Here is a 72089-nt window from a genome sequence, read left to right as displayed (position 1 = left end):
TACTGGGGGGGAAGAGAACGAATCCCATTAACCCCTGACTATACCGGGGATACGCTTATCACAATGCCTTTCTGGTCTGTGCTGAAGCAGGGCATTCTGGCAGCCAAGTGGCTTGACCTTTATTAGTGAGCCTGGTTACCCCCTCTCGGAACCACAGACTTAGAAATCGCCAGCTCATATACAGTGCATAAAATATATTTATATATATACCCTTATACACCATTTTAATAAAAAATATCACAAAATTCTTCTAAGTCCCTCGGGAAGAGTGAAAGATGCGCACGTTCGTTTTCAGAGCTTCTAGACCTTCCTATAAGAAGTTAGCCAAAAAGTAGCTTCGAAAAACGCTTAGGTTAAGTTTGAGAGTTTCTTCTAATGTACCAAAGCTGGACTTAGACATGATTTCACTCTCACAACATTATGGCTGGTTGGAGACAGTCCGAACCACAAGTACTGGGTCCATGGTTCTGGGCGTATACTGGGGGGGCGGGAACGACTCCCATTAACCCCTGACTATACCGGGGATACGCTTATCACAATGCCTTTCTGGTCTGTGCTGAAGCAGGGCATTCGGGCAGCCAAGTGGCTTGACCTTTATTAGTGAGCCTGGTTACCCCCTCTCGGAACCACAGACTTAGAAATCGCCAGCTCATATACAGTGCATAAAATATATTTATATATATACCCTTATACACCATTTTAATAAAAAATATCACAAAATTCTTCTAAGTCCCTCGGGAAGAGTGAAAGATGCGCACGTTCATTTTCAGAGCTCCTAGACCTTCCTATAAGAAGTTAGCCAAAAAGTAGCTTCGAAAAACGCTTAGGTTAAGTTTGAGAGTTGCTTCTAATGTACTGTACCAAAGCTGTACTTAGACATGATTTCACTCTCACAACATTATGGCTGGTTGGAGACAGTCCGAACCACAAGTACCGGGTCCATGGTTCTGGGCGTATACTGGGGGGGACGGGAACGACTCCCATTAACCCCTGACTATACCGGGGATACGCTTATCACAATGCCTTTCTGGTCTGTGCTGAAGCAGGGCATTCTGGCAGCCAAGTGGCTTGACCTTTATTAGTGAGCCTGGTTACCCCCTCTCGGAACCACAGACTTAGAAATCGCCAGCTCATATACAGTGCATAAAATATATTTATATATATACCCTTATACACCATTTTAATAAAAAATATCACAAAATTCTTCTAAGTCCCTCGGGAAGAGTGAAAGATGCGCACGTTCATTTTCAGAGCTCCTAGACCTTCCTATAAGAAGTTAGCCAAAAAGTAGCTTCGAAAAACGCGTAGGTTAAGTTTGAGAGTTGCTTCTAATGTACCAAAGCTGGACTTAGACATGATTTCACTCTCACAACATTATGGCTGGTTGGAGACAGTCCGAACCGCAAGTACCGGGTCCATGGTTCTGGGCGTATACTGGGGGGGACGGGAACGACTCCCATTAACCCATGACTATACCGGGGATAGGCTTATCACAATGCCTTTCTGGTCTGTGCTGAAGCAGGGCATTCTGGCAGCCAAGTGGCTTGACCTTTATTAGTGAGCCTGGTTACCCCCTCTCGGAACCACAGACTTAGAAATCGCCAGCTCATATACAGTGCATAAAATATATTTATATATATACCCTTATACACCATTTTAATAAAAAATATCACAAAATTCTTCTAAGTCCCTCGGGAAGAGTGAAAGATGCGCACGTTCATTTTCAGAGCTCCTAGACCTTCCTATAAGAAGTTAGCCAAAAAGTAGCTTCGAAAAACGCTTAGGTTAAGTTTGAGAGTTGCTTCTAATGTACTGTACCAAAGCTGTACTTAGACATGATTTCACTCTCACAACATTATGGCTGGTTGGAGACAGTCCGAACCACAAGTACCGGGTCCATGGTTCTGGGCGTATACTGGGGGGGACGGGAACGACTCCCATTAACCCCTGACTATACCGGGGATACGCTTATCACAATGCCTTTCTGGTCTGTGCTGAAGCAGGGCATTCTGGCAGCCAAGTGGCTTGACCTTTATTAGTGAGCCTGGTTACCCCCTCTCGGAACCACAGACTTAGAAATCGCCAGCTCATATACAGTGCATAAAATATATTTATATATATACCCTTATACACCATTTTAATAAAAAATATCACAAAATTCTTCTAAGTCCCTCGGGAAGAGTGAAAGATGCGCACGTTCATTTTCAGAGCTCCTAGACCTTCCTATAAGAAGTTAGCCAAAAAGTAGCTTCGAAAAACGCGTAGGTTAAGTTTGAGAGTTGCTTCTAATGTACCAAAGCTGGACTTAGACATGATTTCACTCTCACAACATTATGGCTGGTTGGAGACAGTCCGAACCGCAAGTACCGGGTCCATGGTTCTGGGCGTATACTGGGGGGGACGGGAACGACTCCCATTAACCCATGACTATACCGGGGATAGGCTTATCACAATGCCTTTCTGGTCTGTGCTGAAGCAGGGCATTCTGGCAGCCAAGTGGCTTGACCTTTATTAGTGAGCCTGGTTACCCCCTCTCGGAACCACAGACTTAGAAATCGCCAGCTCATATACAGTGCATAAAATATATTTATATATATACCCTTATACACCATTTTAATAAAAAATATCACAAAATTCTTCTAAGTCCCTCGGGAAGAGTGAAAGATGCGCACGTTCATTTTCAGAGCTCCTAGACCTTCCTATAAGAAGTTAGCCAAAAAGTAGCTTCGAAAAACGTGTAGGTTAAGTTTGAGAGTTGCTTCTAATGTACCAAAGCTGGACTTAGACATGATTTCACTCTCACAACATTATGGCTGGTTGGAGACAGTCCGAACCACAAGTACCGGGTCCATGGTTCTGGGCGTATACTGGGGGGGACGGGAACGACTCCCATTAACCCCTGACTATACCGGGGATACGCTTATCACAATGCCTTTCTGGTCTGTGCTGAAGCAGGGCATTCTGGCAGCCAAGTGGCTTGACCTTTATTAGTGAGCCTGGTTACCCCCTCTCGGAACCACAGACTTAGAAATCGCCAGCTCATATACAGTGCATAAAATATATTTATATATATACCCTTATACACCATTTTAATAAAAAATATCACAAAATTCTTCTAAGTCCCTCGGGAAGAGTGAAAGATGCGCACGTTCATTTTCGTAGCTCCTAGACCTTCCTATAAGAAGTTAGCCAAAAAGTAGCTTCGAAAAACGCTTAGGTTAAGTTTGAGAGTTGCTTCTAATGTACCAAAGCTGGACTTAGACATAATTTCACTCTCACAACATTATGGCTGGTTGGAGACAGTCCGAACCACAAGTACCGGGTCCATGGTTCTGGGCGTATACTGGGGGGGAAGAGAACGAATCCCATTAACCCCTGACTATACCGGGGATACGCTTATCACAATGCCTTTCTGGTCTGTGCTGAAGCAGGGCATTCTGGCAGCCAAGTGGCTTGACCTTTATTAGTGAGCCTGGTTACCCCCTCTCGGAACCACAGACTTAGAAATCGCCAGCTCATATACAGTGCATAAAATATATTTATATATATACCCTTATACACCATTTTAATAAAAAATATCACAAAATTCTTCTAAGTCCCTCGGGAAGAGTGAAAGATGCGCACGTTCGTTTTCAGAGCTTCTAGACCTTCCTATAAGAAGTTAGCCAAAAAGTAGCTTCGAAAAACGCTTAGGTTAAGTTTGAGAGTTGCTTCTAATGTACTGTACCAAAGCTGGACTTAGACATGATTTCACTCTCACAACATTATGGCTGGTTGGAGACAGTCCGAACCACAAGTACCGGGTCCATGGTTCTGGGCGTATACTGGGGGGGACGGGAACGACTCCCATTAACCCCTGACTATACCGGGGATACGCTTATCACAATGCCTTTCTGGTCTGTGCTGAAGCAGGGCATTCTGGCAGCCAAGTGGCTTGACCTTTATTAGTGAGCCTGGTTACCCCCTCTCGGAACCACAGACTTAGAAATCGCCAGCTCATATACAGTGCATAAAATATATTTATATATATACCCTTATACACCATTTTAATAAAAAATATCACAAAATTCTTCTAAGTCCCTCGGGAAGAGTGAAAGATGCGCACGTTCATTTTCAGAGCTCCTAGACCTTCCTATAAGAAGTTAGCCAAAAAGTAGCTTCGAAAAACGCGTAGGTTAAGTTTGAGAGTTGCTTCTAATGTACCAAAGCTGGACTTAGACATGATTTCACTCTCACAACATTATGGCTGGTTGGAGACAGTCCGAACCACAAGTACCGGGTCCATGGTTCTGGGCGTATACTGGGGGGGACGGGAACGACTCCCATTAACCCCTGACTATACCGGGGATACACTTATCACAATGCCTTTCTGGTCTGTGCTGAAGCAGGGCATTCTGGCAGCCAAGTGGCTTGACCTTTATTAGTGAGCCTGGTTACCCCCTCTCGGAACCACAGACTTAGAAATCGCCAGCTCATATGCAGTGCATAAAATATATTTATATATATACCCTTATACACCATTTTAATAAAAAATATCACAAAATTCTTCTAAGTCCCTCGGGAAGAGTGAAAGATGCGCACGTTCATTTTCAGAGCTCCTAGACCTTCCTATAAGAAGTTAGCCAAAAAGTAGCTTCGAAAAACGCTTAGGTTAAGTTTGAGAGTTGCTTCTAATGTACCAAAGCTGGACTTAGACATGATTTCACTCTCACAACATTATGGCTGGTTGGAGACAGTCCGAACCACAAGTACCGGGTCCATGGTTCTGGGCGTATACTGGGGGGGACGGGAACGACTCCCATTAACCCCTGACTATACCGGGGATACGCTTATCACAATGCCTTTCTGGTCTGTGCTGAAGCAGGGCATTCTGGCAGCCAAGTGGCTTGACCTTTATTAGTGAGCCTGGTTACCCCCTCTCGGAACCACAGACTTAGAAATCGCCAGCTCATATACAGTGCATAAAATATATTTATATATATACCCTTATACACCATTTTAATAAAAAATATCACAAAATTCTTCTAAGTCCCTCGGGAAGAGTGAAAGATGCGCACGTTCATTTTCAGAGCTCCTAGACCTTCCTATAAGAAGTTAGCCAAAAAGTAGCTTCGAAAAACGCGTAGGTTAAGTTTGAGAGTTGCTTCTAATGTACCAAAGCTGGACTTAGACATGATTTCACTCTCACAACATTATGGCTGGTTGGAGACAGTCCGAACCACAAGTACCGGGTCCATGGTTCTGGGCGTATACTGGGGGGGACGGGAACGACTCCCATTAACCCCTGACTATACCGGGGATACGCTTATCACAATGCCTTTCTGGTCTGTGCTGAAGCAGGGCATTCTGGCAGCCAAGTGGCTTGACCTTTATTAGTGAGCCTGGTTACCCCCTCTCGGAACCACAGACTTAGAAATCGCCAGCTCATATACAGTGCATAAAATATATTTATATATATACCCTTATACACCATTTTAATAAAAAATATCACAAAATTCTTCTAAGTCCCTCGGGAAGAGTGAAAGATGCGCACGTTCATTTTCGTAGCTCCTAGACCTTCCTATAAGAAGTTAGCCAAAAAGTAGCTTCGAAAAACGCTTAGGTTAAGTTTGAGAGTTGCTTCTAATGTACCAAAGCTGGACTTAGACATAATTTCACTCTCACAACATTATGGCTGGTTGGAGACAGTCCGAACCACAAGTACCGGGTCCATGGTTCTGGGCGTATACTGGGGGGGAAGAGAACGAATCCCATTAACCCCTGACTATACCGGGGATACGCTTATCACAATGCCTTTCTGGTCTGTGCTGAAGCAGGGCATTCTGGCAGCCAAGTGGCTTGACCTTTATTAGTGAGCCTGGTTACCCCCTCTCGGAACCACAGACTTAGAAATCGCCAGCTCATATACAGTGCATAAAATATATTTATATATATACCCTTATACACCATTTTAATAAAAAATATCACAAAATTCTTCTAAGTCCCTCGGGAAGAGTGAAAGATGCGCACGTTCGTTTTCAGAGCTTCTAGACCTTCCTATAAGAAGTTAGCCAAAAAGTAGCTTCGAAAAACGCTTAGGTTAAGTTTGAGAGTTTCTTCTAATGTACCAAAGCTGGACTTAGACATGATTTCACTCTCACAACATTATGGCTGGTTGGAGACAGTCCGAACCACAAGTACTGGGTCCATGGTTCTGGGCGTATACTGGGGGGGCGGGAACGACTCCCATTAACCCCTGACTATACCGGGGATACGCTTATCACAATGCCTTTCTGGTCTGTGCTGAAGCAGGGCATTCTGGCAGCCAAGTGGCTTGACCTTTATTAGTGAGCCTGGTTACACCCTCTCGGAACCACAGACTTAGAAATCGCCAGCTCATATACAGTGCATAAAATATATTTATATATATACCCTTATACACCATTTTAATAAAAAATATCACAAAATTCTTCTAAGTCCCTCGGGAAGAGTGAAAGATGCGCACGTTCATTTTCAGAGCTCCTAGACCTTCCTATAAGAAGTTAGACAAAAAGTAGCTTCGAAAAACGCGTAGGTTAAGTTTGAGAGTTGCTTCTAATGTACCAAAGCTGGACTTAGACATGATTTCACTCTCACAACATTATGGCTGGTTGGAGACAGTCCGAACCACAAGTACCGGGTCCATGGTTCTGGGCGTATACTGGGGGGGACGGGAACGACTCCCATTAACCCCTGACTATACCGGGGATACGCTTATCACAATGCCTTTCTGGTCTGTGCTGAAGCAGGGCATTCTGGCAGCCAAGTGGCTTGACCTTTATTAGTGAGCCTGGTTACCCCCTCTCGGAACCACAGACTTAGAAATCGCCAGCTCATATACAGTGCATAAAATATATTTATATATATACCCTTATACACCATTTTAATAAAAAATATCACAAAATTCTTCTAAGTCCCTCGGGAAGAGTGAAAGATGCGCACGTTCATTTTCAGAGCTCCTAGACCTTCCTATAAGAAGTTAGCCAAAAAGTAGCTTCGAAAAACGCTTAGGTTAAGTTTGAGAGTTGCTTCTAATGTACCAAAGCTGGACTTAGACATGATTTCACTCTCACAACATTATGGCTGGTTGGAGACAGTCCGAACCACAAGTACCGGGTCCATGGTTCTGGGCGTATACTGGGGGGGACGGGAACGACTCCCATTAACCCCTGACTATACCGGGGATACGCTTATCACAATGCCTTTCTGGTCTGTGCTGAAGCAGGGCATTCTGGCAGCCAAGTGGCTTGACCTTTATTAGTGAGCCTGGTTACCCCCTCTCGGAACCACAGACTTAGAAATCGCCAGCTCATATACAGTGCATAAAATATATTTATATATATACCCTTATACACCATTTTAATAAAAAATATCACAAAATTCTTCTAAGTCCCTTGGGAAGAGTGAAAGACGCGCACGTTCATTTTCAGAGCTCCTAGACCTTCCTATAAGAAGTTAGCCAAAAAGTAGCTTCGAAAAACGCGTAGGTTAAGTTTGAGAGTTGCTTCTAATGTACCAAAGCTGGACTTAGACATGATTTCACTCTCACAACATTATGGCTGGTTGGAGACAGTCCGAACCACAAGTACCGGGTCCATGGTTCTGGGCGTATACTGGGGGGGACGGGAACGACTCCCATTAACCCCTGACTATACCGGGGATACGCTAATCACAATGCCTTTCTGGTCTGTGCTGAAGCAGGGCATTCTGGCAGCCAAGTGGCTTGACCTTTATTAGTGAGCCTGGTTACCCCCTCTCGGAACCACAGACTTAGAAATCGCCAGCTCATATACAGTGCATAAAATATATTTATATATATACCCTTATACACCATTTTAATAAAAAATATCACAAAATTCTTCTAAGTCCCTCGGGAAGAGTGAAAGATGCGCACGTTCATTTTCAGAGCTCCTAGACCTTCCTATAAGAAGTTAGCCAAAAAGTAGCTTCGAAAAACGCGTAGGTTAAGTTTGAGAGTTGCTTCTAATGTACCAAAGCTGGACTTAGACATGATTTCACTCTCACAACATTATGGCTGGTTGGAGACAGTCCGAACCACAAGTACCGGGTCCATGGTTCTGGGCGTATACTGGGGGGGACGGGAACGACTCCCATTAACCCCTGACTATACCGGGGATACGCTTATCACAATGCCTTTCTGGTCTGTGCTGAAGCAGGGCATTCTGGCAGCCAAGTGGCTTGACCTTTATTAGTGAGCCTGGTTACCCCCTCTCGGAACCACAGACTTAGAAATCGCCAGCTCATATACAGTGCATAAAATATATTTATATATATACCCTTATACACCATTTTAATAAAAAATATCACAAAATTCTTCTAAGTCCCTCGGGAAGAGTGAAAGATGCGCACGTTCATTTTCGTAGCTCCTAGACCTTCCTATAAGAAGTTAGCCAAAAAGTAGCTTCGAAAAACGCTTAGGTTAAGTTTGAGAGTTGCTTCTAATGTACCAAAGCTGGACTTAGACATAATTTCACTCTCACAACATTATGGCTGGTTGGAGACAGTCCGAACCACAAGTACCGGGTCCATGGTTCTGGGCGTATACTGGGGGGGAAGAGAACGAATCCCATTAACCCCTGACTATACCGGGGATACGCTTATCACAATGCCTTTCTGGTCTGTGCTGAAGCAGGGCATTCTGGCAGCCAAGTGGCTTGACCTTTATTAGTGAGCCTGGTTACCCCCTCTCGGAACCACAGACTTAGAAATCGCCAGCTCATATACAGTGCATAAAATATATTTATATATATACCCTTATACACCATTTTAATAAAAAATATCACAAAATTCTTCTAAGTCCCTCGGGAAGAGTGAAAGATGCGCACGTTCGTTTTCAGAGCTTCTAGACCTTCCTATAAGAAGTTAGCCAAAAAGTAGCTTCGAAAAACGCTTAGGTTAAGTTTGAGAGTTTCTTCTAATGTACCAAAGCTGGACTTAGACATGATTTCACTCTCACAACATTATGGCTGGTTGGAGACAGTCCGAACCACAAGTACTGGGTCCATGGTTCTGGGCGTATACTGGGGGGGCGGGAACGACTCCCATTAACCCCTGACTATACCGGGGATACGCTTATCACAATGCCTTTCTGGTCTGTGCTGAAGCAGGGCATTCGGGCAGCCAAGTGGCTTGACCTTTATTAGTGAGCCTGGTTACCCCCTCTCGGAACCACAGACTTAGAAATCGCCAGCTCATATACAGTGCATAAAATATATTTATATATATACCCTTATACACCATTTTAATAAAAAATATCACAAAATTCTTCTAAGTCCCTCGGGAAGAGTGAAAGATGCGCACGTTCATTTTCAGAGCTCCTAGACCTTCCTATAAGAAGTTAGCCAAAAAGTAGCTTCGAAAAACGCTTAGGTTAAGTTTGAGAGTTGCTTCTAATGTACCAAAGCTGGACTTAGACATGATTTCACTCTCACAACATTATGGCTGGTTGGAGACAGTCCGAACCACAAGTACCGGGTCCATGGTTCTGGGCGTATACTGGGGGGGACGGGAACGACTCCCATTAACCCCTGACTATACCGGGGATACGCTTATCACAATGCCTTTCTGGTCTGTGCTGAAGCAGGGCATTCTGGCAGCCAAGTGGCTTGACCTTTATTAGTGAGCCTGGTTACCCCCTCTCGGAACCACAGACTTAGAAATCGCCAGCTCATATACAGTGCATAAAATATATTTATATATATACCCTTATACACCATTTTAATAAAAAATATCACAAAATTCTTCTAAGTCCCTCGGGAAGAGTGAAAGATGCGCACGTTCATTTTCAGAGCTCCTAGACCTTCCTATAAGAAGTTAGCCAAAAAGTAGCTTCGAAAAACGCGTAGGTTAAGTTTGAGAGTTGCTTCTAATGTACCAAAGCTGGACTTAGACATGATTTCACTCTCACAACATTATGGCTGGTTGGAGACAGTCCGAACCACAAGTACCGGGTCCATGGTTCTGGGCGTATACTGGGGGGGACGGGAACGACTCCCATTAACCCCTGACTATACCGGGGATACGCTTATCACAATGCCTTTCTGGTCTGTGCTGAAGCAGGGCATTCTGGCAGCCAAGTGGCTTGACCTTTATTAGTGAGCCTGGTTACCCCCTCTCGGAACCACAGACTTAGAAATCGCCAGCTCATATACAGTGCATAAAATATATTTATATATATACCCTTATACACCATTTTAATAAAAAATATCACAAAATTCTTCTAAGTCCCTCGGGAAGAGTGAAAGATGCGCACGTTCATTTTCAGAGCTCCTAGACCTTCCTATAAGAAGTTAGCCAAAAAGTAGCTTCGAAAAACGCTTAGGTTAAGTTTGAGAGTTGCTTCTAATGTACCAAAGCTGGACTTAGACATGATTTCACTCTCACAACATTATGGCTGGTTGGAGACAGTCCGAACCACAAGTACCGGGTCCATAGTTCTGGGCGTATACTGGGGGGGACGGGAACGACTCCCATTAACCCCTGACTATACCGGGGATACGCTTATCACAATGCCTTTCTGGTCTGTGCTGAAGCAGGGCATTCTGGCAGCCAAGTGGCTTGACCTTTATTAGTGAGCCTGGTTACCCCCTCTCGGAACCACAGACTTAGAAATCGCCAGCTCATATACAGTGCATAAAATATATTTATATATATACCCTTATACACCATTTTAATAAAAAATATCACAAAATTCTTCTAAGTCCCTCGGGAAGAGTGAAAGATGCGCACGTTCATTTTCAGAGCTCCTAGACCTTCCTATAAGAAGTTAGCCAAAAAGTAGCTTCGAAAAACGCGTAGGTTAAGTTTGAGAGTTGCTTCTAATGTACCAAAGCTGGACTTAGACATGATTTCACTCTCACAACATTATGGCTGGTTGGAGACAGTCCGAACCACAAGTACCGGGTCCATGGTTCTGGGCGTATACTGGGGGGGACGGGAACGACTCCCATTAACCCCTGACTATACCGGGGATACGCTTATCACAATGCCTTTCTGGTCTGTGCTGAAGCAGGGCATTCTGGCAGCCAAGTGGCTTGACCTTTATTAGTGAGCCTGGTTACCCCCTCTCGGAACCACAGACTTAGAAATCGCCAGCTCATATACAGTGCATAAAATATATTTATATATATACCCTTATACACCATTTTAATAAAAAATATCACAAAATTCTTCTAAGTCCCTCGGGAAGAGTGAAAGATGCGCACGTTCATTTTCAGAGCTCCTAGACCTTCCTATAAGAAGTTAGCCAAAAAGTAGCTTCGAAAAACGCTTAGGTTAAGTTTGAGAGTTGCTTCTAATGTACCAAAGCTGGACTTAGACATGATTTCACTCTCACAACATTATGGCTGGTTGGAGACAGTCCGAACCACAAGTACCGGGTCCATGGTTCTGGGCGTATACTGGGGGGGACGGGAACGACTCCCATTAACCCCTGACTATACCGGGGATACGCTTATCACAATGCCTTTCTGGTCTGTGCTGAAGCAGGGCATTCTGGCAGCCAAGTGGCTTGACCTTTATTAGTGAGCCTGGTTACCCCCTCTCGGAACCACAGACTTAGAAATCGCCAGCTCATATACAGTGCATAAAATATATTTATATATATACCATTATACACCATTTTAATAAAAAATATCACAAAATTCTTCTAAGTCCCTCGGGAAGAGTGAAAGATGCGCACGTTCATTTTCAGAGCTCCTAGACCTTCCTATAAGAAGTTAGCCAAAAAGTAGCTTCGAAAAACGCGTAGGTTAAGTTTGAGAGTTGCTTCTAATGTACCAAAGCTGGACTTAGACATGATTTCACTCTCACAACATTATGGCTGGTTGGAGACAGTCCGAACCACAAGTACCGGGTCCATGGTTCTGGGCGTATACTGGGGGGGACGGGAACGACTCCCATTAACCCCTGACTATACCGGGGATACGCTTATCACAATGCCTTTCTGGTCTGTGCTGAAGCAGGGCATTCTGGCAGCCAAGTGGCTTGACCTTTATTAGTGAGCCTGGTTACCCCCTCTCGGAACCACAGACTTAGAAATCGCCAGCTCATATACAGTGCATAAAATATATTTATATATATACCCTTATACACCATTTTAATAAAAAATATCACAAAATTCTTCTAAGTCCCTCGGGAAGAGTGAAAGATGCGCACGTTCATTTTCAGAGCTCCTAGACCTTCCTATAAGAAGTTAGCCAAAAAGTAGCTTCGAAAAACGCTTAGGTTAAGTTTGAGAGTTGCTTCTAATGTACCAAAGCTGGACTTAGACATGATTTCACTCTCACAACATTATGGCTGGTTGGAGACAGTCCGAACCACAAGTACCGGGTCCATGGTTCTGGGCGTATACTGGGGGGGACGGGAACGACTCCCATTAACCCCTGACTATACCGGGGATACGCTTATCACAATGCCTTTCTGGTCTGTGCTGAAGCAGGGCATTCTGGCAGCCAAGTGGCTTGACCTTTATTAGTGAGCCTGGTTACCCCCTCTCGGAACCACAGACTTAGAAATCGCCAGCTCATATACAGTGCATAAAATATATTTATATATATACCCTTATACACCATTTTAATAAAAAATATCACAAAATTCTTCTAAGTCCCTCGGGAAGAGTGAAAGATGCGCACGTTCATTTTCAGAGCTCCTAGACCTTCCTATAAGAAGTTAGCCAAAAAGTAGCTTCGAAAAACGCGTAGGTTAAGTTTGAGAGTTGCTTCTAATGTACCAAAGCTGGACTTAGACATGATTTCACTCTCACAACATTATGGCTGGTTGGAGACAGTCCGAACCACAAGTACCGGGTCCATGGTTCTGGGCGTATACTGGGGGGGACGGGAACGACTCCCATTAACCCCTGACTATACCGGGGATACGCTTATCACAATGCCTTTCTGGTCTGTGCTGAAGCAGGGCATTCTGGCAGCCAAGTGGCTTGACCTTTATTAGTGAGCCTGGTTACCCCCTCTCGGAACCACAGACTTAGAAATCGCCAGCTCATATACAGTGCATAAAATATATTTATATATATACCCTTATACACCATTTTAATAAAAAATATCACAAAATTCTTCTAAGTCCCTCGGGAAGAGTGAAAGATGCGCACGTTCATTTTCAGAGCTCCTAGACCTTCCTATAAGAAGTTAGCCAAAAAGTAGCTTCGAAAAACGCTTAGGTTAAGTTTGAGAGTTGCTTCTAATGTACCAAAGCTGGACTTAGACATGATTTCACTCTCACAACATTATGGCTGGTTGGAGACAGTCCGAACCACAAGTACCGGGTCCATGGTTCTGGGCGTATACTGGGGGGGACGGGAACGACTCCCATTAACCCCTGACTATACCGGGGATACGCTTATCACAATGCCTTTCTGGTCTGTGCTGAAGCAGGGCATTCTGGCAGCCAAGTGGCTTGACCTTTATTAGTGAGCCTGGTTACCCCCTCTCGGAACCACAGACTTAGAAATCGCCAGCTCATATACAGTGCATAAAATATATTTATATATATACCCTTATACACCATTTTAATAAAAAATATCACAAAATTCTTCTAAGTCCCTCGGGAAGAGTGAAAGATGCGCACGTTCATTTTCAGAGCTCCTAGACCTTCCTATAAGAAGTTAGCCAAAAAGTAGCTTCGAAAAACGCTTAGGTTAAGTTTGAGAGTTGCTTCTAATGTACCAAAGCTGGACTTAGACATGATTTCACTCTCACAACATTATGGCTGGTTGGAGACAGTCCGAACCACAAGTACCGGGTCCATGGTTCTGGGCGTATACTGGGGGGGACGGGAACGACTCCCATTAACCCCTGACTATACCGGGGATACGCTTATCACAATGCCTTTCTGGTCTGTGCTGAAGCAGGGCATTCTGGCAGCCAAGTGGCTTGACCTTTATTAGTGAGCCTGGTTACCCCCTCTCGGAACCACAGACTTAGAAATCGCCAGCTCATATACAGTGCATAAAATATATTTATATATATACCCTTATACACCATTTTAATAAAAAATATCACAAAATTCTTCTAAGTCCCTCGGGAAGAGTGAAAGATGCGCACGTTCATTTTCAGAGCTCCTAGACCTTCCTATAAGAAGTTAGCCAAAAAGTAGCTTCGAAAAACGCGTAGGTTAAGTTTGAGAGTTGCTTCTAATGTACCAAAGCTGGACTTAGACATGATTTCACTCTCACAACATTATGGCTGGTTGGAGACAGTCCGAACCACAAGTACCGGGTCCATGGTTCTGGGCGTATACTGGGGGGGACGGGAACGACTCCCATTAACCCCTGACTATACCGGGGATACGCTTATCACAATGCCTTTCTGGTCTGTGCTGAAGCAGGGCATTCTGGCAGCCAAGTGGCTTGACCTTTATTAGTGAGCCTGGTTACCCCCTCTCGGAACCACAGACTTAGAAATCGCCAGCTCATATACAGTGCATAAAATATATTTATATATATACCCTTATACACCATTTTAATAAAAAATATCACAAAATTCTTCTAAGTCCCTCGGGAAGAGTGAAAGATGCGCACGTTCATTTTCAGAGCTCCTAGACCTTCCTATAAGAAGTTAGCCAAAAAGTAGCTTCGAAAAACGCTTAGGTTAAGTTTGAGAGTTGCTTCTAATGTACCAAAGCTGGACTTAGACATGATTTCACTCTCACAACATTATGGCTGGTTGGAGACAGTCCGAACCACAAGTACCGGGTCCATGGTTCTGGGCGTATACTGGGGGGGACGGGAACGACTCCCATTAACCCCTGACTATACCGGGGATACGCTTATCACAATGCCTTTCTGGTCTGTGCTGAAGCAGGGCATTCTGGCAGCCAAGTGGCTTGACCTTTATTAGTGAGCCTGGTTACCCCCTCTCGGAACCACAGACTTAGAAATCGCCAGCTCATATACAGTGCATAAAATATATTTATATATATACCCTTATACACCATTTTAATAAAAAATATCACAAAATTCTTCTAAGTCCCTCGGGAAGAGTGAAAGATGCGCACGTTCATTTTCAGAGCTCCTAGACCTTCCTATAAGAAGTTAGCCAAAAAGTAGCTTCGAAAAACGCTTAGGTTAAGTTTGAGAGTTGCTTCTAATGTACCAAAGCTGGACTTAGACATGATTTCACTCTCACAACATTATGGCTGGTTGGAGACAGTCCGAACCACAAGTACCGGGTCCATGGTTCTGGGCGTATACTGGGGGGGACGGGAACGACTCCCATTAACCCCTGACTATACCGGGGATACGCTTATCACAATGCCTTTCTGGTCTGTGCTGAAGCAGGGCATTCTGGCAGCCAAGTGGCTTGACCTTTATTAGTGAGCCTGGTTACCCCCTCTCGGAACCACAGACTTAGAAATCGCCAGCTCATATACAGTGCATAAAATATATTTATATATACACCCTTATACACCATTTTAATAAAAAATATCACAAAATTCTTCTAAGTCCCTCGGGAAGAGTGAAAGATGCGCACGTTCATTTTCAGAGCTCCTAGACCTTCCTATAAGAAGTTAGCCAAAAAGTAGCTTCGAAAAACGCGTAGGTTAAGTTTGAGAGTTGCTTCTAATGTACCAAAGCTGGACTTAGACATGATTTCACTCTCACAACATTATGGCTGGTTGGAGACAGTCCGAACCACAAGTACCGGGTCCATGGTTCTGGGCGTATACTGGGGGGGACGGGAACGACTCCCATTAACCCCTGACTATACCGGGGATACGCTTATCACAATGCCTTTCTGGTCTGTGCTGAAGCAGGGCATTCTGGCAGCCAAGTGGCTTGACCTTTATTAGTGAGCCTGGTTACCCCCTCTCGGAACCACAGACTTAGAAATCGCCAGCTCATATACAGTGCATAAAATATATTTATATATATACCCTTATACACCATTTTAATAAAAAATATCACAAAATTCTTCTAAGTCCCTCGGGAAGAGTGAAAGATGCGCACGTTCATTTTCAGAGCTCCTAGACCTTCCTATAAGAAGTTAGCCAAAAAGTAGCTTCGAAAAACGCTTAGGTTAAGTTTGAGAGTTGCTTCTAATGTACCAAAGCTGGACTTAGACATGATTTCACTCTCACAACATTATGGCTGGTTGGAGACAGTCCGAACCACAAGTACCGGGTCCATGGTTCTGGGCGTATACTGGGGGGGACGGGAACGACTCCCATTAACCCCTGACTATACCGGGGATACGCTTATCACAATGCCTTTCTGGTCTGTGCTGAAGCAGGGCATTCTGGCAGCCAAGTGGCTTGACCTTTATTAGTGAGCCTGGTTACCCCCTCTCGGAACCACAGACTTAGAAATCGCCAGCTCATATACAGTGCATAAAATATATTTATATATATACCCTTATACACCATTTTAATAAAAAATATCACAAAATTCTTCTAAGTCCCTCGGGAAGAGTGAAAGATGCGCACGTTCATTTTCAGAGCTCCTAGACCTTCCTATAAGAAGTTAGCCAAAAAGTAGCTTCGAAAAACGCGTAGGTTAAGTTTGAGAGTTGCTTCTAATGTACCAAAGCTGGACTTAGACATGATTTCACTCTCACAACATTATGGCTGGTTGGAGACAGTCCGAACCACAAGTACCGGGTCCATGGTTCTGGGCGTATACTGGGGGGGACGGGAACGACTCCCATTAACCCCTGACTATACCGGGGATACGCTTATCACAATGCCTTTCTGGTCTGTGCTGAAGCAGGGCATTCTGGCAGCCAAGTGGCTTGACCTTTATTAGTGAGCCTGGTTACCCCCTCTCGGAACCACAGACTTAGAAATCGCCAGCTCATATACAGTGCATAAAATATATTTATATATATACCCTTATACACCATTTTAATAAAAAATATCACAAAATTCTTCTAAGTCCCTCGGGAAGAGTGAAAGATGCGCACGTTCATTTTCGTAGCTCCTAGACCTTCCTATAAGAAGTTAGCCAAAAAGTAGCTTCGAAAAACGCTTAGGTTAAGTTTGAGAGTTGCTTCTAATGTACCAAAGCTGGACTTAGACATAATTTCACTCTCAGAACATTATGGCTGGTTGGAGACAGTCCGAACCACAAGTACCGGGTCCATGGTTCTGGGCGTATACTGGGGGGGAAGGGAACGAATCCCATTAACCCCTGACTATACCGGGGATACGCTTATCACAATGCCTTTCTGGTCTGTGCTGAAGCAGGGCATTCTGGCAGCCAAGTGGCTTGACCTTTATTAGTGAGCCTGGTTACCCCCTCTCGGAACCACAGACTTAGAAATCGCCAGCTCATATACAGTGCATAAAATATATTTATATATATACCCTTATACACCATTTTAATAAAAAATATCACAAAATTCTTCTAAGTCCCTCGGGAAGAGTGAAAGATGCGCACGTTCATTTTCGTAGCTCCTAGACCTTCCTATAAGAAGTTAGCCAAAAAGTAGCTTCGAAAAACGCTTAGGTTAAGTTTGAGAGTTGCTTCTAATGTACCAAAGCTGGACTTAGACATAATTTCACTCTCACAACATTATGGCTGGTTGGAGACAGTCCGAACCACAAGTACCGGGTCCATGGTTCTGGGCGTATACTGGGGGGGAAGGGAACGAATCCCATTAACCCCTGACTATACCGGGGATACGCTTATCACAATGCCTTTCTGGTCTGTGCTGAAGCAGGGCATTCTGGCAGCCAAGTGGCTTGACCTTTATTAGTGAGCCTGGTTACCCCCTCTCGGAACCACAGACTTAGAAATCGCCAGCTCATATACAGTGCATAAAATATATTTATATATATACCCTTATACACCATTTTAATAAAAAATATCACAAAATTCTTCTAAGTCCCTCGGGAAGAGTGAAAGATGCGCACGTTCGTTTTCAGAGCTTCTAGACCTTCCTATAAGAAGTTAGCCAAAAAGTAGCTTCGAAAAACGCTTAGGTTAAGTTTGAGAGTTTCTTCTAATGTACCAAAGCTGGACTTAGACATGATTTCACTCTCACAACATTATGGCTGGTTGGAGACAGTCCGAACCACAAGTACTGGGTCCATGGTTCTGGGCGTATACTGGGGGGGCGGGGACGACTCCCATTAACCCCTGACTATACCGGGGATACGCATATCAGAATGCCTTTCTGGTCTGTGCTGGAGCAGGGCATTCTGGCAGCCAAGTGGCTTGACCTTTATTAGTGAGCCTGGTTACCCCCTCTCGGAACCACAGACTTAGAAATCGCCAGCTCATATACAGTGAATGAAATATATTAATATATATACCCTATTACACCATTTTAATAAAAAATATCACAAAATTCTTCTAAGTCCCTCGGGAAAAGTGAAAGACGCGCACGTTCATTTTCAGAGCTCCTAGACCTTCCTATAAGAAGTTAGCCAAAAAGTAGCTTCGAAAAACGCTTAGGTTAAATTTGAGAGTTGCTTCTAATGTACCAAAGCTGGACTTAGACATAATTTCACTCTCACAACATTATGGCTGGTTGGAGACAGTCCGAACCACAAGTACCGGGTCCATGGTTCTGGGCGTATACTGGGGGGACGGGAACGACTCCCATTAACCCCTGACTATACCGGGGATACGCTTATCACAATGCCTTTCTGGTCTGTGCTGAAGCAGGGCATTCGGGCAGCCAAGTGGCTTGACCTTTATTAGTGAGCCTGGTTACCCCCTCTCGGAACCACAGACTTAGAAATCGCCAGCTCATATACAGTGCATAAAATATATTTATATATATACCCTTATACACCATTTTAATAAAAAATATCACAAAATTCTTCTAAGTCCCTCGGGAAGAGTGAAAGATGCGCACGTTCATTTTCAGAGCTCCTAGACCTTCCTATAAGAAGTTAGCCAAAAAGTAGCTTCGAAAAACGCTTAGGTTAAGTTTGAGAGTTGCTTCTAATGTACCAAAGCTGGACTTAGACATGATTTCACTCTCACAACATTATGGCTGGTTGGAGACAGTCCGAACCACAAGTACCGGGTCCATGGTTCTGGGTGTATACTGGGGGGGACGGGAACGACTCCCATTAACCCCTGACTATACCGGGGATACGCTTATCACAATGCCTTTCTGGTCTGTGCTGAAGCAGGGCATTCTGGCAGCCAAGTGGCTTGACCTTTATTAGTGAGCCTGGTTACCCCCTCTCGGAACCACAGACTTAGAAATCGCCAGCTCATATACAGTGCATAAAATATATTTATATATACACCCTTATACACCATTTTAATAAAAAATATCACAAAATTCTTCTAAGTCCCTCGGGAAGAGTGAAAGATGCGCACGTTCATTTTCAGAGCTCCTAGACCTTCCTATAAGAAGTTAGCCAAAAAGTAGCTTCGAAAAACGCGTAGGTTAAGTTTGAGAGTTGCTTCTAATGTACCAAAGCTGGACTTAGACATGATTTCACTCTCACAACATTATGGCTGGTTGGAGACAGTCCGAACCACAAGTACCGGGTCCATGGTTCTGGGCGTATACTGGGGGGGACGGGAACGACTCCCATTAACCCCTGACTATACCGGGGATACGCTTATCACAATGCCTTTCTGGTCTGTGCTGAAGCAGGGCATTCTGGCAGCCAAGTGGCTTGACCTTTATTAGTGAGCCTGGTTACCCCCTCTCGGAACCACAGACTTAGAAATCGCCAGCTCATATACAGTGCATAAAATATATTTATATATATACCCTTATACACCATTTTAATAAAAAATATCACAAAATTCTTCTAAGTCCCTCGGGAAGAGTGAAAGATGCGCACGTTCATTTTCAGAGCTCCTAGACCTTCCTATAAGAAGTTAGCCAAAAAGTAGCTTCGAAAAACGCTTAGGTTAAGTTTGAGAGTTGCTTCTAATGTACCAAAGCTGGACTTAGACATGATTTCACTCTCACAACATTATGGCTGGTTGGAGACAGTCCGAACCACAAGTACCGGGTCCATGGTTCTGGGCGTATACTGGGGGGGACGGGAACGACTCCCATTAACCCCTGACTATACCGGGGATACGCTTATCACAATGCCTTTCTGGTCTGTGCTGAAGCAGGGCATTCTGGCAGCCAAGTGGCTTGACCTTTATTAGTGAGCCTGGTTACCCCCTCTCGGAACCACAGACTTAGAAATCGCCAGCTCATATACAGTGCATAAAATATATTTATATATATACCCTTATACACCATTTTAATAAAAAATATCACAAAATTCTTCTAAGTCCCTCGGGAAGAGTGAAAGATGCGCACGTTCATTTTCAGAGCTCCTAGACCTTCCTATAAGAAGTTAGCCAAAAAGTAGCTTCGAAAAACGCGTAGGTTAAGTTTGAGAGTTGCTTCTAATGTACCAAAGCTGGACTTAGACATGATTTCACTCTCACAACATTATGGCTGGTTGGAGACAGTCCGAACCACAAGTACCGGGTCCATGGTTCTGGGCGTATACTGGGGGGGACGGGAACGACTCCCATTAACCCCTGACTATACCGGGGATACGCTTATCACAATGCCTTTCTGGTCTGTGCTGAAGCAGGGCATTCTGGCAGCCAAGTGGCTTGACCTTTATTAGTGAGCCTGGTTACCCCCTCTCGGAACCACAGACTTAGAAATCGCCAGCTCATATACAGTGCATAAAATATATTTATATATATACCCTTATACACCATTTTAATAAAAAATATCACAAAATTCTTCTAAGTCCCTCGGGAAGAGTGAAAGATGCGCACGTTCATTTTCGTAGCTCCTAGACCTTCCTATAAGAAGTTAGCCAAAAAGTAGCTTCGAAAAACGCTTAGGTTAAGTTTGAGAGTTGCTTCTAATGTACCAAAGCTGGACTTAGACATAATTTCACTCTCAGAACATTATGGCTGGTTGGAGACAGTCCGAACCACAAGTACCGGGTCCATGGTTCTGGGCGTATACTGGGGGGGAAGGGAACGAATCCCATTAACCCCTGACTATACCGGGGATACGCTTATCACAATGCCTTTCTGGTCTGTGCTGAAGCAGGGCATTCTGGCAGCCAAGTGGCTTGACCTTTATTAGTGAGCCTGGTTACCCCCTCTCGGAACCACAGACTTAGAAATCGCCAGCTCATATACAGTGCATAAAATATATTTATATATATACCCTTATACACCATTTTAATAAAAAATATCACAAAATTCTTCTAAGTCCCTCGGGAAGAGTGAAAGATGCGCACGTTCATTTTCGTAGCTCCTAGACCTTCCTATAAGAAGTTAGCCAAAAAGTAGCTTCGAAAAACGCTTAGGTTAAGTTTGAGAGTTGCTTCTAATGTACCAAAGCTGGACTTAGACATAATTTCACTCTCACAACATTATGGCTGGTTGGAGACAGTCCGAACCACAAGTACCGGGTCCATGGTTCTGGGCGTATACTGGGGGGGAAGGGAACGAATCCCATTAACCCCTGACTATACCGGGGATACGCTTATCACAATGCCTTTCTGGTCTGTGCTGAAGCAGGGCATTCTGGCAGCCAAGTGGCTTGACCTTTATTAGTGAGCCTGGTTACCCCCTCTCGGAACCACAGACTTAGAAATCGCCAGCTCATATACAGTGCATAAAATATATTTATATATATACCCTTATACACCATTTTAATAAAAAATATCACAAAATTCTTCTAAGTCCCTCGGGAAGAGTGAAAGATGCGCACGTTCGTTTTCAGAGCTTCTAGACCTTCCTATAAGAAGTTAGCCAAAAAGTAGCTTCGAAAAACGCTTAGGTTAAGTTTGAGAGTTTCTTCTAATGTACCAAAGCTGGACTTAGACATGATTTCACTCTCACAACATTATGGCTGGTTGGAGACAGTCCGAACCACAAGTACTGGGTCCATGGTTCTGGGCGTATACTGGGGGGGCGGGGACGACTCCCATTAACCCCTGACTATACCGGGGATACGCATATCAGAATGCCTTTCTGGTCTGTGCTGGAGCAGGGCATTCTGGCAGCCAAGTGGCTTGACCTTTATTAGTGAGCCTGGTTACCCCCTCTCGGAACCACAGACTTAGAAATCGCCAGCTCATATACAGTGAATGAAATATATTAATATATATACCCTATTACACCATTTTAATAAAAAATATCACAAAATTCTTCTAAGTCCCTCGGGAAAAGTGAAAGACGCGCACGTTCATTTTCAGAGCTCCTAGACCTTCCTATAAGAAGTTAGCCAAAAAGTAGCTTCGAAAAACGCTTAGGTTAAGTTTGAGAGTTGCTTCTAATGTACCAAAGCTGGACTTAGACATAATTTCACTCTCACAACATTATGGCTGGTTGGAGACAGTCCGAACCACAAGTACCGGGTCCATGGTTCTGGGCGTATACTGGGGGGACGGGAACGACTCCCATTAACCCCTGACTATACCGGGGATACGCTTATCACAATGCCTTTCTGGTCTGTGCTGAAGCAGGGCATTCGGGCAGCCAAGTGGCTTGACCTTTATTAGTGAGCCTGGTTACCCCCTCTCGGAACCACAGACTTAGAAATCGCCAGCTCATATACAGTGCATAAAATATATTTATATATATACCCTTATACACCATTTTAATAAAAAATATCACAAAATTCTTCTAAGTCCCTCGGGAAGAGTGAAAGATGCGCACGTTCATTTTCAGAGCTCCTAGACCTTCCTATAAGAAGTTAGCCAAAAAGTAGCTTCGAAAAACGCTTAGGTTAAGTTTGAGAGTTGCTTCTAATGTACCAAAGCTGGACTTAGACATGATTTCACTCTCACAACATTATGGCTGGTTGGAGACAGTCCGAACCACAAGTACCGGGTCCATGGTTCTGGGTGTATACTGGGGGGGACGGGAACGACTCCCATTAACCCCTGACTATACCGGGGATACGCTTATCACAATGCCTTTCTGGTCTGTGCTGAAGCAGGGCATTCTGGCAGCCAAGTGGCTTGACCTTTATTAGTGAGCCTGGTTACCCCCTCTCGGAACCACAGACTTAGAAATCGCCAGCTCATATACAGTGCATAAAATATATTTATATATATACCCTTATACACCATTTTAATAAAAAATATCACAAAATTCTTCTAAGTCCCTCGGGAAGAGTGAAAGATGCGCACGTTCATTTTCAGAGCTCCTAGACCTTCCTATAAGAAGTTAGCCAAAAAGTAGCTTCGAAAAACGCGTAGGTTAAGTTTGAGAGTTGCTTCTAATGTACCAAAGCTGGACTTAGACATGATTTCACTCTCACAACATTATGGCTGGTTGGAGACAGTCCGAACCACAAGTACCGGGTCCATGGTTCTGGGCGTATACTGGGGGGGACGGGAACGACTCCCATTAACCCCTGACTATACCGGGGATACGCTTATCACAATGCCTTTCTGGTCTGTGCTGAAGCAGGGCATTCTGGCAGCCAAGTGGCTTGACCTTTATTAGTGAGCCTGGTTACCCCCTCTCGGAACCACAGACTTAGAAATCGCCAGCTCATATACAGTGCATAAAATATATTTATATATATACCCTTATACACCATTTTAATAAAAAATATCACAAAATTCTTCTAAGTCCCCCGGGAAGAGTGAAAGATGCGCACGTTCATTTTCAGAGCTCCTAGACCTTCCTATAAGAAGTTAGCCAAAAAGTAGCTTCGAAAAACGCTTAGGTTAAGTTTGAGAGTTGCTTCTAATGTACCAAAGCTGGACTTAGACATGATTTCACTCTCACAACATTATGGCTGGTTGGAGACAGTCCGAACCACAAGTACCGGGTCCATGGTTCTGGGCGTATACTGGGGGGGACGGGAACGACTCCCATTATCCCCTGACCATACCGGGGATACGCTTATCACAATGCCTTTCTGGTCTGTGCTGAAGCAGGGCATTCTGGCAGCCAAGTGGCTTGACCTTTATTAGTGAGCCTGGTTACCCCCTCTCGGAACCACAGACTTAGAAATCGCCAGCTCATATACAGTGCATAAAATATATTTATATATATACCCTTATACACCATTTTAATAAAAAATATCACAAAATTCTTCTAAGTCCCTCGGGAAGAGTGAAAGATGCGCACGTTCATTTTCAGAGCTCCTAGACCTTCCTATAAGAAGTTAGCCAAAAAGTAGCTTCGAAAAACGCGTAGGTTAAGTTTGAGAGTTGCTTCTAATGTACCAAAGCTGGACTTAGACATGATTTCACTCTCACAACATTATGGCTGGTTGGAGACAGTCCGAACCACAAGTACCGGGTCCATGGTTCTGGGCGTATACTGGGGGGGACGGGAACGACTCCCATTAACCCCTGACTATACCGGGGATACGCTTATCACAATGCCTTTCTGGTCTGTGCTGAAGCAGGGCATTCTGGCAGCCAAGTGGCTTGACCTTTATTAGTGAGCCTGGTTACCCCCTCTCGGAACCACAGACTTAGAAATCGCCAGCTCATATACAGTGCATAAAATATATTTATATATATACCCTTATACACCATTTTAATAAAAAATATCACAAAATTCTTCTAAGTCCCTCGGGAAGAGTGAAAGATGCGCACGTTCATTTTCAGAGCTTCTAGACCTTCCTATAAGAAGTTAGCCAAAAAGTAGCTTCGAAAAACGCTTAGGTTAAGTTTGAGAGTTGCTTCTAATGTACCAAAGCTGGACTTAGACATAATTTCACTCTCACAACATTATGGCTGGTTGGAGACAGTCCGAACCACAAGTACCGGGTCCATGGTTCTGGGCGTATACTGGGGGGGACGGGAACGACTCCCATTAACCCCTGACTATACCGGGGATACGCTTATCACAATGCCTTTCTGGTCTGTGCTGAAGCAGGGCATTCGGGCAGCCAAGTGGCTTGACCTTTATTAGTGAGCCTGGTTACCCCCTCTCGGAACCACAGACTTAGAAATCGCCAGCTCATATACAGTGAATAAAATATATTAATATATATACCCTATTACACCATTTTAATAAAAAATATCACAAAATTCTTCTAAGTCCCTCGGGAAGAGTGAAAGACGCGCACGTTCATTTTCAGAGCTCCTAGACCTTCCTACTGTATAAGAAGTTAGCCAAAAAGTAGCTTCGAAAAACGCTTAGGTTAAGTTTGAGAGTTGCTTCTAATGTACCAAAGCTGGACTTAGACATGATTTCACTCTCACAACATTATGGCTGGTTGGAGACAGTCCGAACCACAAGTACCGGGTCCATGTTTCTGGGCGTATACTGGGGGGGCGGGGACGAATCCCATTATCCCCTGACTATACCGGGGATACGCTTATCACAATGCCTTTCTGGTCTGTGCTGAAGCAGGGCATTCTGGCAGCCAAGTGGCTTGACCTTTATTAGTGAGCCTGGTTACCCCCTCTCGGAACCACAGACTTAGAAATCGCCAGCTCATATACAGTGCATAAAATATATTTATATATATATACCCTTATACACCATTTTAATAAAAAATATCACAAAATTCTTCTAAGTCCCTCGGGAAGAGTGAAAGATGCGCACGTTCATTTTCGTAGCTCCTAGACCTTCCTATAAGAAGTTAGCCAAAAAGTAGCTTCGAAAAACGCTTAGGTTAAGTTTGAGAGTTGCTTCTAATGTACCAAAGCTGGACTTAGACATGATTTCACTCTCTTACACTGCGCATCTCATTACAGGGGCATTTACACTGCCCATCTCATTACAGGGGCATTTACACTGCGCATCTCATTACAGGGGCATTTACACTGCTCATCTCATTACAGGGGCATTTACACGGCGCATCTCATTACAGGGCATTTACACTGCGCATCTCATTACGGGGCATTTACACTGCGCTACTCATTACAGGGGCATTTACACTGCGCATCCCATTACAGGGGCATTTACACTGCACATCTCATTACAGGGGCATTTACACTGTGCATCTCATTACGGGGCATTTACACTGCGCATCTCATTATAGGGGCATTTACACTGCGCATCTCATTAAGGGGCATTTACACTGCGCATCTCATTACAGGGGTATTTACACTGCGCATTTCATTACAGGGGCATTTACACTGCGCATCTCATTACAGGGGCATTTACACTGCGCATCTCATTACAGGGGCCTTTACACTGCGCATCTCATTACGGGGCTTTTACACTGCGCATCTCATTACAGGGTCCTTTACACTGCGCATCTCATTACGGGGCATTTACACTGCGCATCTCATTACAGGGGCATTTACACTGGGCTTCTCATTACAGGGGCATTTACACTGTGCATCTCATTACAGGGGCATTTACACTGCGCATCTCATTACAGGGGCCTTTACACTGCGCATCTCATTACAGGGGCATTTACACTGCGCATCTCATTACAGGGGCCTTTACACTGCGCAACTCATTACAGGGGCCTTTACACTGCGCAACTCATTACAGGGGCCTTTACACTGCGCAACTCATTACAGGGGCATTTACACTGCGCATCTCATTACAGGGGCATTTACACTGCGCATCTCATTACAGGGGCATTTACACTGCGCATCTCATTACAGGGGCATTTACGCTGCGCATCTCATTACAGGGGCCTTTACACTGCGCATCTCATTACGGGGCTTTTACACTGCGCATCTCATTACAGGGTCCTTTACACTGCGCATCTCATTACGGGGCATTTACACTGCGCAACTCATTACAGGGGCCTTTACACTGCGCATCTCATTACAGGGGCCTTTACACTGCGCATCTCATTACAGGGGCATTTACACTGCGCATCTCATTACAGGGGCATTTACACTGCGCATCTCATTACAGGGGCATTTACACTGCGCATCTCATTACAGGGGCATTTACACTGCGCATCTCATTACAGGGGCATTTACACTGCGCATCTCATTACAGGGGCATTTACACTGCGCATCTCATTACAGGGGCATTTACACTGCGCATCTCATTACAGGGGCATTACACTGCGCATCTCATTACAGGGGCATTTACACTGCGCATCTCATTACAGGGGCATTTACACTGCGCATCTCATTACAGGGGCATTTACACTGCGCATCTCATTACAGGGGCATTTACACTGCGCATCTCATTACAGGGGCATTTACACTGCGCATCTCATTACAGGGGCATTTACACTGCGCATCTCATTACAGGGGCATTTACACTGCGCATCTCTTTACAGGGGCATTTACACTGCGCATCTCATTACAGGAGCATTTACACTGCGCATCTCATTACAGGGGCATTTACACTGCGCATCTCATTACAGGGGCATTTACACTGCGCATCTCATTACAGGGGCATTTACGCTGCGCATCTCATTACAGGGGCCTTTACACTGCGCATCTCATTACAGGGCTTTTACACTGCGCATCTCATTACAGGGTCCTTTACACTGCGCATCTCATTACGGGGCATTTACACTGCGCAACTCATTACAGGGGCCTTTACACTGCGCAACTCATTACAGGGGCCTTTACACTGCGCATCTCATTACAGGGGCATTTACACTGCGCATCTCATTACAGGGGCATTTACACTGCGCATCTCATTACAGGGGCATTTATACTGAGCATCTCATTACAGGGGCATTTACACTGCGCATCTCATTACAGGGGTATTTACACTGCGCATCTCATTACAGGGGCATTTACACTGCGCATCTCATTACAGGGGCATTTACACTGCGCATCTCATTACAGGGGCATTTATACTGAGCATCTCATTACAGGGGCATTTACACTGCGCATCTCATTACAGGGGCATTTACACTGCGCATCTCATTACAGGGGCATTTACACTGCGCATCTCATTACAGGGGCATTTACACTGCGCATCTCATTACAGGGGCCTTTACACTGCGCATCTCATTACGGGGCTTTTACACTGCGCATCTCATTACAGGGTCCTTTACACTGCGCATCTCATTACGGGGCATTTACACTGCGCATCTCATTACAGGGGCATTTACACTGGGCATCTCATTACAGGGGCATTTACACTGCGCATCTCATTACAGGGGCATTTACATGGCGCATTTCATTACAGGGGCATTTACACGGCGCATCTCATTACAGGGGCATTTACACTGCGCATCTCATTACAGGGGCATTTACACAGCGCATTTCATAACAGGGGCATTTACACTGCGCATGTCATTACAGGGGCATTTACACTGCACATCTCATTACGGGGCATTTACACTGCGCATCTCATTACAGGGGCATTTACACTGCGCATCTCATTACAGGGGCATTTACACTGCGCATCTCATTACAGGGGCATTTACACTGCGCATCTCATTACAGGGGCATTTACACTGCGCATCTCATTACAGGGGCATTTACACTGCGCATCTCATTACAGGGGCATTTACACTGCGCATCTCATTACAGGGGCATTTACACTGCGCATCTCATTACAGGGGCCTTTACACTGCGCATCTCATTACGGGGCTTTTACACTGCGCATCTCATTACAGGGTCCTTTACACTGCGCATCTCATTATGGGGCATTTACACTGCGCATCTCATTACAGGGGCATTTACACTGGGCATCTAATTACAGGGGCATTTACACTGCGCATCTCATTACAGGGGCATTTACACTGCGCATCTCATTACAGGGGCATTTACACGGCGCATCTCATTACAGGGGCATTTACACTGCGCATCTCATTACAGGGGCATTTACACAGCGCATTTCATTACAGGGGCATTTACACTGCGCATGTCATTACAGGGGCATTTACACTGCGCATCTCATTACGGGGCATTTACACTGCGCATCTCATTACGGGGCATTTACACTGCGCATCTCATTACGGGGCATTTACACTGCGCATCTCATTACGGGTCATTTACACTGCGCATCTCATTACGGGGGCATTTACACTGCGCATCTCATTACAGGGGCATTTACACTGCGCATCTCATTGCAGGGGCATTTACACTGCGCAACTCATTACAGGGGACTTTACACTGCGCATCTCATTACAGGGGCCTTTACACTGCGCATCTCATTACAGGGGCCTTTACACTGCGCATCTCATTACAGAGACCTTTACACTGCGCATCTCATTACAGGGGCATTTACACTGCGCATCTCATTACAGGGGCCTTTACACTGCGCAACTCATTACAGGGGCCTTTACACTGCGCAACTCATTACAGGGGCCTTTACACTGCGCATCTCATTACAGGGGCATTTACACTGCGCATCTCATTACAGGGGCATTTACACTGCGCATCTCATTACAGGGGCATTTATACTGAGCATCTCATTACAGGGGCATTTACACTGCGCATCTCATTACAGGGGCATTTACACTGCGCATCTCATTACAGGGGCATTTACACTGCGCATCTCATTACAGGGGCATTTACACTGCGCATCTCATTACAGGGGCATTTATACTGAGCATCTCATTACAGGGGCATTTACACTGCGCATCTCATTACAGGGGCATTTACACTGCGCATCTCATTACAGGGGCATTTACACTGCGCATCTCATTACAGGGGCATTTACACTGCGCATCTCATTACAGGGGCCTTTACACTGCGCATCTCATTACGGGGCTTTTACACTGCGCATCTCATTACAGGGTCCTTTACACTGCGCATCTCATTACGGGGCATTTACACTGCGCATCTCATTACAGGGGCATTTACACTGGGCATCTCATTACAGGGGCATTTACACTGCGCATCTCATTACAGGGGCATTTACACGGCGCATTTCATTACAGGGGCATTTACACGGCGCATCTCATTACAGGGGCATTTACACTGCGCATCTCATTACAGGGGCATTTACACAGCGCATTTCATAACAGGGGCATTTACACTGCGCATGTCATTACAGGGGCATTTACACTGCACATCTCATTACGGGGCATTTACACTGCGCATCTCATTACAGGGGCATTTACACTGCGCATCTCATTACAGGGGCATTTACACTGCGCATCTCATTACAGGGGCATTTACACTGCGCATCTCATTACAGGGGCATTTACACTGCGCATCTCATTACAGGGGCATTTACACTGCGCATCTCATTACAGGGGCATTTACACTGCGCATCTCATTACAGGGGCATTTACACTGCGCATCTCATTACAGGGGCCTTTACACTGCGCATTTCATTACGGGGCTTTTACACTGCGCATCTCATTACAGGGTCCTTTACACTGCGCATCTCATTATGGGGCATTTACACTGCGCATCTCATTACAGGGGCATTTACACTGGGCATCTAATTACAGGGGCATTTACACTGCGCATCTCATTACAGGGGCATTTACACTGCGCATCTCATTACAGGGGCATTTACACGGCGCATCTCATTACAGGGGCATTTACACTGCGCATCTCATTACAGGGGCATTTACACAGCGCATTTCATTACAGGGGCATTTACACTGCGCATGTCATTACAGGGGCATTTACACTGCGCATCTCATTACGGGGCATTTACACTGCGCATCTCATTACGGGGCATTTACACTGCGCATCTCATTACGGGGCATTTACACTGCGCATCTCATTACGGGTCATTTACACTGCGCATCTCATTACGGGGGCATTTACACTGCGCATCTCATTACAGGGGCATTTACACTGCGCATCTCATTGCAGGGGCATTTACACTGCGCAACTCATTACAGGGGACTTTACACTGCGCATCTCATTACAGGGGCCTTTACACTGCGCATCTCATTACAGGGGCCTTTACACTGCGCATCTCATTACAGAGACCTTTACACTGCGCATCTCATTACAGGGGCATTTACACTGCGCATCTCATTACAGGGGCCTTTACACTGCGCAACTCATTACAGGGGCCTTTACACTGCGCAACTCATTACAGGGGCCTTTACACTGCGCAACTCATTACAGGGGCATTTACACTGCGCATCTCATTACAGGGGCATTTACACTGCGCATCTCATTACAGGGGCATTTACACTGCGCATCTCATTACAGGGGCATTTACACTGCGCATCTCATTACAGGGGCATTTACGCTGCACATCTCATTACAGGGGCCTTTACACTGCGCATCTCATTACGGGGCTTTTACACTGCGCATCTCATTACAGGGTCCTTTACACTGCGCATCTCATTACGGGGCATTTACACTGCGCAACTCATTACAGGGGCCTTTACACTGCGCAACTCATTACAGGGGCCTTTACACTGCGCATCTCATTACAGGGGCATTTACACTGCGCATCTCATTACAGGGGCATTTACACTGCGCATCTCATTACAGGGGCATTTACACTGAGCATCTCATTACAGGGGCATTTACACTGCGCATCTCATTACAGGGGCATTTACACTGCCCATCTCATTACAGGGGCATTTACACTGCGCATCTCATTACAGGGGCATTTACACGGCGCATCTCATTACAGGGCATTTACATTGCGCATCTCATTACGGGGCATTTACACTGCGCTTCTCATTACAGGGGCATTTACACTGCGCATCCCATTACAGGGGCATTTACACTGCACATCTCATTACAGGGGCATTTACACTGTGCATCTCATTACGGGGCATTTACACTGCGCATCTCATTATAGGGGCATTTACACTGCGCATCTCATTAAGGGGCATTTACACTGCGCATCTCATTACAGGGGTATTTACACTGCGCATTTCATTACAGGGGCATTTACACTGCGCATCTCATTACAGGGGCATTTACACTGCGCATCTCATTACAGGGGCCTTTACACTGCGCATCTCATTACAGGGGCATTTACACTGCCCATCTCATTACAGGGGCATTTACACTGCGCATCTCATTACAGGGGCATTTACACGGCGCATCTCATTACAGGGCATTTACATTGCGCATCTCATTACGGGGCATTTACACTGCGCTTCTCATTACAGGGGCATTTACACTGCGCATCCCATTACAGGGGCATTTACACTGCACATCTCATTACAGGGGCATTTACACTGTGCATCTCATTACGGGGCATTTACACTGCGCATCTCATTATAGGGGCATTTATACTGCGCATCTCATTAAGGGGCATTTACACTGCGCATCTCATTACAGGGGTATTTACACTGCGCATTTCATTACAGGGGCATTTACACTGCGCATCTCATTACAGGGGCATTTACACTGCGCATCTCATTACAGGGGCCTTTACACTGCGCATCTCATTACAGGGGCATTTACACTGCGCATCTCATTACAGGGGCCTTTACACTGCGCATCTCATTACGGGGCTTTTACACTGCGCATCTCATTACAGGGTCCTTTACACTGCGCATCTCATTATGGGGCATTTACACTGCGCATCTCATTAAAGGGGCATTTACACTGGGCATCTAATTACAGGGGCATTTACACTGCGCATCTCATTACAGGGGCATTTACACGGCGCATCTCATTACAGGGGCATTTACACTGCGCATCTCATTACAGGGGCATTTACACTGCGCATCTCATTACAGGGGCATTTACACAGCGCATTTCATTACAGGGGCATTTACACTGCGCATGTCATTACAGGGGCATTTACACTGCGCATCTCATTACGGGGCATTTACACTGCGCATCTCATTACGGGGCATTTACACTGCGCATCTCATTACGGGGCATTTACACTGCGCATCTCATTACGGGTCATTTACACTGCGCATCTCATTACGGGGGCATTTACACTGCGCATCTCATTACAGGGGCATTTACACTGCGCATCTCATTGCAGGGGCATTTACACTGCGCAACTCATTACAGGGGCCTTTACACTGCGCATCTCATTACAGAGACCTTTACACTGCGCATCTCATTACAGGGGCATTTACACTGCGCATCTCATTACAGGGGCCTTTACACTGCGCAACTCATTACAGGGGCATTTACACGGCGCATCTCATTACAGGGGCATTTACACTGCGCATCTCATTAAGGGGCATTTACACTGCGCATCTCATTACAGGGTATTTACACTGCGCATTTCATTACAGGGGCATTTACACTGCGCATCTCTTTACAGGAGCATTTACTGATATGAGTTGCGCAGTGTAAAGGCCCCTGTAATGAGATGCGCAGTGTAAATGCCCCTGTAATGAGATGCGCAGTGTAAAGGCCCCTGTAATGAGATGCGCAGTGTAAAGGCCCCTGTAATGAGATGCGCAGTGTAAAGGCCCCTGTAATGAGATGCGCAGTGTAAAGGCCCCTGTAATGAGATGCGCAGTGTAAAGGCCCCTGTAATGAGTTGCGCAGTGTAAATGCCCCTGCAATGAGATGCGCAGTGTAAATGCCCCTTTAATGAGATGCGCAGTGTAAATGCCCCCGTAATGAGATGCGCAGTGTAAATGACCCGTAATGAGATGCGCAGTGTAAATGCCCCGTAATGAGATGCGCAGTGTAAATGCCCCGTAATGAGATGCGCAGTGTAAATGCCCCGTAATGAGATGCGCAGTGTAAATGCCCCTGTAATGACATGCGCAGTGTAAATGCCCCTGTAATGAAATGCGCTGTGTAAATGCCCCTGTAATGAGATGCGCAGTGTAAATGCCCCTGTAATGAGATGCGCCGTGTAAATGCCCCTGTAATGAGATGCGCAGTGTAAATGCCCCTGTAATGAGATGCGCAGTGTAAATGCCCCTGTAATTAGATGCCCAGTGTAAATGCTCCTGTAATGAGATGCGCAGTGTAAATGTCCCGTAATGAGATGCGCAGTGTAAATGACCCTGTAATGAGATGCGCAGTGTAAAAGCCCCGTAATGAGATGCGCAGTGTAAAGGCCCCTGTAATGAGATGCGCAGTGTAAATGCCCCTGTAATGAGATGCGCAGTGTAAATGCCCCTGTAATGAGATGCGCAGTGTAAATGCCCCTGTAATGAGATGCGCAGTGTAAATGCCCCTGTAATGAGATGCGCAGTGTAAATGCCCCTGTAATGAGATGCACAGTGTAAATGCCCCTGTAATGAGATGCGCAGTGTAAATGCCCCTGTAATGAGATGCGCAGTGTAAATGCCCCTGTAATGAGATGCGCAGTGTAAATGCCACTGTAATTAGATGCCCAGTGTAAATGCCCCTGTAATGAGATGCGCAGTGTAAATGCCCCGTAATGAGATGCGCAGTGTAAATGACCCTGTAATGAGATGCGCAGTGTAAAAGCCCCGTAATGAGATGCGCAGTGTAAAGGCCCCTGTAATGAGATGCGCAGTGTAAATGCCCCTGTAATGAGATGCGCAGTGTAAATGCCCCTGTAATGAGATGCGCAGTGTAAATGTCCCGTAATGAGATGCGCAGTGTAAATGACCCTGTAATGAGATGCGCAGTGTAAAAGCCCCGTAATGAGATGCGCAGTGTAAAGGCCCCTGTAATGAGATGCGCAGTGTAAATGCCCCTGTAATGAGATGCGCAGTGTAAATGCCCCTGTAATGAGATGCGCAGTGTAAATGCCCCTGTAATGAGATGCGCAGTGTAAATGCCCCTGTAATGAGATGCGCAGTGTAAATGCCCCTGTAATGAGATGCGCAGTGTAAATGCCCCTGTAATGAGATGCGCAGTGTAAATGCCCCTGTAATGAGATGCGCAGTGTAAAGGCCCCTGTAATGAGTTGCGCAGTGTAAAGGCCCCTATAATGAGATGCGCAGTGTAAATGCCCCTGTAATGAGATGCGCAGTGTAAAGGCCCCTGTAATGAGATGCGCAGTGTAAAGGCCCCTGTAATGAGATGCGCCGTGTAAAGGCCCCTGTAATGAGATGCGCCGTGTAAAGGCCCCTGTAATGAGATGCGCAATGTAAATTCCCCTGTAATGAGATGCGCAGTGTAAATGCCCCTGCAATGAGATGCGCAGTGTAAATGCCCCTGTAATGAGATGCGCAGTGTAAATGCCCCAGTAATGAGATGCGCAGTGTAATTGACCCGTAATGAGATGCGCAGTGTAAATGCCCCGTAATGAGATGTGCAGTGTAAATGCCCCGTAATTAGATGCGCAGTGTAAATGCCCCGTAATGAGATGCGCAGTGTAAATGCCCCTGTAATGACATGCGCAGTGTAAATGCCCCTGTAATGAGATGCGCAGTGTTAATGCCCCTGTAATGAGAAGTGCAGTGTAAAGGCCCCTGTAATGAGATGCGCAGTGTAAAGGCCCCTGTAATGAGATGCGCAGTGTAAATGCCCCTGTAATGAAAAGCGCAGTGTAAATGCCCCGTAATGAGATGCGCAGTGTAAATGACCCTGTAATGAGATGCGCAGTGTAAATGCCCCTGTAATGAGATGCGCAGAGTAAATTCCCCTGTAATGAGATGCGCAGTGTCAATGCCCCTGTAATGAGATGCCCAGTGTAAATGCCCCTGTAATGAAATGCGCAGTGTAAGAGCCCCATAATGAGATGTGCAGTGTAAAGGCCCCTGTAATGAGATGCGTAGTGTAAATGCCCCTGTAATGAGATGCGCAGTGTAAATGCCCCTGTAATGAGATGCGCAGTGTAAATGCCCCTGTAATGAGATGCGCAGTGTAAATGCCCCTGTAATGAGATGCGCAGTGTAATTGCCCCTGTAATGAGATGCGCAGTGTAAATGCCCCTGTAATGAGATGCGCAGTGTAAAGGCCCCTGTAATGAGTTGCGCAGTGTAAAGGCCCCTGTAATGAGATGTGCAGTGTAATTGCCCCTGTAATGAGATGCGCAGTGTAAAGGCCCCTGTAATGAGATGCGCAGTGTAAAGGCCCCTGTAATGAGATGCGCAGTGTAAAGGCCCCTGTAATGAGATGCGCAGTGTAAAGGCCCCTGTAATGAGTTGCGCAGTGTAAAGGCCCCTGTAATGAGTTGCGCAGTGTAAATGCCCCTGCAATGAGATGCGCAGTGTAAATGCCCCTGTAATGAGATGCGCAGTGTAAATGCCCCCGTAATGAGATGCTCAGTGTAAATGCCCCCGTAATGAGATGCGCAGTGTAAATGCCCCGTAATGAGATGCGCAGTGTAAATGACCCTAAATGAGATGCGCAGTGTGAATGCCCCGTAATGAGATGCGCAGTGTAAATGCCCCGTAATGAGATGCGCAGTGTAAATGCCCCGTAATGAGATGCGCAGTGTAAATGCCCCTGTAATGAGAAGCGCAGTGTAAATGCCCCTGTAATGAGATGCGCAGTGTAAATGCCCCTGTAATGAGATGCGCAGTGTAAATGCATCTGTAATGAGATGAGCAGAGTAAATGCCCCTGTAATGAGATGCGCAGTGTAAATGCCCCTGTAATGAGATGCGCAGTGTAAATGCCCCGTAATGAGATGCGCAGTGTAAAGGACCCTGTAATGAGATGCGCAGTGTAAAAGCCCCGTAATGAGATGCGCAGTGTAAAGGCCCCTGTAATGAGATGCGCAGTGTAAATGCCCCTGTAATGAGATGCGCAGTGTAAATGCCCCTGTAATGAGATGCGCAGTGTAAATGCCCCTGTAATGAGATGCGCAGTGTAAATGCCCCTGTAATGAGATGCGCAGTGTAAATGCCCCTGTAATGAGATGCGCAGTGTAAATGCCCCTGTAATGAGATGCGCAGTGTAAATGCCCCTGTAATGAGATGCGCAGTGTAAATGCCCCTGTAATGAGATTCGCAGTGTAAAGGCCCCTGTAATGAGTTGCGCAGTGTAAAGGCCCCTATAATGAGATGCGCAGTGTAAATGCCCCTGTAATGAGATGCGCAGTGTAAAGTCCCCTGTAATGAGATGCGCAGTGTAAAGGCCCCTGTAATGAGATGCGCAGTGTAAATGCCCCTGTAATGAGATTCGCAGTGTAAAGGCCCCTGTAATGAGTTGCGCAGTGTAAAGGCCCCTATAATGAGATGCGCAGTGTAAATGCCCCTGTAATGAGATGCGCAGTGTAAAGTCCCCTGTAATGAGATGCGCAGTGTAAAGGCCCCTGTAATGAGATGCGCCGTGTAAAGGCCCCTGTAATGAGATGCGCCGTGTAAAGGCCCCTGTAATGAGATGCGCAATGTAAATTCCCCTGTAATGAGATGCGCAGTGTAAATGCCCCTGCAATGAGATGCGCAGTGTAAATGCCCCTGTAATGAGATGCGCAGTGTAAATGCCCCTGTAATGAGATGCGCAGTGTAAATGCCCCCGTAATGAGATGCGCAGTGTAAATGCCCCCGTAATGAGATGCGCAGTGTAAATGCCCCGTAATGAGATGCGCAGTGTAAATGACCCTAAATGAGATGCGCAGTGTGAATGCCCCGTAATGAGATGCGCAGTGTAAATGCCCCGTAATGAGATGCGCAGTGTAAATGCCCCGTAATGAGATGCGCAGTGTAAATGCCCCTGTAATGAGAAGCGCAGTGTAAATGCCCCTGTAATGAGATGCGCAGTGTAAATGCCCCTGTAATGAGATGCGCAGTGTAAATGCCCCTGTAATGAGATGCGCAGTGTAAATGCCCCTGTAATGAGATGCGCAGTGTAAATGCCCCTGTAATGAGATGCGCAGTGTAATTGCCCCTGTAATGAGATGCGCAGTGTAAATGCCCCTGTAATGAGATGCGCAGTGTAAAGGCCCCTGTAATGAGTTGCGCAGTGTAAAGGCCCCTGTAATGAGATGTGCAGTGTAATTGCCCCTGTAATGAGATGCGCAGTGTAAAGGCCCCTGTAATGAGATGCGCAGTGTAAAGGCCCCTGTAATGAGATGCGCAGTGTAAAGGCCCCTGTAATGAGATGCGCAGTGTAAAGGCCCCTGTAATGAGTTGCGCAGTGTAAAGGCCCCTGTAATGAGTTGCGCAGTGTAAATGCCCCTGCAATGAGATGCGCAGTGTAAATGCCCCTGTAATGAGATGCGCAGTGTAAATGCCCCCGTAATGAGATGCGCAGTGTAAATGCCCCCGTAATGAGATGCGCAGTGTAAATGCCCCGTAATGAGATGCGCAGTGTAAATGACCCTAAATGAGATGCGCAGTGTGAATGCCCCGTAATGAGATGCGCAGTGTAAATGCCCCGTAATGAGATGCGCAGTGTAAATGCCCCGTAATGAGATGCGCAGTGTAAATGCCCCTGTAATGAGAAGCGCAGTGTAAATGCCCCTGTAATGAGATGCGCAGTGTAAATGCCCCTGTAATGAGATGCGCAGTGTAAATGCATCTGTAATGAGATGAGCAGAGTAAATGCCCCTGTAATGAGATGCGCAGTGTAAATGCCCCTGTAATGAGATGCGCAGTGTAAATGCCCCGTAATGAGATGCGCAGTGTAAAGGACCCTGTAATGAGATGCGCAGTGTAAAAGCCCCGTAATGAGATGCGCAGTGTAAAGGCCCCTGTAATGAGATGCGCAGTGTAAATGCCCCTGTAATGAGATGCGCAGTGTAAATGCCCCTGTAATGAGATGCGCAGTGTAAATGCCCCTGTAATGAGATGCGCAGTGTAAATGCCCCTGTAATGAGATGCGCAGTGTAAATGCCCCTGTAATGAGATGCGCAGTGTAAATGCCCCTGTAATGAGATGCGCAGTGTAAATGCCCCTGTAATGAGATGCGCAGTGTAAATGCCCCTGTAATGAGATTCGCAGTGTAAAGGCCCCTGTAATGAGTTGCGCAGTGTAAAGGCCCCTATAATGAGATGCGCAGTGTAAATGCCCCTGTAATGAGATGCGCAGTGTAAAGTCCCCTGTAATGAGATGCGCAGTATAAAGGCCCCTGTAATGAGATGCGCCGTGTAAAGGCCCCTGTAATGAGATGCGCCGTGTAAAGGCCCCTGTAATGAGATGCGCAATGTAAATTCCCCTGTAATGAGATGCGCAGTGTAAATGCCCCTGCAATGAGATGCGCAGTGTAAATGCCCCTGTAATGAGATGCGCAGTGTAAATGCCCCTGTAATGAGATGCGCAGTGTAAATGCCCCCGTAATGAGATGCGCAGTGTAAATGCCCCCGTAATGAGATGCGCAGTGTAAATGCCCCGTAATGAGATGCGCAGTGTAAATGACCCTAAATGAGATGCGCCGTGTAAAGGCCCCTGTAATGAGAAGCGCAGTGTAAATGCCCCGTAATGAGATGCGCAGTGTAAATGCCCCTGTAATGAGATGCGCAGTGTAAATGCCCCTGTAATGAGATGCGCAGTGTAAATGCCCCTGTAATGAGATGCGCAGTGTAAATGCCCCTGTAATGAGATGCCCAGTGTAAATGCCCCTGTAATGAGATGAGCAGTGTAAATGCCCCTGTAATGAGATGCGCAGTGTAAATGCCCCTGTAATGAGATGCGCAGTGTAAATGCCCCTGTAATGAGATGCGCAGTGTAAATGCCCCTGTAATGAGATGCCCAGTGTAAATGCCCCTGTAATGAGATGAGCAGTGTAAAAGCCCCTGTAATGAGATGCGCAGTGTAAATGCCCCTGTAATGAGATGCGCAGTGTAAATGCCCCTGTAATGAGATGCGCAGTGTAAATGCCCCTGTAATGAGATGCGCAGTGTAAATGCCCCTGTAATGAGATGCGCAGTGTAAAGGCCCCTGTAATGAGTTGCGCAGTGTAAAGGCCCCTGTAATGAGATGTGCAGTGTAATTGCCCCTGTAATGAGATGCGCAGTGTAAAGGCCCCTGTAATGAGATGCGCAGTGTAAAGGCCCCTGTAATGAGATGCGCAGTGTAAAGGCCCCTGTAATGAGATGCGCAGTGTAAAGGCCCCTGTAATGAGATGCGCAGTGTAAATGCCCCTGTAATGAGATGCGCAGTGTAAATGCCCCCGTTATGAGATGCGCAGTGTAAATGCCCCGTAATGAGATGCGCAGTGTAAATGCCCCGTAATGAGATGCGCAGTGTAAATGACCCTAAATGAGATGCGCAGTGTGAATGCCCCGTAATGAGATGCGCAGTGTAAATTCCCCGTAATGAGATGCGCAGTGTAAATGCCCCGTAATGAGATGCGCAGTGTAAATGCCCCTGTAATGAGAAGCGCAGTGTAAATGCCCCTGTAATGAGATGCGCAGTGTAAATGCCCCTGTAATGAGATGCGCAGTGTAAATGCCCCTGTAATGAGATGCGCAGAGTAAATGCCCCTGTAATGAGATGCGCAGTGTAAAGGCCCCTGTAATGAGATGCCCAGTGTAAATGCCCCGTAATGAGATGTGCAGTGTAAAGGCCCCTGTAATGAGATGCCCAGTGTAAATGCCCCTGTAATGAGATGCGCAGTGTAAAGGCCCCTGTAATGAGATGCGCAGTGTAAATGCCCCTGTAATGAGATGCGTAGTGTAAATGCCCCTGTAATGAGATGCACAGTGTAAATGCCCCATAATGAGATGCGCAGTGTAAATGCCCCATAATGAGATGCGCAGTGTAAATGCCCCTTAATGAGATGTGCAGTGTAAATGCCCCCTGTAATGAGATGCCCAGTGTAAATGCCCCTGTAATGAGATGCCCAGTGTAAATGCCCCTGTAATGAGATGCGCAGTGTAAATGCCCCTGTAATGAGATGCGCAGTGTAAAGGCCCCTGTAATGAGATGCGCCGTGTAAAGGCCCCTGTAATGAGATGCGCAGTGTAAATGCCCCTGTAATGAGATGCGCAGTGTAAATGCCCCGTAATGAGATGCGCAGTGTAAATGCCCCATAATGAGATGAGCAGGGTAAATGCCCCTTAATGAGATGTGCAGTGTAAATGCCCCCTGTAATGAGATGCCCAGTGTAAATGCCCCTGTAATGAGATGCCCAGTGTAAATGCCCCTGTAATGAGATGCGCAGTGTAAATGCCCCTGTAATGAGATGCGCAGTGTAAAGGCCCCTGTAATGAGATGCGCAGTGTAAAGGCCCCTGTAATGAGATGCGCAGTGTAAAGGCCCCTGTAATGAGATGCGCAGTGTAAAGGCCCCTGTAATGAGATGCGCCGTGTAAAGGCCCCTGTAATGAGATGCGCCGTGTAAATGCCCCTGTAATGAGATGCGCAGTGTAAATGCCCCTGTAATGAGATGCGCAGAGTAAATGCCCCTGTAATGAGATGCGCAGTGTAAATGCCCGTGTAATGAGATGCGCCGTGTAATTGCCCCTGTAATGAGATGCGCAGTGTAAATGCCCCTGTAATGAGATGCGCAGTGTAAATGCCCCTGTAATGAGATGCGCAGTGTAAATGCCCCGTAATGAGATGCGCAGTGTAAATGCCCCATAATGAGATGAGCAGGGTAAATGCCCCTTAATGAGATGTGCAGTGTAAATGCCCCCTGTAATGAGATGCCCAGTGTAAATGCCCCTGTAATGAGATGCCCAGTGTAAATGCCCCTGTAATGAGATGCGCAGTGTAAATGCCCCTGTAATGAGATGCGCAGTGTAAAGGCCCCTGTAATGAGATGCGCAGTGTAAAGGCCCCTGTAATGAGATGCGCAGTGTAAAGGCCCCTGTAATGAGATGCGCCGTGTAAAGGCCCCTGTAATGAGATGCGCCGTGTAAATGCCCCTGTAATGAGATGCGCCGTGTAATTGCCCCTGTAATGAGATGCGCAGTGTAAATGCCCCTGTAATGAGATGCGCAGTGTAAATGCCCCTGTAATGAGATGCGCAGTGTAAAGGCCCTTGTAATGAGATGCGCAGTGAAAAAGGCCCCTGTAATGAGATGCGCAGTGTAAAGGCCCCTGTAATGAGATGCGCTGTGTAAAGGCCCCTGTAATGAGATGCGCCGTGTAAAGGCCCCTGTAATGAGATGCGCAATGTAAATGCCCCTGTAATGAGATGCGCAGTGTAAATGCCCCTGTAATGAGATGCGCAGTGTAAATGCCCCTGTAATGAGATGCGCAGTGTAAATGCCCCTGTAATGAGATTCGCAGTGTAAAGGCCCCTGTAATGAGTTGCGCAGTGTAAAGGCCCCTATAATGAGATGCGCAGTGTAAATGCCCCTGTAATGAGATGCGCAGTGTAAAGTCCCCTGTAATGAGATGCGCAGTGTAAAGGCCCCTGTAATGAGATGCGCCGTGTAAAGGCCCCTGTAATGAGATGCACCGTGTAAAGGCCCCTGTAATGAGATGCGCAATGTAAATTCCCCTGTAATGAGATGCGCAGTGTAAATGCCCCTGCAATGAGATGCGCAGTGTAAATGCCCCTGTAATGAGATGCGCAGTGTAAATGCCCCCGTAATGAGATGCGCAGTGTAATTGCCCCGTAATGAGATGCCCAGTGTAAATGCCCCGTAATGAGATGTGCAGTGTAAATGCCCCGTAATGAGATGCGCAGTGTAAATGCCCCGTAATGAGATGCGCAGTGTAAATGCCCCTGTAATGACATGCGCAGTGTAAATGCCCCTGTAATGAGTTGCGCAGTGTAAATGCCCCTGTAATGAGATGCGCAGTGTTAATGCCCCTGTAATGAGAAGCGCAGTGTAAAGGCCCCTGTAATGAGATGCGCAGTGTAAAGGCCCCTGTAATGAGATGCGCAGTGTAAATGCCCCTGTAATGAGATGCGCAGTGTAAATGCCCCTGTAATGAGAAGCGCAGTGTAAATGCCCCGTAATGAGATGCGCAGTGTAAATGCCCCTGTAATGAGATGCGCAGTGTAAATGCCCCTGTAATGAGATGCGCAGTGTAAATGCCCCTGTAATGAGATGCGCAGTGTAAATGCCCCTGTAATGAGATGCCCAGTGTAAATGCCCCTGTAATGAGATGAGCAGTGTAAATGCCCCTGTAATGAGATGCGCAGTGTAAATGCCCCTGTAATGAGATGCGCAGTGTAAATGCCCCTGTAATGAGATGCGCAGTGTAAATGCCCCTGTAATGAGATGCCCAGTGTAAATGCCCCTGTAATGAGATGAGCAGTGTAAAAGCCCCTGTAATGAGATGCGCAGTGTAAATGCCCCTGTAATGAGATGCGCAGTGTAAATGCCCCTGTAATGAGATGCGCAGTGTAAATGCCCCTGTAATGAGATGCGCAGTGTAAATGCCCCTGTAATGAGATGCGCAGTGTAAAGGCCCCTGTAATGAGTTGCGCAGTGTAAAGGCCCCTGTAATGAGATGTGCAGTGTAATTGCCCCTGTAATGAGATGCGCAGTGTAAAGGCCCCTGTAATGAGATGCGCAGTGTAAAGGCCCCTGTAATGAGATGCGCAGTGTAAAGGCCCCTGTAATGAGATGCGCAGTGTAAATGCCCCCGTAATGAGATGCGCAGTGTAAATGCCCCCGTAATGAGATGCGCAGTGTAAATGCCCCGTAATGAGATGCGCAGTGTAAATGACCCTAAATGAGATGCGCAGTGTGAATGCCCCGTAATGAGATGCGCAGTGTAAATGCCCCGTAATGAGATGCGCAGTGTAAATGCCCCGTAATGAGATGCGCAGTGTAAATGCCCCTGTAATGAGAAGCGCAGTGTAAATGCCCCTGTAATGAGATGCGCAGTGTAAATGCCCCTGTAATGAGATGCGCAGTGTAAATGCTCCTGTAATGAGATGCGCAGTGTAAAGGCCCCTGTAATGAGATGCGCAGTGTAAAGGCCCCTGTAATGAGATGCGCAGTGTAAAGGCCCCTGTAATGAGATGCGCCGTGTAAAGGCCCCTGTAATGAGATGCGCCGTGTAAATGCCCCTGTAATGAGATGCGCAGTGTAAATGCCCCTGTAATGAGATGCGCAGAGTAAATGCCCCTGTAATGAGATGCGCAGTGTAAATGCCCGTGTAATGAGATGCGCCGTGTAATTGCCCCTGTAATGAGATGCGCAGTGTAAATGCCCCTGTAATGAGATGCGCAGTGTAAATGCCCCTGTAATGAGATGCGCAGTGTAAATGCCCCGTAATGAGATGCGCAGTGTAAATGCCCCATAATGAGATGAGCAGGGTAAATGCCCCTTAATGAGATGTGCAGTGTAAATGCCCCCTGTAATGAGATGCCCAGTGTAAATGCCCCTGTAATGAGATGCCCAGTGTAAATGCCCCTGTAATGAGATGCGCAGTGTAAATGCCCCTGTAATGAGATGCGCAGTGTAAAGGCCCCTGTAATGAGATGCGCAGTGTAAAGGCCCCTGTAATGAGATGCGCAGTGTAAAGGCCCCTGTAATGAGATGCGCCGTGTAAAGGCCCCTGTAATGAGATGCGCCGTGTAAATGCCCCTGTAATGAGATGCGCCGTGTAATTGCCCTGTAATGAGATGCGCAGTGTAAATGCCCCTGTAATGAGATGCGCAGTGTAAATGCCCCTGTAATGAGATGCGCAGTGTAAAGGCCCTTGTAATGAGATGCGCAGTGAAAAAGGCCCCTGTAATGAGATGCGCAGTGTAAAGGCCCCTGTAATGAGATGCGCTGTGTAAAGGCCCCTGTAATGAGATGCGCCGTGTAAAGGCCCCTGTAATGAGATGCGCAGTGTAAATGCCCCTGTAATGAGATGCGCAGTGTAAATGCCCCGTAATGAGATGCGCAGTGTAAATGCCCCATAATGAGATGAGCAGGGTAAATGCCCCGTAATGAGATGCGCAGTGTAAATGCCCCTGTAATGAGATGCGCAGTGTAAATGCCCCTGTAATGAGATGCGCAGTGTAAATGCCCCTGTAATGAGATGCGCAGTGTAAATGCCCCTGTAATGAGATGCGCAGTGTAAATGCCCCTGTAATGAGATGCCCAGTGTAAATGCCCCTGTAATGAGATGCGCAGTGTAAATGCCCCTGTAATGAGATGCGCAGTGTTAATGCCCCTGTAATGAGATGCCCAGTGTAAATGCCCCTGTAATGAGATGAGCAGTGTAAAAGCCCCTGTAATGAGATGCGCAGTGTAAATGCCCCTGTAATGAGATGCGCAGTGTAAATGCCCCTGTAATGAGATGCGCAGTGTAAATGCCCCTGTAATGAGATGCGCAGTGTAAATGCCCCTGTAATGAGATGCGCAGTGTAAAGGCCCCTGTAATGAGTTGCGCAGTGTAAAGGCCCCTGTAATGAGATGTGCAGTGTAATTGCCCCTGTAATGAGATGCGCAGTGTAAAGGCCCCTGTAATGAGATGCGCAGTGTAAAGGCCCCTGTAATGAGATGCGCAGTGTAAAGGCCCCTGTAATGAGATGCGCAGTGTAAAGGCCCCTGTAATGAGATGCGCAGTGTAAATGCCCCCGTAATGAGATGCGCAGTGTAAATGCCCCCGTAATGAGATGCGCAGTGTAAATGCCCCGTAATGAGATGCGCAGTGTAAATGCCCCGTAATGAGATGCGCAGTGTAAATGACCCTAAATGAGATGCGCAGTGTGAATGCCCCGTAATGAGATGCGCAGTGTAAATGCCCCGTAATGAGATGCGCAGTGTAAATGCCCCGTAATGAGATGCGCAGTGTAAATGCCCCTGTAATGAGAAGCGCAGTGTAAATGCCCCTGTAATGAGATGCGCAGTGTAAATGCCCCTGTAATGAGATGCGCAGTGTAAATGCCCCTGTAATGAGATGCGCAGAGTAAATGCCCCTGTAATGAGATGCGCAGTGTAAAGGCCCCTGTAATGAGATGCCCAGTGTAAATGCCCCGTAATGAGATGTGCAGTGTAAAGGCCCCTGTAATGAGATGCCCAGTGTAAATGCCCCTGTAATGAGATGCGCAGTGTAAAGGCCCCTGTAATGAGATGCGCAGTGTAAATGCCCCTGTAATGAGATGCGTTGTGTAAATGCCCCTGTAATGAGATGCACAGTGTAAATGCCCCTGTAATGAGAAGCGCAGTGTAAATGCCCCGTAATGAGATGCGCAGTGTAAATGCCCCATAATGAGATGCGCAGTGTAAATGCCCCGTAATGAGATGCGCAGTGTAAATGCCCCGTAATGAGATGCGCAGTGTAAATGCCCCTGTAATGAGAAGCGCAGTGTAAATGCCCCTGTAATGAGATGCGCAGTGTAAATGCCCCTGTAATGAGATGCGCAGTGTAAATGCCCCTGTAATGAGATGCGCAGAGTAAATGCCCCTGTAATGAGATGCGCAGTGTAAAGGCCCCTGTAATGAGATGCCCAGTGTAAATGCCCCGTAATGAGATGTGCAGTGTAAAGGCCCCTGTAATGAGATGCCCAGTGTAAATGCCCCTGTAATGAGATGCGCAGTGTAAATGCCCCTGTAATGAGATGAGCAGTGTAAAAGCCCCTGTAATGAGATGCGCAGTGTAAATGCCCCTGTAATGAGATGCGCAGTGTAAATGCCCCTGTAATGAGATGCGCAGTGTAAATGCCCCTGTAATGAGATGCGCAGTGTAAATGCCCCTGTAATGAGATGCGCAGTGTAAAGGCCCCTGTAATGAGTTGCGCAGTGTAAAGGCCCCTGTAATGAGATGTGCAGTGTAATTGCCCCTGTAATGAGATGCGCAGTGTAAAGGCCCCTGTAATGAGATGCGCAGTGTAAAGGCCCCTGTAATGAGATGCGCAGTGTAAAGGCCCCTGTAATGAGATGCGCAGTGTAAATGCCCCCGTAATGAGATGCGCAGTGTAAATGCCCCCGTAATGAGATGCGCAGTGTAAATGCCCCGTAATGAGATGCGCAGTGTAAATGACCCTAAATGAGATGCGCAGTGTGAATGCCCCGTAATGAGATGCGCAGTGTAAATGCCCCGTAATGAGATGCGCAGTGTAAATGCCCCTGTAATGAGAAGCGCAGTGTAAATGCCCCTGTAATGAGATGCGCAGTGTAAATGCCCCTGTAATGAGATGCGCAGTGTAAATGCCCCTGTAATGAGATGCGCAGTGTAAAGGCCCCTGTAATGAGATGCGCAGTGTAAAGGCCCCTGTAATGAGATGCGCAGTGTAAAGGCCCCTGTAATGAGATGCGCCGTTTAAAGGCCCCTGTAATGAGATGCGCCGTGTAAATGCCCCTGTAATGAGATGCGCAGTGTAAATGCCCCTGTAATGAGATGCGCAGAGTAAATGCCCCTGTAATGAGATGCGCAGTGTAAATGCCCGTGTAATGAGATGCGCCGTGTAATTGCCCCTGTAATGAGATGCGCAGTGTAAATGCCCCTGTAATGAGATGCGCAGTGTAAATGCCCCTGTAATGAGATGCGCAGTGTAAATGCCCCGTAATGAGATGCGCAGTGTAAATGCCCCATAATGAGATGAGCAGGGTAAATGCCCCTTAATGAGATGTGCAGTGTAAATGCCCCCTGTAATGAGATGCCCAGTGTAAATGCCCCTGTAATGAGATGCCCAGTGTAAATGCCCCTGTAATGAGATGCGCAGTGTAAATGCCCCTGTAATGAGATGCGCAGTGTAAAGGCCCCTGTAATGAGATGCGCAGTGTAAAGGCCCCTGTAATGAGATGCGCAGTGTAAAGGCCCCTGTAATGAGATGCGCCGTGTAAAGGCCCCTGTAATGAGATGCGCCGTGTAAATGCCCCTGTAATGAGATGCGCCGTGTAATTGCCCCTGTAATGAGATGCGCAGTGTAAATGCCCCTGTTATGAGATGCGCAGTGTAAATGCCCCTGTAATGAGATGCGCAGTGTAAAGGCCCTTGTAATGAGATGCGCAGTGAAAAAGGCCCCTGTAATGAGATGCGCAGTGTAAAGGCCCCTGTAATGAGATGCGCTGTGTAAAGGCCCCTGTAATGAGATGCGCCGTGTAAAGGCCCCTGTAATGAGATGCGCAGTGTAAATGCCCCTGTAATGAGATGCGCAGTGTAAATGCCCCGTAATGAGATGCGCAGTGTAAATGCCCCATAATGAGATGAGCAGGGTAAATGCCCCGTAATGAGATGCGCAGTGTAAATGCCCCTGTAATGAGATGCGCAGTGTAAATGCCCCTGTAATGAGATGCGCAGTGTAAATGCCCCTGTAATGAGATGCGCAGTGTAAATGCCCCTGTAATGAGATGCCCAGTGTAAATGCCCCTGTAATGAGATGAGCAGTGTAAATGCCCCTGTAATGAGATGCGCAGTGTAAATGCCCCTGTAATGAGATGCGCAGTGTAAATGCCCCTGTAATGAGATGCGCAGTTTAAATGCCCCTGTAATGAGATGCCCAGTGTAAATGCCCCTGTAATGAGATGAGCAGTGTAAAAGCCCCTGTAATGAGATGCGCAGTGTAAATGCCCCTGTAATGAGATGCGCAGTGTAAATGCCCCTGTAATGAGATGCGCAGTGTAAATGCCCCTGTAATGAGATGCGCAGTGTAAATGCCCCTGTAATGAGATGCGCAGTGTAAAGGCCCCTGTAATGAGTTGCGCAGTGTAAAGGCCCCTGTAATGAGATGTGCAGTGTAATTGCCCCTGTAATGAGATGCGCAGTGTAAAGGCCCCTGTAATGAGATGCGCAGTGTAAAGGCCCCTGTAATGAGATGCGCAGTGTAAAGGCCCCTGTAATGAGATGCGCAGTGTAAAGGCCCCTGTAATGAGATGCGCAGTGTAAATGCCCCTGTAATGAGATGCGCAGTGTAAATGCCCCCGTAATGAGATGCGCAGTGTAAATGCCCCGTAATGAGATGCGCAGTGTAAATGCCCCGTAATGAGATGCGCAGTGTAAATGACCCTAAATGAGATGCGCAGTGTGAATGCCCCGTAATGAGATGCGCAGTGTAAATGCCCCGTAATGAGATGCGCAGTGTAAATGCCCCGTAATGAGATGCGCAGTGTAAATGCCCCTGTAATGAGAAGCGCAGTGTAAATGCCCCTGTAATGAGATGCGCAGTGTAAATGCCCCTGTAATGAGATGCGCAGTGTAAATGCCCCTGTAATGAGATGCGCAGAGTAAATGCCCCTGTAATGAGATGCGCAGTGTAAAGGCCCCTGTAATGAGATGCCCAGTGTAAATGCCCCGTAATGAGATGTGCAGTGTAAAGGCCCCTGTAATGAGATGCCCAGTGTAAATGCCCCTGTAATGAGATGCGCAGTGTAAAGGCCCCTGTAATGAGATGCGCAGTGTAAATGCCCCTGTAATGAGATGCGTTGTGTAAATGCCCCTGTAATGAGATGCACAGTGTAAATGCCCCGTAATGAGATGCGCAGTGTAAATGCCCCATAATGAGATGCGCAGTGTAAATGCCCCTTAATGAGATGTGCAGTGTAAATGCCCCCTGTAATGAGATGCCCAGTGTAAATGCCCCTGTAATGAGATGCCCAGTGTAAATGCCCCTGTAATGAGATGCGCAGTGTAAATGCCCCTGTAATGAGATGCGCAGTGTAAAGGCCCCTGTAATGAGATGCGCCGTGTAAAGGCCCCTGTAATGAGATGCGCAGTGTAAATGCCCCTGTAATGAGATGCGCAGTGTAAATGCCCCGTAATGAGATGCGCAGTGTAAATGCCCCATAATGAGATGAGCAGGGTAAATGCCCCTTAATGAGATGTGCAGTGTAAATGCCCCCTGTAATGAGATGCCCAGTGTAAATGCCCCTGTAATGAGATGCCCAGTGTAAATGCCCCTGTAATGAGATGCGCAGTGTAAATGCCCCTGTAATGAGATGCGCAGTGTAAAGGCCCCTGTAATGAGATGCGCAGTGTAAAGGCCCCTGTAATGAGATGCGCAGTGTAAAGGCCCCTGTAATGAGATGCGCCGTTTAAAGGCCCCTGTAATGAGATGCGCCGTGTAAATGCCCCTGTAATGAGATGCGCAGTGTAAATGCCCCTGTAATGAGATGCGCAGAGTAAATGCCCCTGTAATGAGATGCGCAGTGTAAATGCCCGTGTAATGAGATGCGCCTTGTAATTGCCCCTGTAATGAGATGCGCAGTGTAAATGCCCCTGTAATGAGATGCGCAGTGTAAATGCCCCTGTAATGAGATGCGCAGTGTAAATGCCCCGTAATGAGATGCGCAGTGTAAATGCCCCATAATGAGATGAGCAGGGTAAATGCCCCTTAATGAGATGTGCAGTGTAAATGCCCCCTGTAATGAGATGCCCAGTGTAAATGCCCCTGTAATGAGATGCCCAGTGTAAATGCCCCTGTAATGAGATGCGCAGTGTAAATGCCCCTGTAATGAGATGCGCAGTGTAAAGGCCCCTGTAATGAGATGCGCAGTGTAAATGCCCCTGTAATGAGATGCGCAGTGTAAAGGCCCCTGTAATGAGATGCGCCGTGTAAAGGCCCCTGTAATGAGATGCGCCGTGTAAATGCCCCTGTAATGAGATGCGCCGTGTAATTGCCCCTGTAATGAGATGCGCAGTGTAAATGCCCCTGTAATGAGATGCGCAGTGTAAATGCCCCTGTAATGAGATGCGCAGTGTGAAGGCCCTTGTAATGAGATGCGCAGTGAAAAAGGCCCCTGTAATGAGATGCGCAGTGTAAAGGCCCCTGTAATGAGATGCGCTGTGTAAAGGCCCCTGTAATGAGATGCGCCGTGTAAAGGCCCCTGTAATGAGATGCGCAATGTAAATGCCCCTGTAATGAGATGCGCAGTGTAAATGCCCTGTAATGGGATGCCCAGTGTAAATGCCCCTTAATGAGATGCACAGTGTAAATGCCCTTTAATGAGATGCACAGTGTAAATGCCCTGTAATGAGATGCGCAGTGTAAATGCCCCTGTAATGAGATGCGCAGTGTCAATGCCCCTGTAATGAGATGCGCAGTGTAAATGCCCCTGTAGTGACATGCGCAGTGTAAATGCCCCTGTAATGAGATGCGCAGTGTAAATGCCCCTGTAATGAGATGCGCAGTGTAAATGCCCCTGTAATGAGATGCGCAGTGTAAATGCCCCTGTAATGAGAAGCGCAGTGTAAATGCCCCTGTAATGAGATGCGCAGTGTAAATGCCCCTGTAATGAGATGCGCAGTGTAAATGCCCCTGTAATGAGATGCGCAGTGTAAAGGCCCCTGTAATGAGATGCGCAGTGTAAAGGCCCCTGTAATGAGATGCGCAGTGTAAAGGCCCCTGTAATGAGATGCGCCGTGTAAAGGCCCCTGTAATGAGATGCGCCGTGTAATTGCCCCTGTAATGAGATGTGCAGTGTAAATGCCCCTGTAATGAGGTGCGCAGTGTAAATGCCCCTGTAATGAGATGCGCAGTGTAAATGCCCCTGTAATGAGATGCGCAGTGTAAATGCCCCTGTAATGAGATGCACAGTGTAAATGCCCCTGTAATGAGATGCGCAGTGTAAAGGCCCCTGTAATGAGTTGCGCAGTGTAAAGGCCCCTATAATGAGATGCGCAGTGTAAATGCCCCTGTAATGAGATGCCCAGTGTAAATGTCCCTGTAATGAGATGCGCAGTGTAAATGCCCTGTAATGAGATGCGCAGTGTAAAGGACCCTGTAATGAGATGCGCAGTGTAAAAGCCCCGTAATGAGATGCGCAGTGTAAAGGCCCCTGTAATGAGATGCGCAGTGTAAAAGCCCCGTAATGAGATGTGCAGTGTAAAGGCCCCTGTAATGAGATGCGCAGTGTAAATGCCCCTGTAATGAGATGCGCAGTGTAAATGCCCCTGTAATGGGATGCGCAGTGTAAATGCCCCTGTAATGAGATGCGCAGTGTAAATGCCCCTGTAATGAGTTGCGCAGTGTAAAGGCCCCTGTAATGAGTTGCGCAGTGTAAAGGCCCCTGTAATGAGATGCGCAGTGTAAATGCCCCTGTAATGAGATGCGCAGTGTAAAGGCCCCTGTAATGAGATGCGCAGTGTAAAGGCCCCTGTAATGAGTTGCGCAGTGTAAATGCCCCTGCAATGAGATGCGCAGTGTAAATGCCCCTTTAATGAGATGCGCAGTGTAAATGCCCCCGTAATGAGATGCGCAGTGTAAATGACCCGTAATGAGATGCGCAATGTAAATGCCCCGTAATGAGATGCGCAGTGTAAATGCCCCGTAATGAGATGCGCAGTGTAAATGCCCCGTAATGAGATGCGCAGTGTAAATGCCCCTGTAATGACATGCGCAGTGTAAATGCCCCTGTAATGAAATGCGCTGTGTAAATGCCCCTGTAATGAGATGCGCAGTGTAAATGCCCCTGTAATGAGATGCGCCGTGTAAATGCCCCTGTAATGAGATGCGCAGTGTAAATGCCCCTGTAATGAGATGCACAGTGTAAATGCCCCTGTAATTAGATGCCCAGTGTAAATGCTCCTGTAATGAGATGCGCAGTGTAAATGTCCCGTAATGAGATGCGCAGTGTAAAAGCCCCGTAATGAGATGCGCAGTGTAAATGCCCCTGTAATGAGATGCGCAGTGTAAATGCCCCTGTAATGAGATGCGCAGTGTAAATGCCCCTGTAATGAGATGCGCAGTGTAAATGCCCCTGTAATTAGATGCCCAGTGTAAATGCCCCTGTAATGAGATGCGCAGTGTAAATGCCCCGTAATGAGATGCGCAGTGTAAATGACCCTGTAATGAGATGCGCAGTGTAAAAGCCCCGTAATGAGATGCGCAGTGTAAAGGCCCCTGTAATGAGATGCGCAGTGTAAATGCCCCTGTAATGAGATGCGCAGTGTAAATGCCCCTGTAATGAGATGCGCAGTGTAAATGCCCCTGTAATGAGATGCGCAGTGTAAATGCCCCTGTAATGAGATGCGCAGTGTAAATGCCCCTGTAATGAGATGCGCAGTGTAAATGCCCCTGTAATGAGATGCGCAGTGTAAATGCCCCTGTAATGAGATGCGCAGTGTAAATGCCCCTGTAATGAGATGCGCCGTGTAAAGGCCCCTGTAATGAGATGCGCCGTGTAAAGGCCCCTGTAATGATATGCGCAATGTAAATTCCCCTGTAATGAGATGCGCAGTGTAAATGCCCCTGCAATGAGATGCGCAGTGTAAATGCCCCTGTAATGAGATGCGCAGTGTAAATGCCCCCGTAATGAGATGCGCAGTGTAATTGACCCGTAATGAGATGCGCAGTGTAAATGCCCCGTAATGAGATGTGCAGTGTAAATGCCCCGTAATTAGATGCGCAGTGTAAATGCCCCGTAATGAGATGCGCAGTGTAAATGCCCCTGTAATGACATGCGCAGTGTAAATGCCCCTGTAATGAGATGCGCAGTGTTAATGCCCCTGTAATGAGAAGTGCAGTGTAAAGGCCCCTGTAATGAGATGCGCAGTGTAAAGGCCCCTGTAATGAGATGCGCAGTGTAAATGCCCCTGTAATGAGAAGCGCAGTGTAAATGCCCCGTAATGAGATGCGCAGTGTAAATGCCCCTGTAATGAGATGCGCAGTGTAAATGCCCCTGTAATGAGATGCGCAGAGTAAATTCCCCTGTAATGAGATGCGCAGTGTAAATGCCCCTGTAATGAGATGCCCAGTGTAAATGCCCCTGTAATGAAATGCGCAGTGTAAGAGCCCCATAATGAGATGTGCAGTGTAAAGGCCCCTGTAATGAGATGCGCAGTGTAAATGCCCCTGTAATGAGATGCGCAGTGCAAATGCCCCTGTAATGAGATGCGCAGTGTAAATGCCCCTGTAATGAGATGCGCAGTGTAAATGCCCCTGTAATGAGATGCGCAGTGTAATTGCCCCTGTAATGAGATGCGCAGTGTAAATGCCCCTGTAATGAGATGCGCAGTGTAAAGGCCCCTGTAATGAGTTGCGCAGTGTAAAGGCCCCTGTAATGAGATGTGCAGTGTAATTGCCCCTGTAATGAGATGCGCAGTGTAAAGGCCCCTGTAATGAGATGCGCAGTGTAAAGGCCCCTGTAATGAGATGCGCAGTGTAAAGGCCCCTGTAATGAGATGCGCAGTGTAAAGGCCCCTGTAATGAGTTGCGCAGTGTAAAGGCCCCTGTAATGAGTTGCGCAGTGTAAATGCCCCTGCAATGAGATGCGCAGTGTAAATGCCCCTGTAATGAGATGCGAAGTGTAAATGCCCCCGTAATGAGATGCGCAGTGTAAATGCCCCCGTAATGAGATGCGCAGTGTAAATGCCCCGTAATGAGATGCGCAGTGTAAATGACCCTAAATGAGATGCGCAGTGTGAATGCCCCGTAATGAGATGCGCAGTGTAAATGCCCCGTAATGAGATGCGCAGTGTAAATGCCCCGTAATGAGATGCGCAGTGTAAATGCCCCTGTAATGAGAAGCGCAGTGTAAATGCCCCTGTAATGAGATGCGCAGTGTAAATGCCCCTGTAATGAGATGCGCAGTGTAAATGCATCTGTAATGAGATGAGCAGAGTAAATGCCCCTGTTATGAGATGCGCAGTGTAAAGGCCCCTGTAATGAGATGCCCAGTGTAAATGCCCCTGTAATGAGATGTGCAGTGTAAAGGCCCCTGTAATGAGATGCCCAGTGTAAATGCCCCTGTAATGAGATGCGCAGTGTAAAGGCCCCTGTAATGAGATGCGCAGTGTAAATGCCCCTGTAATGAGATGCGCAGTGTAAATGCCCCTGTAATGAGATGTGCAGTGTAAATGCCCCTGTAATGAGATGCGCAGTGTAAATGCCCCGTAATGAGATGCGCAGTGTAAATGCCCCTTAATGAGATGTGCAGTGTAAATGCCCCCTGTAATGAGATGCCCAGTGTAAATTCCCCTGTAATGAGATGCGCAGTGTAAATGCCCCTGTAATGAGATGTGCAGTGTAAAGGCCCCTGTAATGAGATGCGCAGTGTAAAGGCCCCTGTAATGAGATGCGCAGTGTAAAGGCCCCTGTAATGAGATGCGCCGTGTAAATGCCCCTGTAATGAGATGCGCCGTGTAAATGCCCCTGTAATGAGATGCGCTGTGTAATTGCCCCTGTAATGAGCTGCGCAGTGTAAATGCCCCTGTAATGAGATGCGCAGTGTAAATGCCCCTGTAATGAGATGCGCAGTGTAAAGGCCCTTGTAATGAGATGCGCAGTGAAAAAGGCCCCTGTAATGAGATGCGCAGTGTAAAGGCCCCTGTAATGAGATGCGCTGTGTAAAGGCCCCTGTAATGAGTTGCGCAGTGTAAAGCCCCTGTAATGAGTTGCGCAGTGTAAAGGCCCCTATAATGAGATGCGCAGTGTAAATGCCCCTGTAATGAGATGCGCAGTGTAAAGGCCCCTGTAATGAGATGCGCAGTGTATAGGCCCCTGTAATGAGATGCGCAGTGTAAAGGCCCCTGTAATGAGATGCGCCGTGTAAAGGCCCCTGTAATGAGATGCGCAATGTAAATTCCCCTGTAATGAGATGCGCAGTGTAATTGCCCCTGCAATGAGATGCGCAGTGTAAATGCCCCTGTAATGAGATGCGCAGTGTAAATGCCCCCGTAATGAGATGCGCAGTGTAAATGCCCCCGTAATGAGATGCGCAGTGTAATTGACCCGTAATGAGATGCGCAGTGTAAATGCCCCGTAATGAGATGTGCAGTGTAAACGCCCCGTAATGAGATGCGCAGTGTAAATGCCCCGTAATGAGATGCGCAGTGTAAATGCCCCTGTAATGACATGCGCAGTGTAAATGCCCCTGTAATGACATGCGCAGTGTAAATGCCCCTGTAATGAGTTGCGCAGTGTAAATGCCCCTTTAATGAGATGCCCAGTGTAAATGCCCCTGTAATGAGATGTGCAGTGTAAGTGCCCCGTAATGAGATGCGCAGTGTAAAGGACCCTGTAATGAGATGCGCAGTGTAATTGCCCCTGCAATGAGATGCGCAGTGTAAATGCCCCTGTAATGAGATGCGCAGTGTAAATGCCCCCGTAATGAGATGCGCAGTGTAATTGACCCGTAATGAGATGCGCAGTGTAAATGCCCCTGTAATGAGATGCGCAGTGTAAATGCCCCTGTAATGAGATGCGCAGTGTAAATGCCCCTGTAATGAGATGCCCAGTGTAAATGCCCCTGTAATGAGATGTGCAGTGTAAATGCCCCGTAATGAGATGCGCAGTGTAAAGGACCCTGTAATGAGATGCGCAGTGTAAAAGCCCCGTAATGAGATGCGCTGTGTAAAGGCCCCTGTAATGAGATGTGCAGTGTAAATGCCCCTGTAATGAGATGCGCAGTGTAAATGCCCCTCTAATGAGATGCGCAGTGTAAATGCCCCTGTAATGAGATGCGCAGTGTAAATGCCCCTGTAATGAGATGCGCAGTGTAAATGCCCCTGTAATGAGATGCGCAGTGTAAATGCCCCTGTAATGAGATGCGCAGTGTAAAGGCCCCTCTAATGAGATGCGCAGTGTAAATGCCCCTGTAATGAGATGCGCAGTGTAAATGCCCCTGTAATGAGATGCGCAGTGTAAATGCCCCTGTAATGAGATGCGCAGTGTAAATGCCCCTGTAATGAGATGCGCAGTGTAAATGCCCCTGTAATGAGATGCGCAGTGTAAAGGCCCCTGTAATGAGTTGCGCAGTGTAAAGGCCCCTGTAATGAGATGTGCAGTGTAAATGCCCCTGTAATGAGATGCGCAGTGTAAAGGCCCTTGTAATGAGATGCGCAGTGTAAAGGCCCCTGTAATGAGATGCGCAGTGTAAATGCCCCCGTAATGAGATGCGCAGTGTAAATGCCCCCGTAATGAGATGCGCAGTGTAAATGCCCGGTAATGAGATGCGCAGTGTAAATGACCCTAAATGAGATGCGCAGTGTGAATGCCCCGTAATGAGATGCGCAGTGTAAATGCCCCGTAATGAGATGCGCAGTGTAAATGCCCCTGTAATGAGAAGCGCAGTGTAAATGCCCCTGTAATGAGATGCGCAGTGTAAATGCCCCTGTAATGAGATGCGCAGTGTAAATGCCCCTGTAATGAGATGCGCAGAGTAAATGCCCCTGTAATGAGATGCGCAGTGTAAAGGCCCCTGTAATGAGATGCCCAGTGTAAATGCCCCTGTAATGAGATGTGCAGTGTAAAGGCCCCTGTAATGAGATGCCCAGTGTAAATGCCCCTGTAATGAGATGCGCAGTGTAAAGGCCCCTGTAATGAGATGCGCAGTGTAAATGCCCCTGTAATGAGATGCGCAGTGTAAATGCCCCGTAATGAGATGCGCAGTGTAAATGCCAAGTAATGAGATGCGCAGTGTAAATGCCAAGTAATGAGATGCGCAGTGTAATTGCCCCTGCAATGAGATGCGCAGTGTAAATGCCCCTGTAATGAGATGCGCAGTGTAAATGCCCCCGTAATGAGATGCGCAGTGTAATTGACCCGTAATGAGATGCGCAGTGTAAATGCCCCGTAATGAGATGTGCAGTGTAAACGCCCCGTAATGAGATGCGCAGTGTAAATGCCCCGTAATGAGTTGCGCAGTGTAAAGGCCCCTGTAATGAGTTGCGCAGTGTAAAGGCCCCTATAATGAGATGCGCAGTGTAAATGCCCCTGTAATGAGATGCGCAGTGTAAAGGCCCCTGTAATGAGATGCGCAGTGTATAAGCCCCTGTAATGAGATGCGCAGTGTAAAGGCCCCTGTAATGAGATGCGCCGTGTAAAGGCCCCTGTAATGAGATGCGCAATGTAAATTCCCCTGTAATGAGATGCGCAGTGTAATTGCCCCTGCAATGAGATGCGCAGTGTAAATGCCCCTGTAATGAGATGCGCAGTGTAAATGACCCCGTAATGAGATGCGCAGTGTAATTGACCCGTAATGAGATGCGCAGTGTAAATGCCCCGTAATGAGATGTGCAGTGTAAACGCCCCGTAATGAGATGCGCAGTGTAAATGCCCCGTAATGAGATGCGCAGTGTAAATGCCCCTGTAATGACATGCGCAGTGTAAATGCCCCTGTAATGACATGCGCAGTGTAAATGCCCCTGTAATGAGTTGCGCAGTGTAAATGCCCCTGTAATGAGATGCGCAGTGTTAATGCCCCTGTAATGAGAAGCGCAGTGTAAAGGCCCCTGTAATGAGATGCGCAGAGTAAATGCCCCTGTAATGAGATGCGCAGTGTAAAGGCCCCTGTAATGAGATGCCCAGTGTAAATGCCCCTGTAATGAGATGTGCAGTGTAAAGGCCCCTGTAATGAGATGCCCAGTGTAAATGCCCCTGTAATGAGATGCGCAGTGTAAAGGCCCCTGTAATGAGATGCGCAGTGTAAATGCCCCTGTAATGAGATGCGCAGTATAAATGCCCCTGTAATGAGATGCGCAGTATAAATGCCCCGTAATGAGATGCGCAGTGTAAATGCCAAGTAATGAGATGCGCAGTGTAATTGCCCCTGCAATGAGATGCGCAGTGTAAATGCCCCTGTAATGAGATGCGCAGTGTAAATGCCCCCGTAATGAGATGCGCAGTGTAATTGACCCGTAATGAGATGCGCAGTGTAAATGCCCCGTAATGAGATGTGCAGTGTAAACGCCCCGTAATGAGATGCGCAGTGTAAATGCCCCGTAATGAGTTGCGCAGTGTAAATCCCCTGTAATGAGTTGCGCAGTGTAAAGGCCCCTATAATGAGATGCGCAGTGTAAATGCCCCTGTAATGAGATGCGCAGTGTAAAGGCCCCTGTAATGAGATGCGCAGTGTATAGGCCCCTGTAATGAGATGCGCAGTGTAAAGGCCCCTGTAATGAGATGCGCCGTGTAAAGGCCCCTGTAATGAGATGCGCAATGTAAATTCCCCTGTAATGAGATGCGCAGTGTAATTGCCCCTGCAATGAGATGCGCAGTGTAAATGCCCCTGTAATGAGATGCGCAGTGTAAATGCCCCCGTAATGAGATGCGCAGTGTAATTGACCCGTAATGAGATGCGCAGTGTAAATGCCCTGTAATGAGATGTGCAGTGTAAACGCCCCGTAATGAGATGCGCAGTGTAAATGCCCCGTAATGAGATGCGCAGTGTAAATGCCCCTGTAATGACATGCGCAGTGTAAATGCCCCTGTAATGACATGTGCAGTGTAAATGCCCCTGTAATGAGTTGCGCAGTGTAAATGCCCCTGTAATGAGATGCGCAGTGTTAATGCCCCTGTAATGAGAAGCGCAGTGTAAAGGCCCCTGTAATGAGATGCGCAGTGTAAAGGCCCCTGTAATAAGATGCGCAGTGTAAATGCCCCTGTAATGAGATGCGCAGTGTAAATGCCCCTGTAATGAGAAGCGCAGTGTAAATGCCCCGTAATGAGATGCGCAGTGTAAATGCCCCTGTAATGAGATGCCCAGTGTAAATGCCCCTGTAATGAGATGCGCAGTGTAAATGCCCCTGTAATGAGATGCGCAGTGTAAATGCCCCTGTAATGAGATGCCCAGTGTAAATGCCCCTGTAATGAGATGCGCAGTGTAAATGCCCCGTAATGAGATGCGCAGTGTAAAGGACCCTGTAATGAGATGCGCAGTATAAAAGCCCCGTAATGAGATGCGCTGTGTAAAGGCCCCTGTAATGAGATGCGCAGTGTAAATGCCCCTGTAATGAGATGCGCAGTGTAAATGCCCCTCTAATGAGATGCGCAGTGTAAATGCCCCTGTAATGAGATGCGCAGTGTAAATGCCCCTGTAATGAGATGCGCAGTGTAAATGCCCCTGTAATGAGATGCGCAGTGTAAATGCCCCTGTAATGAGATGCGCAGTGTAAATGCCCCTGTAATGAGATGCGCAGTGTAAAGGCCCCTGTAATGAGTTGCGCAGTGTAAAGGCCCCTGTAATGAGATGTGCAGTGTAAATGCCCCTGTAATGAGATGCGCAGTGTAAAGGCCCTTGTAATGAGATGCACAGTGTAAAGGCCCCTGTAATGAGATGCGCAGTGTAAATGCCCCCGTAATGAGATGCGCAGTGTAAATGCCCCCGTAATGAGATGCGCAGTGTAAATGCCCCGTAATGAGATGCGCAGTGTAAATGACCCTAAATGAGATGCGCAGTGTAAATGCCCCGTAATGAGATACGCAGTGTAAATGCCCCGTAATGAGATGCGCAGTGTAAATGCCCCTGTAATGAGAAGCGCAGTGTAAATGCCCCTGTAATGACATGCGCAGTGTAAATGCCCCTGTAATGAGATGCGCAGTGTAAATGCCCCTGTAATGAGATGCGCAGAGTAAATGCCCCTGTAATGAGATGCGCAGTGTAAAGGCCCCTGTAATGAGATGCCCAGTGTAAATGCCCCTGTAATGAGATGTGCTGTGTAAAGGCCCCTGTAATGAGATGCCCAGTGTAAATGCCCCTGTAATGAGATGCGCAGTGTAAAGGCCCCTGTAATGAGATGCGCAGTGTAAATGCCCCTGTAATGAGATGCGCAGTGTAAATGCCCCGTAATGAGATGCGCAGTGTAAATGCCAAGTAATGAGATGCGCAGTGTAATTGCCCCTGCAATGAGATGCGCAGTGTAAATGCCCCTGTAATGAGATGCGCAGTGTAAATGCCCCCGTAATGAGATGCGCAGTGTAATTGACCTGTAATGAGATGCGCAGTGTAAATGCCCCGTAATGAGATGTGCAGTGTAAACGCCCCGTAATGAGATGCGCAGTGTAAATGCCCCGTAATGAGATGCGCAGTTTAAATGCCCCTGTAATGACATGCGCAGTGTAAATGCCCCTGTAATGAGTTGCGCAGTGTAAATGCCCCTGTAATGAGATGCGCAGTGTTAATGCCCCTGTAATGAGAAGCGCAGTGTAAAGGCCCCTGTAATGAGATGCGCAGTGTAAAGGCCCCTGTAATGAGATGCGCAGTGTAAATGCCCCTGTAATGAGATGCGCAGTGTAAATGCCCCTGTAATGAGAAGCGCAGTGTAAATGCCCCGTAATGAGATGCGCAGTGTAAATGCCCCTGTAATGAGATGCGCAGTGTAAATGCCCCTGTAATGAGATGCGCAGTGTAAATGCCCCTGTAATGAGATGCGCAGTGTAAATGCCCCTGTAATGAGATGCGCAGTGTAAATGCCCCTGTAATGAGATGCGCAGTGAAAATGCCCCTGTAATGAGATGCGCAGTGTAAATGCCCCTGTAATGAGATGCGCAGTGTAAAGGCCCCTGTAATGAGTTGCGCAGTGTAAAGGCCCCTGTAATGAGATGTGCAGTGTAAATGCCCCTGTAATGAGATGCGCAGTGTAAAGGCCCTTGTAATGAGATGCGCAGTGTAAAGGCCCCTGTAATGAGATGCGCAGTGTAAATGCCCCCGTAATGAGATGCGCAGTGTAAATGCACCCGTAATGAGATGCGCAGTGTAAATGCCCCGTAATGAGATGCGCAGTGTAAATGACCCTAAATGAGATGCGCAGTGTGAATGCCCCGTAATGAGATGCGCAGTGTGAATGCCCCGTAATGAGATGCGCAGTGTAAATGCCCCGTAATGAGATGCGCCGTGTAAATGCCCCTGTAATGAGAAGCGCAGTGTAAATGCCCCTGTAATGAGATGCGCAGTGTAAATGCCCCTGTAATGAGATGCGCAGTGTAAATGCCCCTGTAATGAGATGCGCAGAGTAAATGCCCTGTAATGAGATGCGCAGTGTAAAGGCCCCTGTAATGAGATGCCCAGTGTAAATGCCCCTGTAATGAGATGTGCAGTGTAAAGGCCCCTGTAATGAGATGCGCAGTGTAAATGCCCCTGTAATGTGATGCACAGTGTAAAGGCCCCTTTAATGAGATGCGCAGTGTAAATGCCCCTGTAATGAGATGCGCAGTGTAAATGCCCCTGTAATGAGATGCGCAGTGTAAATGCCCCGTAATGAGATGCGCAGTGTAAATGCCCCGTAATGAGATGCGCAGTGTAAATGCCCCTTAATGAGATGTGCAGTGTAAATGCCCCCTGTAATGAGATGCCCAGTGTAAATGCCCCTGTAATGAGATGCCCAGTGTAAATGCCCCTGTAATGAGATGCGCAGTGTAAAGGCCCCTGTAATGAGATGCGCTGTGTAAAGGCCCCTGTAATGAGATGCGCCGTGTAAAGGCCCCTGTAATGAGATGCGCAATGTAAATGCCCCTGTAATGAGATGCGCAGTGTAAATGCCCCGTAATGGGATGCCCAGTGTAAATGCTCCTTAATGAGATGCACAGTGTAAATGCCCCTTAATGAGATGCACAGTGTAAATGCCCTGTAATGAGATGCGCAGTGTAAATGCCCCTGTAATGAGATGCGCAGTGTAAATGCCCCTGTAATGAGATGCGCAGTGTAAATGCCCCTGTAATGAGATGCGCAGTGTAAATGCCCCTGTAGTGACATGTGCAGTGTAAATGCCCCTGTAATGAGATGCGCAGTGTAAATGCCCCTGTAATGAGATGCGCAGTGTAAATGCCCCTGTAATGAGATGCGCAGTGTAAATGCCCCTGTAATGAGAAGCGCAGTGTAAATGCCCCTGTAATGAGATGCGCAGTGTAAATGCCCCTGTAATGAGATGCGCAGTGTAAATGCCCCTGTAATGAGATGCGCAGTGTAAAGGCCCCTGTAATGAGATGCGCAGTGTAAAGGCCCCTGTAATGAGATGCGCAGTGTAAAGGCCCCTGTAATGAGATGCGCAGTGTAAAGGCCCCTGTAATGAGATGCGCCATGTAAAGGCCCCTGTAATGAGATGCGCCGTGTAAAGGCCCCTGTAATGAGATGCGCCGTGTAAAGGCCCCTGTAATGAGATGCGCCGTGTAATTGCCCCTGTAATGAGATCTGCAGTGTAAATGCCCCTGTAATGAGGTGCGCAGTGTAAATGACCCTGCAATGAGATGCGCAGTGTAAAGGCCCTTGTAAGGAGATGCGCAGTGAAAAAGGCCCCTGTAATGAGATGCGCAGTGTAAAGGCCCCTGTAATGAGATGCACTGTGTAAAGGCCCCTGTAATGAGATGCGCCGTGTAAAGGCCCCTGTAATGAGATGCGCCGTGTAAAGGCCCCTGTAATGAGATGCGCCGTGTAAAGGCCCCTGTAATGAGATGCGCAATGTAAATGCCCATGTTTTGAGATGCGCAGTGTTAATGCCCCGTAAAGGGATGCCCAGTGTAAATGCCCCTTAATGAGATGCACAGTGTAAATGCCCTGTAATGAGATGCGCAGTGTAAATGCCCCGTAATGAGATGCACAGTGTAAATGCCCCTGTAATGAGATGCGCAGTGTAAATGCCCCTGTAATGACATGCGCAGTGTAAATGCCCCTGTAATGAGATGCGCAGTGTAAATGCCCCTGTAATGAGATGCGCAGTGTAAATGCCCCTGTAATGAGAAGCGCAGTGTAAATGCCCCGTAATGAGATGTGCAGTGTAAATGCCCCGTAATGAGATGCGCAGTGTAAATGCCCCTGTAATGAGATGCGCAGTGTAAATGCCCCTGTAATGAGATGCACAGTGTAAATGCCCCTGTAATGAGATGCGCAGTGTAAATGCCCCTGTAATGAGATGCGTAGTGTAAATGCCCCTGTAATGAGATGCCCAGTGTAAATGCCCCTGTAATGAGATGCGCAGTGTAAATGCCCCGTAATGAGATGCGCAGTGTAAAGGAACCTTTAATGAGATGCACAGTGTAAAAGCCCCGTAATGAGATGCGCAGTGTAAAGGCCCCTGTAATGAGATGCGCAGTGTAAAGGCCCCTGTAATGAGATGCGCAGTGTAAATGCCCCTGTAATGAGATGCGCAGTGTAAATGCCCCTGTAATGAGATGCGCAGTGTAAATGCCCCTGTAATGAGATGCACAGTGTAAAGGCCCCTGTAATGAGTTGCGCAGTGTAAAGGCCCCTGTAATGAGTTGCGCAGTGTAAAGGCCCCTGTAATGAGATGCGCAGTGTAAATGCCCCTGTAATGAGATGCGCAGTGTAAAGGCCCCTGTAATGAGATGTGCAGTGTAAAGGCCCCTGTAATGAGATGCGCAGTGTAAATGCCCCTTTAATGAGATGTGCAGTGTAAAGGCCCCTGTAATGAGATGCGCAGTGTAAATGCCCCTGTAATGAGATGCGCAGTGTAAAGGCCCCTGTAATGAGATGCGCAATGTAAAGGCCCCTGTAATGAGATGCGCAGTGTAAAGGCCCCTGTAATGAGATGCGCAGTGTAAAGGCCCCTGTAATGAGATGCGCCGTGTAAAGGCCCCTGTAATGAGATGCGCCGTGTATAGGCCCCTGTAATGAGATGCGCCGTGTAATTGCCCCTGTAATGAGATGTGCAGTGTAAATGCCCCTGTAATGAGGTGTGCAGTGTAAATGCCCCTGTAATGAGATGCGCAGTGTAAAGGCCCTTGTAATGAGATGCGCAGTGAAAAAGGCCCCTGTAATGAGATGCGCAGTGTAAAGGCCCCTGTAATGAGATGCACTGTGTAAAGGCCCCTGTAATGAGATGCGCCGTGTAAAGGCCCCTGTAATGAGATGCGCCGTGTAAAGGCCCCTGTAATGAGATGCGCAATGTAAATGCCCATGTAATGAGATGCGCAGTGTAAATGCCCCGTAAAGGGATGCCCAGTGTAAATGCCCCTTAATGAGATGCACAGTGTAAATGCCCTGTAATGAGATGCGCAGTGTAAATGCCCCGTAATGAGATGCACAGTGTAAATGCCCCTGTAATGAGATGCGCAGTGTAAATGCCCCTGTAATGACATGCGCAGTGTAAATGCCCCTGTAATGAGATGTGCAGTGTAAATGCCCCTGTAATGAGATGCGCAGTGTAAATGCCCCTGTAATGAGAAGCGCAGTGTAAATGCCCCGTAATGAGATGTGCAGTGTAAATGCCCCGTAATGAGATGCGCAGTGTAAATGCCCCAGTAATGAGATGCGCAGTGTAAATGCCCCTGTAATGAGATGCGCAGTGTAAATGCCCCTGTAATGAGATGCGCAGTGTAAAGGCCCCTGTAATGAGATGCGCAGTGTAAATGCCCCTGTAATGAGATGCCCAGTGTAAATGCCCCTGTAATGAGATGCGCAGTGTAAATGCCCCGTAATGAGATGCGCAGTGTAAAGGAACCTGTAATGAGATGCGCAGTGTAAAAGCCCCGTAATGAGATGCGCAGTGTAAAGGCCCCTGTAATGAGATGCGCAGTGTAAATGCCCTTGTAATGAGATGCACAGTGTAAATGCCCCTGTAATGAGAAGCGCAGTGTAAATGCCCCTGTAATGAGAAGCGCAGTGTAAATGCCCCTGTAATAAGATGCGCAGTGTAAATGCCCCTGTAATGAGAAGCGCAGTGTAAATGCCCCGTAATGAGATGTGCAGTGTAAATGCCCCGTAATGAGATGCGCAGTGTAAATGCCCCAGTAATGAGATGCACAGTGTAAAGGCCCCTGTAATGAGTTGCGCAGTGTAAAGGCCCCTGTAATGAGTTGCGCAGTGGTATGGCCCCTGTAATGAGATGCGCAGTGTAAATGCCCCTGTAATGAGATGCGCAGTGTAAAGGCCCCTGTAATGAGATGCGCAGTGTAAAGGCCCCTGTAATGAGATGCGCAGTGTAAAGGCCCCTGTAATGAGATGCGCAGTGTAAAGGCCCCTGTAATGAGATGCGCTGTGTAAAGTCCCCTGTAATGAGATGCGCTGTGTAAAGGCCCCTGTAATGAGATGCGCCGTGTAAAGGCCCCTGTAATGAGATGTGCAGTGTAAAGGCCCCTGTAATGAGATGCGCAGTGTAAAGGCCCCTGTAATGAGATGCGCAATGTAAATGCCCATGTTTTGAGATGCGCAGTGTAAAGGCCCCTGTAATGAGTTGCGCAGTGTAAGGCCCCTGTAATGAGATGCGCAGTGTATAGGCCCCTGTAATGAGATGCGCAGTGTAAATGCCCCGTAATGAGATGCACAGTGTAAATGCCCCTGTAATGAGATGCGCAGTGTAAATGCCCCTGTAATGAGATGCGCAGTGTAAAGGCCCCTGTAATGAGATGCGCTGTGTAAAGTCCCCTGTAATGAGATGCGCAGTGTAAATGCCCCTGTAATGAGATGCGCAGTGTAAATGCCCCTGTAATGAGATGCGCTGTGTAAAGGCCCCTGTAATGAGATGCGCCGTGTAAAGGCCCCTGTAATGAGATGCGCAGTGTAAAGGCCCCTGTAATGAGATGCGCAGTGTAAAGGCCCCTGTAATGAGATGCGCAATGTAATTGCCCATGTTTTGAGATGCGCAGTGTAAAGGCCCCTGTAATGAGTTGCGCAGTGTAAAGGCCCCTGTAATGAGATGCACAGTGTAAATGCCCTGTAATGAGATGCGCAGTGTAAATGCCCCGTAATGAGATGCACAGTGTAAATGCCCCTGTAATGAGATGCGCAGTGTAAATGCCCCTGTAATGAGATGCGCAGTGTAAAGGCCCCTGTAATGAGATGCGCAGTGTAAAGGCCCCTGTAATGAGATGCGCTGTGTAAAGTCCCCTGTAATGAGATGCGCAGTGTAAATGCCCCTGTAATGAGATGCGCAGTGTAAATGCCCCTGTAATGAGATGCGCAGTGTAAATGCCCCTGTAATGAGATGCGCAGTGTAAATGCCCCTGTAATGAGATGCACAGTGTAAAGGCCCCTGTAATGAGTTGCGCAGTGTAAAGGCCCCTGTAATGAATTGCGCAGTGTAAAGGCCCCTGTAATGAGATGCACAGTGTAAATGCCCCTGTAATGAGATGCGCAGTGTAAAGGCCCCTGTAATGAGATGCGCAGTGTAAAGGCCCCTGTAATGAGATGCGCAGTGTAAATGCCCCTGTAATGAGATGTGCAGTGTAAAGGCCCCTGTAATGAGATGCGCAGTGTAAATGCCCCTGTAATGAGATGCGCAGTGTAAAGGCCCCTGTAATGAGATGCGCAGTGTAAAGGCCCCTGTAATGAGATGCGCAGTGTAAAGGCCCCTGTAATGAGATGCGCAGTGTAAAGGCCCCTGTAATGAGATGCGCCGTGTAAAGGCCCCTGTAATGAGATGCGCCGTGTAAAGGCCCCTGTAATGAGATGCGCCGTGTAATTGCCCCTGTAATGAGATGTGCAGTGTAAATGCCCCTGTAATGAGGTGTGCAGTGTAAATGCCCCTGTAATGAGATGCGCAGTGTAAAGGCCCTTGTAATGAGATGCGCAGTGAAAAAGGCCCCTGTAATGAGATGCACAGTGTAAAGGCCCCTGTAATGAGATGCACTGTGTTAAGGCCCCTGTAATGAGATGCGCCGTGTAAAGGCCCCTGTAATGAGATGCGCAGTGTAAAGGCCCCTGTAATGAGATGCGCCGTGTAATTGCCCCTGTAATGAGATGTGCAGTGTAAATGCCCCTGTAATGAGGTGTGCAGTGTAAATGCCCCTGTAATGAGATGCGCAGTGTAAAGGCCCTTGTAATGAGCTGCGCAGTGAAAAAGGCCCCTGTAATGAGATGCGCAGTGTAAAGGCCCCTGTAATGAGATGCACTGTGTAAAGGCCCCTGTAATGAGATGCGCCGTGTAAAGGCCCCTGTAATGAGATGCGCCGTGTAAAGGCCCCTGTAATGAGATGCGCAATGTAAATGCCCATGTAATGAGATGCGCAGTGTAAATGCCCCGTAAAGGGATGCCCAGTGTAAATGCCCCTTAATGAGATGCACAGTGTAAATGCCCTGTAATGAGATGCGCAGTGTAAATGCCCCGTAATGAGATGCACAGTGTAAATGCCCCTGTAATGAGATGCGCAGTGTAAATGCCCCTGTAATGACATGCGCAGTGTAAATGCCCCTGTAATGAGATGTGCAGTGTAAATGCCCCTGTAATGAGATGCGCAGTGTAAATGCCCCTGTAATGAGAAGCGCAGTGTAAATGCCCCGTAATGAGATGCGCAGTGTAAATGCCCCGTAATGAGATGCGCAGTGTAAATGCCCCTGTAATGAGATGCGCAGTGTAAATGCCCCTGTAATGAGATGCGCAGTGTAAATGCCCCTGTAATGAGATGCGCAGTGTAAAGGCCCCTGTAATGAGATGCGCAGTGTAAATGCCCCTGTAATGAGATGCCCAGTGTAAATGCCCCTGTAATGAGATGCACAGTGTAAATGCCCCGTAATGAGATGCGCAGTGTAAAGGAACCTGTAATGAGATGCGCAGTGTAAAAGCCCCGTAATGAGATGCGCAGTGTAAAGGCCCCTGTAATGAGATGCGCAGTGTAAATGCCCCTGTAATGAGATGCGCAGTGTAAATGCCCCTGTAATGAGATGCTCAGTGTAAAGGCCCCTGTAATGAGTTGCGCAGTGTAAAGGCCCCTGTAATGAGTTGCGCAGTGTAAAGGCCCCTGTAATGAGATGCGCAGTGTAAATGCCCCTGTAATGAGATGCGCAGTGTAAAGGCCCCTGTAATGAGTCGCGCAGTGTAAATGCCCCTGTAATGAGATGCGCAGTGTAAAGGCCCCTGTAATGAGATGCGCAGTGTAAAGGCCCCTGTAATGAGATGCGCTGTGTAAAGTCCCCTGTAATGAGATGCGCCGTGTAAAGGCCCCTGTAATGAGATGCGCCATGTAAAGGCCCCTGTAATGAGATGCGCAGTGTAAAGGCCCCTGTAATGAGATGCGCAGTGTAAAGGCCCCTGTAATGAGATGCACAGTGTAAAGGCCCCTGTAATGAGATGCGCCGTGTAAAGGCCCCTGTAATGAGATGCGCCGTGTAAATGCCCCTGTAATGAGATGCGCCGTGTAATTGCCCCTGTAATGAGATGCGCAGTGTAAATGCCCCTGTAATGAGATGCGCAGTGTAAATGCCCCTGTAATGAGATGCGCAGTGTAAAGGCCCTTGTAATGAGATGCGCAGTGAAAAAGGCCCCTGTAATGAGATGCGCAGTGTAAAGGCCCCTGTAATGAGATGCGCCGTGTAAAGGCCCCTGTAATGAGATGCGTCGTGTAAAGGCCCCTGTAATGAGATGCGCAATGTAAATGCCCCTGTATTGAGATGCGCAATGTAAATGCCCCTGTAATGAGATGCGCAGTGTAAATGCCCCATAATGGGATGCCCAGTGTAAATGCCCCTTAATGAGATGCACAGTGTAAATGCCCTGTAATGAGATGCGCAGTGTAAATGCCCCGTAATGAGATGCACATTGTAAATGCCCCTGTAATGAGATGCACATTGTAAATGCCCCTGTAATGAGATGCGCAGTGTAAATGCCCCTGTAGTGAGATGCGCAGTGTAAATGCCCCTGTAATGAGATGCGCAGTGTAAATGCCCCTGTAATGAGATGCGCAGTGTAAATGCCCCTGTAATGAGAAGCGCAGTGTAAATGCCCCTGTAATGAGATGCGCAGTGTAAATGCCCCTGTAATGAGATGCGCAGTGTAAATGCCCCTGTAATGAGATGCGCAGTGTAAAGGCCCCTGTAATGAGATGCGCAGTTTAAAGGCCCCTGTAATGAGATGCGCAGTGTAAAGGCCCCTGTAATGAGATGCGCAGTGTAAAGGCCCCTGTAATGAGATGCACCGTGTAAAGGCCCCTGTAATGAGATGCACCGTGTAATTGCCCCTGTAATGAGATGCGCAGTGTATAGGCCCTTGTAATGAGATGCGCAGTGAAAAAGGCCCCTGTAATGAGATGCGCAGTGTAAAGGCCCCTGTAATGAGATGCGCTGTGTAAAGGCCCCTGTAATGAGATGCGCCGTGTAAAGGCCCCTGTAATGAGATGCGCAATGTAAATGCCCCTGTAATGAGATGCGCAGTGTAAATGCCCCGTAATGGGATGCCCAGTGTAAATGCCCCTTAATGAGATGCACAGTGTAAATGCCCTGTAATGAGATGCGCAGTGTAAATGCCCCTTTAATGAGATGCGCAGTGTAAATGCCCCTGTAATGAGATGCGCAGTGTAAATGCCCCTGTAATGAGAAGCGCAGTGTAAATGCCCCGTAATGAGATGCGCAGTGTAAATGCCCTGTAATGAGATGCGCAGTGTAAATGCCCCTGTAATGAGATGCGCAGTTTAAATGCCCCTGTAATGAGATGCGCAGTGTAAATGCCCCTGTAATGAGATGCGCAGTTTAAATGCCCCTGTAATGAGATGCGCAGTGTAAATGCCCCTGTAATGAGATGCCCAGTGTAAATGCCCCTGTAATGAGATGCGCAGTGTAAATGCCCCGTAATGAGATGCGCAGTGTAAAGGACCCTGTAATGAGATGCGCAGTGTAAAAGCCCCGTAATGAGATGCGCAGTGTAAATGCCCCTGTAATGAGATGCGCAGTGTAAATGCCCCTGTAATGAGATGCGCAGTGTAAATGCCCCTGTAATGAGATGCGCAGTTTAAATGCCCCTGTAATGAGATGCGCAGTTTAAATGCCCCTGTAATGAGATGCGCAGTGTAAAGGACCCTGTAATGAGATGCGCAGTGTAAAAGCCCCGTAATGAGATGCGCAGTGTAAAGGCCCCTATAATGAGATGCGCAGTGTAAATGCCCCGTAATGAGATGCGCAGTGTAAATGCCCCGTAATGAGATGCGCAGTGTAAATGCCCCGTAATGAGATGCGCCGTGTAAATGCCCCTGTAATGACATGCGCAGTGTAAATGCCCCTGTAATGAAATGCGCAGTGTAAATGCCCCTGTAATGAGATGCGCAGTGTAAATGCCCCTGTAATGAGAAGCGCAGTGTAAATGCCCCGTAATGAGATGCGCAGTGTAAATGCCCCTGTAATGAGATGCGCAGTGTAAATGCCCCTGTAATGAGATGCGCAGTGTAAATGCCCCTGTAATGAGATGCGCAGTGTAAATGCCCCTGTAATTAGATGCCCAGTGTAAATGCCCCTGTAATGAGATGCGCAGTGTAAATGCCCCGTAATGAGATGCGCAGTGTAAAGGACCCTGTAATGAGATGCGCAGTGTAAAAGCCCCGTAATGAGATGCGCAGTGTAAAGGCCCCTATAATGAGATGCGCAGTGTAAATGCCCCTGTAATGAGATGCGCAGTGTAAATGCCCCTGTAATGAGATGCGCAGTGTAAATGCCCCTGTAATGAGATGCGCAGTGTAAATGCCCCTGTAATGAGATGTGCAGTGTAAATGCCCCTGTAATGAGATGCGCAGTGTAAATGCCCCTGTAATGAGATGCGCAGTGTAAATGCCCCTGTAATGAGATGCGCAGTGTAAATGCCCCTGTAATGAGATGCGCAGTGTAAATGCCCCTGTAATGAGATGCGCAGTGTAAAGTCCCCTGTAATGAGTTGCGCAGTGTAAAGGCCCCTGTAATGAGATGCGCAGTGTAAATGCCCCTGTAATGAGATGCGCAGTGTAAAGGCCCCTGTAATGAGATGCGCAGTGTAAAGGCCCCTGTAATGAGATGTGCCGTGTAAAGGCCCCTGTAATGAGATGCGCAATGTAAATGCCCCTGTAATGAGATGCGCAGTGTAAATGCCCCTGCAATGAGATGCGCAGTGTAAATGCCCCTGTAATGAGATGCGCAGTGTAAATGCCCCTGTAATGAGATGCGCAGTGTAATTGACCCGTAATGAGATGCGCAGTGTAAATGCCCCGTAATGAGATGTGCAGTGTAAATGCCCCGTAATGAGATGCACAGTGTAAATGCCCCATAATGAGATGCGCAGTGTAAATGCCCCTGTAATGACATGCGCAGTGTAAATGCCCCTGTAATGAGATGCACAGTGTAAATGCCCCTGTAATGAGATGCGCAGTGTAAATGCCCCTGTAATGACATGCGCAATGTAAATGCCCCTGTAATGAGATGCGCAGTGTAAATGCCCCGTAATGGGATGCCCAGTGTAAATGCCCCTTAATGAGATGCACAGTGTAAATGCCCCTTAATGAGATGCACAGTGTAAATGCCCCTTAATGAGATGCGCAGTGTAAATGCCCCTGTTTTGAGATGCGCAGTGTAAATGCCCCTGTAATGAGATGCGCAGTGTAAATGCTCCTGTAATGAGATGCGCAGTGTAAATGCCCCTGTAATGAGATGCGCAGTGTAAATGCCCCTGTAGTGACTTGCGCAGTGTAAATGCCCCTGTAATGAGATGCGCAGTGTAAATGCCCCTGTAATGAGATGCGCTGTGTAAATGCCCCTGTAATGAGAAGCGCAGTGTAAATGCTCCTGTAATGAGATGCGCAGTGAAAATGCCCCTGTAATGAGATGCGCAGTGTAAATGCCCCTGTAATGAGATGCGCAGTGTAAAGGCCCCTGTAATGAGATGCGCAGTGTAAAGGCCCCTGTAATGAGATGCGCAGTGTAAAGGCCCCTGTAATGAGATGCGCAGTGTAAAGGCCCCTGTAATGAGATGCGCCGTGTAAAGGCCCCTCTAATGAGATGCGCCGTGTAAAGGCCCCTGTAATGAGATGCGCCGTGTAATTGCCCCTGTAATGAGATGTGCAGTGTAAATGCCCCTGTAATGAGGTGCGCAGTGTAAATGCCCCTGTAATGAGATGCGCAGTGTAAAGGCCCTTGTAATGAGATGCGCAGTGAAAAAGGCCCCTGTAATGAGATGCGCAGTGTAAAGGCCCCTGTAATGAGATGCACTGTGTAAAGGCCCCTGTAATGAGATGCGCCGTGTAAAGGCCCCTGTAATGAGATGCGCCATGTAAAGGCCCCTGTAATGAGATGCGCAATGTAAATGCCCCTGTAATGAGATGCGCAGTGTAAATGCCCCGTAATGGGATGCCCAGTGTAAATGCCCCTTAATGAGATGCACAGTGTAAA

This window comes from Ascaphus truei, chromosome 2 (assembly GCF_040206685.1).
Source record: "Ascaphus truei isolate aAscTru1 chromosome 2, aAscTru1.hap1, whole genome shotgun sequence".
Taxonomy (NCBI): domain Eukaryota; kingdom Metazoa; phylum Chordata; class Amphibia; order Anura; family Ascaphidae; genus Ascaphus; species Ascaphus truei.
Note: the sequence above shows the minus strand (reverse complement) of the source record.